This window comes from Muscardinus avellanarius (genome assembly GCF_963383645.1).
Source record: "Muscardinus avellanarius genome assembly, chromosome: 6".
NCBI lineage: Eukaryota > Metazoa > Chordata > Mammalia > Rodentia > Gliridae > Muscardinus > Muscardinus avellanarius.
Window position 1 is genome coordinate 66,413,705 of NC_137791.1, and position 72,089 is coordinate 66,485,793.

The 72,089-nt window shown below is 40.7% G+C and overlaps 1 protein-coding gene across 2 annotated transcripts; it reads left to right on the forward strand.

Moving 5' to 3' along the window:
* Positions 1–712: 712 nt before the first annotated feature.
* HSD17B13 (hydroxysteroid 17-beta dehydrogenase 13) lies at positions 713–26,745 on the forward strand (the record flags this gene model as incomplete). Of its 2 annotated transcripts, XM_080698098.1 has the most annotated exons (7): positions 713–922; positions 9,046–9,153; positions 10,441–10,572; positions 12,613–12,719; positions 14,667–14,804; positions 17,257–17,373; positions 26,655–26,745. In XM_080698098.1, the coding sequence occupies 7 exons, from the start codon at positions 713–715 to the stop codon at positions 26,743–26,745; spliced, it is 903 nt and encodes a 300-aa protein (XP_080554224.1). The 2 variants fall into 2 exon arrangements, with proteins under 2 accessions (XP_080554224.1, XP_080554225.1); XM_080698099.1 differs by lacking the exon at positions 9,046–9,153.
* Between the last annotated feature and the right edge of the window lie 45,344 nt (positions 26,746–72,089).

A 72,089-nucleotide genomic window follows, 5' to 3' on the forward strand; every position in this document is an offset into this window, starting at 1 on the left:
CTTCTACCTCCGGGCTACACTCCCAAACACCTGTTCGAACCTATTCGAACCTGCACGATCTTCCTGTCTCTGCCTCCCAATTGTCGGGATTACAAGCGGGCGCCACCAGGCCAGGCTCGTTGACCCATATTTTAAACTTCTTTAAGATGATATCTGTTTCTCCTTTTCTCCCTCCAAAAAAAAAAAAAAAAAAAAAAGACACACACAAACAATTTACAGAAATATGCTTACAAAACTAGATGCAGTGATATATGCCTGTAATCCCAGTATTTGGAAGGCTAAGACAGGAGAACTGCAACTTGACAAGACCTTCAGCGCTTAGCAAAACCCTGTTTTGGTAGAATGCCCCTGGGTGCAATCCCCAGTATCACCCCCCGCCCAAAAAAAAAAGAAAATAAAAAGAATTAGACTGACAGGCTGCTAGGTGATGCAATATCTCTGGAATGATTTCTAGGGGTGCAATCTCATGGCGAAACATGGTACACACTGCTTCTCAGATAAGTTTGTCCAAAGAGCACACTCTTCAGGGTTCCCTTGACCGGAGTTGTTTTTACTAGCAATTGGCATCACTTCAAAACCCCAAGGTGTGTCTGACCCATGAGACTACTAGCTAGAGCCTGCCTCCCTCTGGCAGTTCATTCACACTTGGGCACACAGCTCCTCCTGCAGTGCAGAGGGCTTCTCTTGCCTAGCGCTGCACAAGGACAGAGCCATGAATATTGTCTTGGATCTTCTCCTGCTTCCTCTCATCATCATCTACTCCTACCTGGAGTCCTTGCTGAAGTTTTTCATTCCCCGGAAGAAGAAATCTGTGGCTGGAGAGATTGTTCTTGTTACCGGAGCCGGGCATGGAATAGGCAGGCTGACTGCCTATGAATTTGCAAAACAAAAAAGCAAACTGATCCTGTGGGATATTAATAAGGTAATGAATTTACTTATCCGTTCACCTTCTAAAGCCAGATGCTTTTAAAATTTTTCTCCATTTAGTAGCGCTTATCTTTGTACTTTTTTTGTTCACAGTTTGATAAACTCCCTAAAGCCTTATTATACATATGCATCAGGTTGAGTAGATAATGGGAATATAATTGAGACCTAAGCCGTGGTTTTTATGCCACAATATCCAGGTTGACAACAAAAATCACAGGAGACAGAATCCTTCCAAGTTTCTTAAATTAGACAAGCTACACAATTTCTCTCAGCCCTCAGTTTACTTATCTGTGAAAGGGGAATAGGGACCGGGCATGGTGGTGCACCTCAGTAATCCCAGTACTTGGGTTGCTGAAAAAAGAGGAGTGTGCATCTGAGGCCAGCCTCAGCAACTTAGTGAGGATCTGTTTCAAAATAAAAATTAAAAGTGCTGGGGGGGAGCCGGGCGTGGTGGTGCACGCTGGTAATCCCCGCTCTTGGGAGGCTGAGACAGGAGGATCGCACAGGTTCGAAGCCAGCCTCAGCTACTTAGTGAGGCTCTCAGCAACTTAGTGAGACCCTGTTTCCAAATAAAATATAATATAGGTCTGGGAGTATAGCTCGGAAGTAGAAAGCCTCTGGGTTCCACCCTTAGTACCACCAAAAAAAAAAGTGCTGGGGGGGATATCCTGGAAGAAAAACCCCTTTGGATACAATCTCTTTTGTTTGTACCACTGAATACAAACAAAACAAGCAGACTGGTGACACATGCTTATAATACCTATTTGGGAAGCTAAGACAGGAAGATCACAGGTTCAAGGACAGCCTCGGAAATTTGTGAGACCCTCTGCAACTTAGTGAGACCCTTTTTCTTTTCTTTTCTTTTCTTTTCTTTTCTTTCCTTTTTTTTTTTTTTTTTTTTTTTTTTTTTTTGCGGGTCTGGGGATGGAACCCCAGGCATTCAACCTCCAAGCTACACCCTCTGCCCTGTATTTTTATTCTTTAGTTTTGAAACAGGGTCTCAATAAGTTTCAGAGAGTCTCACTAAGTAGCTGAGGCTGTCCGCGAAACGCAATCCTCTGGTCTCAACCTCCGGAATGCTGGGATTACAAGCATGCGCCACCACATCCCAGCACGAGTGAGACCCTTTTTCAAAAGGAGAATAAAAAATTGGGCTGGGGATGGAGCTCAGAGGTAGAATGCCCCTGAGTTCAATCCCAATTAACACACACACACACACACACACACACACACACACACACAGAATAGGGCCGTAAGGGTTGAACTACTTCAAATTAAGAGTAAGGGCTAAATTTGTGGACAACCTATAGAGTTAAGAATGAGTCGGGTGTGGTGGCGCACACTTGTAATCCCAGCATTTGGGAGGCCAAGACAGGAAGATTGCAGTTCATGGACAGCCTCAGTTACTTAGTAAGGTGTTTTGCAACTCAGTGAGACCTTATTTCAAAAATAAAGAATAAAAAATAAGGCTGGAGGTATAGCTTGGAGGTAGAATGCTCCTGAGTTCCATCCCCAGTACTGAAAAAAAAAAGAATGTTTTTCATACTTTAAAGGAATATCAAAACATAAATCAAAAAAATATAAAGAACACATAACAGAAATAGTGTCTACACATGCACACAACACACACACAACACACACACACACACATACACATACACACACACACACACACACACACACACACACACACACACAGACTTCTAAAATGTTTACTATTGCCAGGATTGGTGGTGCATGCTTGGGAGGCTGAGACAGGACGATCACACAGGTTCGAAGCCAGCCTCGGCTACTTAGTGAGGCTCTCAGCAATTTAGTGAGACCCTGTTTCCAAATAAAGTATATAAAAGAAATAGGTCTGGGAGTATAGCCCGGAGGCAGAAAAGCTCCTGGGTTCCACCTCCAGTACCACAATAATAAATAAATGAATTAATTAATTAAATGTTTACTATCTGGCCCTTTACAGAAAAAAGGTCACCAACTACTGTCAAATAAGTAAGTGAGCATTTTACATGCTTAGTATAATACCTAACACGTGGTAAACATTAGTTGTGTTAAGTCAAATCTCCTATCCAAATACTAACCAAGCCTGACATTGCTTAATTTCTGAGGTCAGACAAGATTGGATACGTTCAGGTTTGTTATGGCCATAGACCTATTAAATAAATCTCTGTACAAAGTAAGCATTTTTTTCTAGAAGAGAACAAGAATTTATAAATTCAGGTATTGTCTGCTCTTTGGACATTTGCCAAAAATATAAATCAGTATAAAATCCATGAAAAGGGCTTGATTAAATCTAATCTTTGGATCTCTTTCCAGGTATGTCTTTTGGGGGAGAGGACTATATTTGTTCCATTTTTAATTTACTTATTTATTTATTTTATAAATTTTTATTGGTGCATTGTAGACATACATCTTAAAGGGATAAAAAGCTTGTGGGGATATACATACACACATCACCCAATCAGCCCCTACCCAATCTCTAACCTTTTCCCTCCCCCTCCCACCTACCCATGCTTGGCTTCCTGATTGATATGTTTAAGTACATCATGTGCTTTAAAGTTTCCCATATCCTCCCTGTTATCCCCTCAGATATGTCACCTTAATTGCTCTTCTATAGGGTCCCTTCTTTATCTAAAGTTCATCCTGTTACCCATTTCTCCTTAATGTTTTGCACATTAAGAAAAGCATCTGAAAGCCGGGCGTGGTGGCGCACGCTTGTAATCCCAGCATTCCGGAGGCTGAGACTGGAGGATCACTGTTCGCAGAGAGCCTCAGCTACTTAGTGAGACCCTCCGCAACTTAGTGAGACCCCGTCTCAAAATAAAGAATAAAAAATAGGGCAGGGGGTGTAGCTTGGAGGTCAAATGCCCCTGGGTTTCATCCCCAAGCCCACAGAAAGAAAGAAAGAAAGAAAGAAAGAAAGAAAGAAAGAAAGAAAGAAAGAAAGAAAGAAAGAAGGAAGGAAGGAAGGAAGGAAGGAAGGAAGGAAGGAAAGAAAGGCATCTAATTTCTTTTGTGTGTGTGTGACATTTCACTGTAAATGCCATAATTTTGTTCTCCCTTGTGGCTGGGAAAATTCCAATGTGTACATATCCCATAGTTTTGAAATATAGCTGGGCGTGGTGGCGCACACTTGTATTCTCTGCGCTTGGGAGGCTGAGACAGGAAGATCACACAGGTTCGAAGCCAGCCTCAGCTACTGAGTGAGGCTCTCAGCAACTTAGCGAGACCCTGTTTCCAAATAAAATATAAAATAGGTCTGGGAGTATAACCCAGAGGTAGAAAGCCTCTGGGTTCCACCCCCCAGTACCACCAAAAAAAAAAAAAAAAAGAAAAAGAAAAATCCACTCATCTATTGAAGGACATCTTGGCTGGTTCCACAGTTTGGCAATGATGAACTGTGCAGCTATGAACATGGTTGTTCACACATTAGTTTGGTATTTTGGTTTCCATTCTTTGTGGTAGATACCCAGAGGTGGTATTGCTGGATCATATGGTAAGTTCATTTTCCTTCTTCTGAGGATCTTCTATACTGTTCTCCAATGTGGTTGCACCAACTTGCAATCCCACCAAGAGTGTATTAGAGCTTCTATTTCTCCACATTTATTCTCACTTACTGAAAACCTGAAAGCCAGAAGGCGAGTAATTTAGACAAGATGATCCACTCACAACCAATTTTTTCTAAAAGAGATCATTTGGATCTGGAAATCTGCCGAGAGATTAGGTGAGGCAGCGGCTGCTTGTAGTGCTTCCTGGCCACACAGCTGAAGAAACCTGCTGGCCCTTTGCTGTGGAGCAGGCCCCAGTTCCAGGCCTGCAGTGCAATAGGCTCCAGACCTGGCCTTGCCACACAGCAGGCTCCAGGCCCAGCCTCTCTGGCTCCAGACCCAGCCTCACCACGCAGCGGGCTCCGGTCCCTGTCACTGTGGGCAGGATGTTTACAGAGGTTCCCAGTTTTCCCTCCTTATATATAAACATATATATAGATATATATGTATTTTTTTTTAAGTAGAAGAAAACATCATGTGTTATTTGCAGAAGCTGGGAGCCCAATTCCCTAGCAGCAATAGATTTTATCTCTCCACTGAAAGTGGAGGCTCGCAGCCTCACCATGGAGAGCGGGATCCGCTGCTCCAAGCACACCCTGGCCCCAGCACAGCGCAGATGAGCATGGCGGCCATGAGCTGAGGTCTCCTGGGACACCCGCACAGCGAGCCGGCCCAGCAATACGGGCGGGGTTCCCTCCAAAATGCCCCAGACACTTTTCTTACATAGTATGTTGTCCAGAATTCCTGAGCATGTGGGGCAGGAGCAGTCTTTTTTGGGGGAGATTTCTTCAACAGTTCAAGGCAGATTGGATTGGATTTATCTACCTCTCCCTAATACTGGCCGCTCCCACCGTCTCTGCCAGCTAGATCTGTCAAGTCGTGGCTATAAATGTCTCTATATGTTGTCCCAATCAGATATTAAACCAAAATCTGATGCCCAGGGTTTCTCAGAGGAATACATGTCCTATTTGGCCACTGCCAGCTATCAAGGCCACCACCATCTTGCCATTCTATTTATATTTGTTCCATTTTTTATCTTAAAATTTAATCTTAATCTTTTTATCTTTTTAATCTTTTAATATTTTAATCTTTTTATCTTTTTAATCTTTTTATCTTTTAATCTTAAATTTTAATCTTGAAATTTAATCTTAAAATTTCCAGTAACTAGCCAAGCATGGTGGCACACACTTTTAATCCCAGCATTTGGGAGGCTGAGACCGGAGGATCACAGTTCGTGGACCCTCCACAATTTAGTGAGATGCTGTTTCAAGATAAAAAATAAAAAATAGGGCAGGGGGTATAGGTCAGAGGTCGAATGTCCCTGGGTTCCATCCTCAGACCTGCAAAAAAAAAAAAAAAAAGAAAGAAGAAAGAAGAAAAAACATTATATATGTATCAGGTGGTATAGGTCAGAGGTCGAGTGTCCCTGGGTTCCATCCTCAGACCTAAAAAAAAAAAAAAAAAAAAAAAGAAAGAAGAAAGAAGAAAAACCATTATATATGTATTTCCACTGACAAGGCAAAAGTAAAGTTAAAGTTAGCAAGAAGTCAGATTAAAAATGACTTAAGATTCTGCCTGAGGGATGGGTAACCTGACCTTGTACATTCTCTTTAAGTCCTTGATGTTATGGTTAAACACTGAAGATATTAAATGATTCACTCTGGAGTCTGTAAATATGACTTGGATTTTCTCTGGTCCAGGACAGTGCCAGCTGGCTTTGTGTCCAGGCTGAGAGGCACATCTACAACATGGCACTCACTCCGCCCAAACTAGTGCTTTGGGAAGCAGCAACAAGTGTCGAAACAGTGTTAGCTAGACAGGAAGCTAACGTGCATTTCTTTTCTTTTGGTACTAGGGATTGAACCTAAAGGCACTTAACTTCAAGTTACACCCCCAACCCCTTTTACCTTATATTTTGAAACAGGGTCTCCCGTAGTTGTTGAGGTCGTTCTTGAAACTGTGATCTTCCTGTCTCAGCCTCCCAAGTTCTGGGACCACAAGCGTGAGCCACCAACGTCCGGCGGCTAACATACATTTCATTGATGAAAAGACAAAGCTTTACATCTTGATGTGTACCAGCTCAATTGTAAGCCTGAAGGATTTTTCATTTTTAGTCACACCATGAAAGATGAAAGCTCCCCTTCCTAATGCTCTCTCTGGACCTTGAGTGAATGGAGAGTGCACGGTGATACCTGCGTGTTGCCAAGGAGTGAGCGGCCAGCGGAAGCCCAAGTCAGGGATAGGCTGTCCTGCCTCCCACTTACCCCTCGGCAACCCCTCAGAAGGCGAATCGAAGGGACGCCGTCCTGGCTAAAATGGTCCTGATCTCTATTAAAGTCTGTTTTAGGGAGACTTCAGGATGCTTCTCAAGGGTTTAGCCCAAAGTAGTGAAATGCAAAGGACCCAGAAGAGGTAGTACTGACTGAGGAAAGCCAACCACCGTTCCTTTGGGGGTAGCTCCAAGTAAGAGCAAGTCCACTATGATCCAGTCCGCAAAGGAAAAGACTTCAGATGTGCTTTCTTCTTCATCACAGAGAATAGCTTCCATATTGTGAGAGGAAGAGTGTAACTTTATTTTATTTTATTTATTTATTTATTTATTTATTTATTTATTTATGGTACTAGGGATTGAACTCAGGAGAATTCTACCTCCAAGCTATATCTGCAGCCTTGTTTTATTCTTTATTTTGAAACAGGGTCTCACTAAGTTGTGGAGAACCTCACACGTTGCTGAGATGGACCGCGAACCTGTGATCCACCTGTCTCAGTCTCCCAAGTACTGGGATTACAACGTGCGCCACCATACCCAGCTGTAATTACTTGATTTAAAAAAATTTTTTTTTGTTTGCACCAGGATTTGAACCCAGGGCACTGTGTGTGCAAGGCAAACACTTTGCCACTGAACTACATCCCAGCCACAAAGTATAACTATAAAATCATAATCACTGGGCATGGTGTCCCATGCCAGTAACCCCAGTACTTGAGACTTAAGATAGGAGGATTGCAGGTTCAAGGCCAGCCTCAGCAACTTAGTGAGGTCCTCCGTATTTGAGACCCTGTTTCATAAATAAAAGGAGCTAGGGGTGTGGCTTGGAAGTAGAAAGCTTCTGGGTGCAATTCCTGGGAGGGAAGAAGGAAGGAAGGAAGGAAGATGGGAGGGAAAAAAGGAAGGGAGGGAGGGAGGGAAGGAGGAAAGGAGGGAGGGAAAGAGAGGGAGAGGAGAAGACAAAAGAGGTCTTTGAATTTAACCTGGAAATGATCTGTCTCCACATCCTAGAGTGATTGCCGGAGACAGCCAGCAAAAGTACGGGTTTTGAAGAGAGGCAAGGGATGAAAAATTAATTTTTTAATTCTAACGTGGGGAGGCCGCCAGCCTACTATCTCTACTGGCCAACCCCCGCTCCTGGGTCAATATCTCTATTGGTCGACCCCTGTTTCTGGGTCAATATTTCCTACAGGGCCAACAACTGCTCCTGGGTCAATATTCTCTATTGGGCTGACTGTGGGTTTATGTCTTTTTTTTTTTTTTTGAAGATTTAAAGAAGTTTATTAAAAAGATAGAAATACAGAAGATAGTTACAGCCCCATGCCAGAATGGCATGGCGGGGGGGGGGGGTGTCCGAGCCAAATCACCCCCCCCCATGGGTTTATTTCTCTAGAGGTATTTATACAGTTACAGGTCAATCAATATCCTCGCGCTATCACCACCAGAATACAATAAAGACCAATCCAAAGCACATACATTACAGGTAGGTTAATCAGTACCCTCCTGCCATCACCACCTGATCTTCTTCCAGACCTTTTTACTTTGAACTTTCCATGACCCCAAACCTTGTTGACTCTGGGCAAAGGACAGTCAACTGAATCAGAAATATTCTTTTAGGGGAAAATCTTAATGGCTTCCCACAAGTGTTGTACATGGTTGTTAATGAAACAAAAATCATCCAGTAACCCTTACCCCTTTCCCTCCAAATCACCTAGAGAATATACTATTATCATCCCCTAGGATAGTGACATGGTCTCCCTATGAGAGTCTTTCTCAAGTAAGAATCCTTCTATATTCTTCCCTTCCGGGGGGGGGGGGGGAGTTGATTAAAAAAAATACACAGAATTTAGAAATACCACTACTTTAGAACTGCTGCTCAGCACATTTTGCCTACTGCATAGTTCAAAGGTGTGTTAAATTAACTGTCCAGTCTTCCTTCCTTCTCAATACAGAAACATTTCCACGCATGACACCATCAAGAGCAGCGGCATCGTGAATGTTCTTCATGCAACGCAGCAGCCTGCTCTAGAGAAGCTGCCTCCTCCTGCTAAGAGGAGAAACTGCAAGAACAAATGATGGAGAATTTTTTTTGCTTTTGCTTTAGTGTTATTCTAAGTGTTACCTGGTAGAAAGATGCATGCCATTTAATTACAAACGAGACAAGCAATCTCTCTCAAGATTTTCCCTTACAAATAAGGAAACATTCTGGACATGGATTTTAATCTTTTCTTTAATATTTTTTTCTCCAATGCTTTTTATCTCTACTCTTTCCTGATTATCACCCCCCGCCCCCAATTACAGCGTGGTGTTGAGGAAACTGCAACTGAATGCCGAAAATTAGGGGTCATGGTGCATGCGTATGTGGTGGACTGCAGTAACCGAGAGGAGATCTACAGCGCTGTGAGTCAGGTGAGCGCTCAGGTCATGCGTTTCTACACATGCTTTTATCTCCAATGCCACAGACATAGAAGATGAAAAGAGACTTGATGCCAGGCACAATAGTGTATGCCTGAAATCCTAGTACTTGGGGGGCTAAGATAAGAGCATCAGCATTTGAAGTCAGTGTGTGGAAACCCACCTAGACCTTGTTTCAAAATAAAATGGGGGTACGGGTGTAGCTTAGAGGTAGAATGCCTCTGGATTCAACCTCCAATACCATAATACTATATATCAATATATCTATATATATAGATAGATATAGATATATTGATATACAATATATATTGTATATATATTGTATATATGTATATTGATATATGTATATTGATATGTGTGTGTGTGTATATATATATATATATATATATATATATATATAGAGAGAGAGAGAGAGAGAGAGAGAGAGACTTTACTGCTAAATGAAGTAATGTGACTAAGGCCCTCAGCAACTTAGTGAAACTCTGTTTCAAACTAAAAAACAAAATAGGTCTGAGGTGTAGCTCAGAGGTAGAAGCCTCTGGATTTAGTCTCCAGTAATACACACACTCACACACGCACACACAGTAAATACAAAGAGCTCACAATGAACCAAACACTCCAATAAAATATTTCAGCCTTTAATTTAGTGTAATTCAGTGATCCTGTTAGCACCATTTTATAATGAGCAAATCAAGGCCCAGAGAGTTAAGGCAGCAAAGGTCACATGGCTAGAAGTTGGAAGGATCAGGACAACTCAGTCAGCACTTTAAAAATATTTGGTCAGAACTTACCAATTTATCAACACATATATTAATTTTACTTTACAAGTAAACTTTCAAAATCCATGATATATTGGGTACTAAAATTCAAATGTTAATAAAAAAAAGAGAAACAGGGTATGATGGCACAGGCCCATAATCCCAGTTCTTAGGAAGCTGAGGCAGGAGGATAGCAGATTCAAGGCCAGTCTCAGTAACTTAATGAGAAACTCAGCAACTTAGTGAACCCCTTTTTCAAAATTAAAAATAGGGCTGAGCGTATAGCTCAGAGGTACTACATTCCTGGTTTCAATCCCTAGTACCTAAAACAAAACAAAAACCAACTTAGTCCACCTTTATGAGAGTTTCCTCTTTGCAGCCACGATTTAAGATATGAGTGTTCTCATGCCTAAACTGGGTAAGAGACCCTACCCAAAAATTAAAAAAAAATTAATTCCAGATTATTAGGTCCCGAACCTGTTTGTACAACGTGTCCAATGAATGTGCTCTCTCAATTTTAAAGGTACAGAAAGAAGTGGGTGACGTGAGCATCCTGGTGAATAACGCTGGAGCAATCTTTCCAGCGGATCTTCTGAGTACCAAGGATGAGGAGATCACCAAAACGTTCGAGGTCAACATCTTAGGGCACTTTTGGGTGAGTACGAGTCAGACGCCTCTGTGCATGTCTGAAAACTTCCCTTAAGATGCATGAAGTTTATGATGAAGTCCACGTACTTCTGGGTGGGAAACTGGCCAGATCTTCTTCTTGAACCAGATATCATCCAGTTTGTTTGAATGGAAACACCAGAGTCTCCGACAGAAGGACACAGAGTCTACATGGCACAGCATACCAGAATGTAAGCCACGTGGCCTGTCCTCGAGGGCAGTCAGTAGTGTTCCGAGTAATTAATAAAGACATTTAAACTCCTCAGGACTAACGGGCCTGTCTGAGGAGTAAGGATACTAGAGAATTTTGCCACAGCCTTCCATAGTAAAGTTACAGGATCCTTGTTTCCACTTTATGTCTCCTTTCTCATTTCTATGTATCTCTCCTCTCCTCTCCCTCCTTCCCTCCCTCCTCTTGCTCTCATGATACTGAGGATTGAACACACAGGCTTTCTACCTCTGAGCTACACCTTCAGCCTTATTTTATTTTTCTTATTTTTGATACATGGGCTCACTAAGTTGCTGAGGCTGGCCTCAAACTTGTGATCCTCCTATCTCAGCCTCCAAAGTACTAGGATTACAGGCATACACCACCACACCCAGATACATATTTATTTCTACTATCCTACCTCAGTTGAGCACTTCTGAAGGGATGCTAAGATAAGTTCTACACCCATGGAATGCTAGAACTTATAAATATGCCTCACAGAGCACCATGGGGCATGCCTATAATCCAGCTACTCAGGAGGCTAGGGCAGAAGGATCCCTAGTTTGAGGCCAGTGTGGAACTTAGTGAGGACCTGTCCCCAAATAAAATATTTTAAAAGGGCTGGGTGGTAGATAGCTTAGTGGTAGAGCATTTAACTAGCATGTGCCCAAGAAATGTGTTCAATTCCAAACCAAAAGGGATCCAAAAGAAAGAACTGAGGGAGGCAGGGAGGAAGGAAAGAAGGAAGGGAAAAAGGGAGGGAGGAAAAAGGAAAAGAAGGGGCAGGCATCTTAGAATTGGTTAGTTTTGTGGGAGGCTGAAACAATGGAGTTCAATATGAATTCATCTTCCAGGGCCCCAATATTTGGGTAGAACCTAAGGCAAATCTGGACTGTGGAAGAGAGGAGAAGAGCTATGTTCCCTTACGTTCTCCATTCTCTCATGGCGCCCACCAAACTACACAGGGACCTCATGTATTAGTTAGCGAGAGCTGCGTAACAAATTATACCAAAACTTAGAAGTTCAGAGCAACGAATGTTCATTATCCCCTCACAGTTCTGTGGGTCAGGCATTTTGTGGTGGCTTAGTTTGGAGATTCTGGCTCTACAAATTTGGCATGAAGTCTGTAGTGGATTTACAAAATTCTCATAAAGTACTATTGGTATTTCTAATGAAACAGTAAAGGTTTTAGAGAATCTTTTGTTGCCAGTAATATGGACATAAAATACATAATATTACTAAGAGGGAGATATTGAATCTACCCACAATAGATTGTGGATAAGTATAGAACTCTTAGCTTATTCCCAATTGTCTTGACAAGTACACAAGATGTCAGTTCTTGTCATTGAAACGATAAAGGCCCAAATAATAATAAATAAATACTAGATTATCATAGAGAATTCCCTTAGTTCTGAGAACTGAATTTCTCCCATAATAATATTACTTAGGGGAGGGGTATAACTCAGTGGTATAGTGCTTGTCAAGCATTCATGTTGCCTGGAATTCAATCCCTACTTCTGCAGAAGATAATGAGCATAATAATATTATTTAAATGACATCCAAAAAGGAGCTATTTAATTCCTTCTGAAAAAAAACCTGGTGGGTTCTTGGCATGTGATATACAGAACAGAACACTCAATTCCAGCTCGAACCAATACATTTTTATCTTTGTTTCTATCCTGTGTATAGAAGTAGTTACTGAACCTTTTAAGTATTTCTTTTCATAGTAGAATTTCTCTGAAATGCCATTCTGTCTTACCAAAATTAAAATCACTCTAATACCCGTGTCATTGTTTCTCCTCTTTCTGCATGGACCTTAAGATCACAAAAGCACTTCTTCCTTCAATGATGAAGAGAAATTATGGCCACATTGTCACAGTGGCTTCAGTGTGTGGCCACGGAGTCATTCCGTACCTCATCCCATATTGGTAAGTCTTACTTGTCTGATTCTTGTATATGTCTATACTTTTTTTTTTTTTTTTTTTTTTTTTGCAGTACTAGGTATGGAACCCAGGGGCTTCCTACCTCCAAGCAACACCCCCAGCCCTATTTTTATTCTTATTTTGAAACAGGGTCTCACTGAGTTGCGAAGGGCCTCACTAAGTAGTAGCTGAGGCTGCCAGTGAACTGCAGCCTTCCTGTCTCAGCCTCCCAAATGCTGGGATAACAAGCACGCGCCACCACGCCCAGCTATGTCTGTACTTTTAAGAGCTTATTAGATTTCAGATTCCAAGTCATAAATTTACAGAATTTATAGGTTAGAATAATATTAAATGACTTCTAAGAAAATGAAACTGGTTGTAATTTTATTTAAAATATATTCAGATTTTATAAATCTCTTCTGTAGAGCGATATAAGAAAGCATTAATACCAAGTGTGTTTCCATTATATCCTGGAATGAGCAGATGTTTATAAAAAATATGAAACACAGAGTAAAACATAAAGAAGTTAAAATGAACACAAACCTATGTCACGGCCTGAGGGCTCAAGACAAGACAATCAGAATGGACTCTGGATCCAAACATTTTCCAGTGTGTTCAGTGAAAGTGTGTGTGTGTGTGTGTGTGTGTGTGTGTGTGTGTGTGTGTGTGTTGTATGAGAGAGAGAGAGAGAGTTGACTTACTGTTTACTTATAGATACACATTCAAAGGTAAATCTAATCATGGAACAAATTGTTCCTGACACTGAATGCGGTCACAGATACAGTGAGATTTCAGTGTTGGTTAGTTTGCTGTTGCACACATATATAGCTGTTCCAAGCCGCCCCTATCATCTTAAAACACAAACAAGGGTTTCACAGATTAAACATTTGCTATAATTTTCATGTTTAGAAATGTAAAAGCCCAATGTAATAATTTTCTTTTTCTTCTCCTTTAAAAAAACACACACACTTTCAATGCCCTTGTTTATTATTGTTCAGAGATAGAATGCCTCTGAGTTCAATCCCCAGCACCACACACACACACCAAAAAAAAGTTAAGCTATAGCCTTTGATATAAAGATATCAATATTAAATACTAAAAAAAGGAAAACATTTTGACAATTGAATGGAAAAATCTTACATCTAGGGTGGAAAAGCGAGCATTAAGTCAATCAATAAAGTTTTTATCGTCCTTTTGATGTCTTTGCTAGTTAGCAAACTGAGTACTGGGTAAGCAAGGCCTTGGGTTCATTCCCCAGCATCAAAAACATTAAAAAAGAAAAAATAAATTGGGGCACATTCAGAATTCTTTTTATCCATATAGGAAAATATAAGTGGCCAGACATGTTGGTGCATGCTTGTAATCCCAGTACTTGAGAGGCCAACACAGGAGATAACAGATTTGCAATCAGCTTCATTCACTTTGTGAGGCCCTCTGCAATTTAGTGAGACCCTGTTTCAAAATGAAACAATAAGGCCGGGCGTGGTGGTGCACGCTTGTAATCCCCGCGCTTGGGAGGCAGAGACAGGAGGATTGCGCAGGTTTGAAGCCAGCCGTGTGTGCTGGCTTAGGAGACCCTGTTTCCAAATAAAAATGTAAAAATAGGTCTGGGAGTGTAGCCCGGAGGTAGAAGGGCTTCCAGGAACCCCAATACCACCAAAAAAAAAAAAAAAAAAAAAAAAAAAAACAATAAAATAGGGCTGGGTATATAGTTCCGAGGTAGAATGCTCCTGGGTTCAAATCCCAGTAACACACACACACACACACACACACACACACACACACACACAGAATAGAAGTGAAAACGAGTGGCCTTTTATCCTCAGAAAAATCACCAGTAGCCAATTTGCAGAGGCTAACTTATTCTCAACCCAAATGATTCTTCCTTCTTACAGAAAACTGAGGTCTGCATTTCGCCACCCTCTAGCTAACAGTGGTTAAATTCTTTTACAGTTCCAGCAAATTTGCTGCTGTTGGCTTTCACAGAGCCCTGACCACAGAACTTGAAGCCCTGGGGAAAACTGGTATCAAAACCTCGTGTCTCTGCCCAGTTTTTGTGAATACCGGGTTCACCAAAAACCCAAGCACAAGGTAAGGTCAAACTCAAGTTAGGATGAGGATGTGGCCTGAGAGAATGATATGAAAACGACAAGAGACGCTTTCAGGCAGGTCAACTGAGAAAATAGGGGGGAGGGGGACATGTTTTCTTATTAATGTTCTTTTATTTGCTTTAAGTTTCACTTTGAAATTATATGAATGAAGGGTCTGGGGGGACCACATTGGGGACTAGCAAGAGTTGTCAGCTATCAATGAATTAGGCAACTGGTATTTATATGTGTCCAGGAAAAAGGTCAACACACACTTGGGCGACAGGAATGAGTAGGGGTGGGCTGGAGGGGTGTGCTTAAGGGAGGGAGAGATTCTTCTATCCTGGACACCACACCTCCCAGATAAATTATATCTAATGAATGAATGAGCGCTTCATCCTCCTCAAATAGGCTATGGAGAGGTAAAGGTATGTGCCACATTTTTAAAGACCACACACTGGCCACAATGCTAATATAAAGCACGCTAACATCTTTTTTTTTCAATTTGCCTGGTACTAAAAATCATTCCTTAAGCTTACATAAAAAATGGACGTTCAGCCGGGCGTGGTGGCACACGCTTGTAATCCCCACACTTGGGAGGCGGAGACAGGAGGATCACACGGTTCGAAGCCAGCCGTGCTGGCTTAAGAGACCCTGTTTCCAAATAAAAATATAAAAAAAAATAGGTCTGGGAGTGTAGCCCGGAGGCAGAAGGGTTTCCAGTACCACCAAAAAAAAAAAAAAAAAAAAATAGACGTTCATAGGCTCTTCCCTAGAGATTCTGATTCAGTCAGCTGGGATGGGCTCCAGTACTGAGAATGTGGTGTTTTGTTTTATTTTCTAAGCACACCAGGCAAGTCTGGAAGCAGGTAGAAAACACTGTTATAACCGGGCGTGGTGGCGCACGCTTGTAATCCCCACGCTTGGGAGGCTGAGACAGGAGGATCGCACAGCTTCAAAGCCAGCCTCAACTACTTAGTGAGGCTCTCAGCAACTTAGTGAGAACCTGTTTCCAAATAAAATATAAAATAGGTCTGGGAGTTTAGCTCAGAAATAGAAAACCTCTAGGTTCCACCCCCAGTACCACCAAAAAACTAACAAACAAACCAACAAAAAAACACTGATATATTGTACGTGTGCATCTCATCACTGTTACTACCCTGTCCTTACAAACCCACCTGTTTAGGATTATTCTCACCCAGGCTGCTGGACTCCAAGTCCTCATCAAGAGCTGACATTGATGTGGTAATGTCGGGCGTGGTTCTGTGACTGGGTTAAAGATCCAGGAAGGTGAAATTAGGAAAGGAGACAGAAGGCTTGTGTGGTGTTGCATGCCTATAATCATGGTAGTTGGGAGGCTGAGACAGGAGGATCACAAGTCCAGCAACTCAGCAATTTAGCAAGACAGTGTTTCCAAATAAAAAATAAAATAGGGCTGGGAGTATAGGTCAGAGGTAGGATGTTCCTGGGTTCACTCCCCAACACCACAGAAAGAAGGAAGAGAGGGAGGGAGGGAAGGAACTTAGAAAAGTATTGATTTGTATTGCTCTCTTCTGGCTTGCCATGGAAACCCCTATCACACAGTAATCTGTAGTGGTCCACAGACTATCTCAAGAAATTAAGCTTTGACGTTCACTGAGCACAGAACTCCTCCCACCACTGGCCATTCAGCCCATGCCTAGACATCTTAACTTTGGTAGATTTCAAATTCATTTGCACTGCCATCTTCTGTAACTACCTTGTGCTAATGGGCAGTTCTACACTGTGCTTGTGAATATTACTCAAGAATACAGGTACATCGCAGTCTTCAGTCAATGGAAGATCCTACCCAGCTGTAGTGTAATCCTCCTTGTGCACATCTAAAGCTCTCAGTAACCTCAGGGGAGGCAAGTCAGAGGAGAAGCTCATGTACCAAATGCCCTCCAAACAACCCGGCTTCATGGAATGCCTACCCGTACAAGAAAGAAAGTGTACCTAACTACAGAGTATTCTCCTTGCATCCGACAGACCTTGAGAGCCAAGGCACTTCCTCCTGCCCCACGATTAATTTTACCCGTTCCTTTTCACTCCCTGGCTTCTCTGTTCCTTACCACCTAACTCCTCTCGCCATTTGGGTGTGTTTACAGTGTGAGCTAAAAAATAAACCTATTTGATAATGAAAGTCTGAGACTGTGATGACAGAACATCATCAACCTGGAATGTATGGGAAGGAGGGAGGGGATGTTTGTGTAGTGAGCTCTGAGACATTTTAGACTCTACTTCTACATTTGCTGAAAAGGTAAGTTCATTTTCCTGCCTTTATTAATTTAAAAAAAAATGGAGGGGCTTAGCTCAGTGGCAGAGCACACACATGCCTAATATGCGCACAACCCTGGGTTCAATCCCAGCATCTAAATAAATAAATAAATAAATAAATAACTTTAAAGCAAAATAAACTTTTTTCTTTTTAATCACAGGTTATGGCCTGTATTAGAAACAGATGAAGTTGCAAGAAGTCTGATAGATGGAATACTTACCAATAAGAAAATGATTTTTGTTCCATCATATATCAACATTACTCTAATACTGGAGAAGTAAGTACAGCATAGAATACTTGAAATACAAATAGAACTATTTTTATGAACAGTCCTTTTTGGCCTTTTAGTTGTGAAAGTTGCTATGGAAATTTTCCACCCCTGTGGTGAACAATTAACTTTCCTCTGTTATTCCCTCTACCGTTCTTTCTTTCTTTTTGTGCATTGCAATCATACATCTTAGCAGGGTACAAGATGGTAGAGACATACATGCACACATCACGCATTAAACCCTTCCCCGTTTCCCACCCCATTCCCTGCCCCCTCCCTCCTTCTCAGGTTTGGCTTAATGATTGAATTTGATGTTTGTGAATGTATATCATGTGCACTAGGGAGTTTCCCTCTTCCCCTCTTTCATAACCCATGAGCATTATTTGCTCATCTAAAGTTTCTCCTTCTTTGTCTAGAGTTCCTCCTATAAGCTATTTTCTCCCTAGCTTCTGCATAGACTGACTAATCTCATTTAACATAATGTTCTACAGTTTCATCCCTTTTTTTTCCCTTTATGGCTGAGTAAAATTCTATTGTGTACATATCCTATAGTTTTGTAATCCATTCATATGTTGATGGACATCTTGGCTGGTTCCATGGTTTGGCAATTGTGAATTGTGCAGCTATAAACATAGTCACACATGCATTCATTTGGTAGTTTGGTTTCCATGGTAGTTTGGGTACAGATCCAGAAGTGGTATTGTTAGATCATATGGAAGGTTCATTCCCATTTTTCTGAGGATCCTCCATACTGTTTTCCAAAGTGGATGGACTAATTTGCAATCCCGCCAACAACGTGCTGGAGTTCCCACTTCTCCACAACCTCACCAGCATTTGTTGTTGTTTGTGTTTTTAATGATTGCCATTCTAATTGGACTTGAGTGAAATCTTAGGCTAGTTTTGCTACTCTCTGATTGTTAATGATGTTGAACATTTTTCATAGATTTATTGGCTATTTAAATTTATTTTGTGAAGTGTCTTATTTAGTTCACTATCCTTTTTTTTTTTTTTCGGGAACTGGGGATGGAGCTCGGGGGCATTCTACCTCCGAGCTATACCCCCAGCACTATTTTTTATTCTTTATATAAAAACAGGGGTCTAAGTTGCTGAGGCTGTCCATGAACTGCGATCCTACTGTCTCAGCCTCCCAAATGCTGAGATTATAAGCATGCGCCACCACACCCGGCTACCTGTCCATTTTTTGATAAAGTTATTTGCCTTTTCCATTAAAAAATAAAAATAAAAAAGAATCCGGGCATGGTGGTACACACTTGTAATCCCAGCATTTGGGAGGCTGAGAATGGAGGATCGCAGTTTGCGGACAGCCTCAGCTTCTTAGTGAGACCCTTTGCAACTCGGTGAGACCCGGTTTCAAAATAAAGAATAAGCCAGGTGTGATGGTGCACGCTTGTAATCCTTGTGCTTGGGAGGTGGAGACAGGAGGATTGCCAGGTTCGAAGCCAGCCCCACTGGTTTAAGAGACCCTGTTTCCAAATAGAAATATATAAATAGGTCTGGGAGTGTAGCCCAGAGGTAGAAGGGCTTCCAGGACCCTTCCCCCACCAAAAAGAAATCATTTCTTTTCTCTACTCAGTGTTGGAATGCTTGCCTTGTGTGCAGGACACCCTAGATTTGTTTCTCTAGTACTGCAAAAATAAATAAATGAATGAATAATCAAAAATTTGGCAGGGCATGGTGGTGCACATCTGTATCCCAGTACTTGGTAGGCTGAGACAGGAGGATTGCAGCTTCAAGACCAGCCTCAGTAATTTTGTGAGATCCTGTTACCTCAGATAATGAAGTAGATAACAAAGGCTCTATTTTTTTTTTGTGTGTGTGTGTGGGGGGGGGTACTGGGGGGTGGAACCCAGAGGCTTTCTACTTCAAGGCTATACTCCCAGACCCATTTTTCTATTTTATTTGGAAACAGGGTCTCACTAAGTTGCTAAGAGCCTCACTAAGTAGCTGAGGCTGGCTTTGAACCTGTGCGATCCTCCTGTCTCAGCCTCCCAAGCGCGGGGATTACAAGCGTGTGCCACCACGTCCAGCTTTGAAGGCTCTATTTAAAGTACCTTCAGGAATTTTATTTGAAAATGCATTCAATCTATATATGTCAATTGGAAGAGAATTGGAATATTAGTAATATTGACTCATCTAATCAAAGAAAATATATTATTCCTGTTTTGTTTTATCTTCTTCAAAATCTTTACATGGTATTTTGCAATTTTGTGTGTTTACTTCTCGAACATCTTTGATCAGATTTATCCCAAAGTATTTCATGGCTTTAACGCTATTACAAATGACATTTCAATGTTTTCTCAACCAGGCATGGTGGTACACACCTGTAATCCCATTACTTGGGAGGCTGAGACAGGAGGATCACAGGTTCAAGGCCAAACTCAGCAATTTAGCAAGACCCTGTTTCAAAATAAAACGTTAAAAAAAATAAATGGGGGCGCGGAGAATAGCTCAGAGGTAAAATACCCCTGAGTTTAATCCCGATACCAAAAAAAATTTTTTTTTTCTTTATTGCTGCTAGTACTTACATGTTTGATTTTTGCATTTTGATCTGTATTCTACAACCTTGCTAAACTTACTAAACTTTTAATTTGCTAGGCATTTGGGGGGATTTAATCAGGTGTTTTACATAGACAGTCATAACAAAGACGCCTTTTCTTTTCCATGGCCTTATTTATTTTTCTTGCCTTATTGCATTAACTAGAACCTCCAGGTTTATGTCTTGTGAATGACTGGAGAGAGCATACATGAAAGGGTTCTTATTGATTTTTTTTTGTCTCCAATTTTTTTTATTTATTCTTTTTTATTGGTGCACTGTATTCATACATCATAATGGGATAAAAAAAAAAACTTTTGTAGACATACATGCACACATCCCCCAGTTAGCCCCTACCCAATCCCCACCCTGTTCCCTCCCTATCCCTCCTTCCCATGCTTGGCTTAGTGGTTGACATCTAATATTATAGCACTTTATCCAAAATTAACAATGATAATCTCAATAACAGTTTCATTTGTCTGATACCAAGCTTTTGATGACTTAAAGATAACATTTCAATATTTCTTTTTGCTTTCTTTCTTACCAGAGAATTTTTTTAGGTGAGACTATCATACATTTATTTATTTATTTTTCAGAAAAAAATCTATCCTAATATGGAATATGGACTCTAGATACCCAAAATGATCTCAAAAAAGAACAAAGCTAGAAGATGTATATTTTCTGATTTCAAACCATATAAAGCTACAATAATTGAAACAGTGTAGTACTGTTATATAAAGGCAGATATATAAACCATTGGAGTTAAATAAAAGCCTAGAGATAAGTTCTTCCATATATTGTCAAGTTATTTTTGACAAGGTTTCCAAGAACATTTGGTGGAGGAAATAATAATCTTTTAACTAAATATTGTTGAAAAATAATAATTATATGAAAAAGAATAAAATTGGACCCTTACCTAACACCATATACAAATATTAACTCAAAATAGATAAAAGACAATATAAATCTTAAGACTATAAACTTTTAGAAGAAAATCTGGGTCATAAAACCTCACAACATTGAAGTTGGCAGTGATTTCTTGGATATGATTTCAATGGCACAGGCAACAGAAGGGTAAACAAACTCCCTAAAAAATAAAAAAATAGACAATTTAAACAGAGTTAAAAGTTACTGATAGAATAGGATAAAATATTTCCAAATGCTATATCTGAAGATATATTAATATTCCAACTAGAAATCCTAAAAATTAGCAACAATAAAAGCAAACAATACAATTTAGAGATAGGTAAAAGACTAACATAAATAATGAATCTCCACAGATAACCAGTCTTAGTTGTCTGTTGGATGGAAAATCTTGTTTCTCTGGTTCTGGTGTGTGTTACCTATTTCTTCTTTGTAGTTAATCTCTTTGAGTATTTTTTCTAGTGCTGGTTTTGAAGACATAAATTCCTTCAGTTTCTGTTTGTCATGGAAGCTTCTTATTTCCCCATCTAATTTGATAGAAAGTTTTGCTGGGTAGGAAATTTTTGGCTGGAAGTTGTTTTCTTTCAGAGTTTGGAATATGTTACTCCAAGCCCTTCTGGCTCTCATGACTTGGTTTGGGAAGTCTGGAGTGATTCTAATTGGTTTGCCTCTGAATGTCACTTGGCCCTTTGTCTTTGTTGCCTTTAAGATTCTCTGCTTGGCTTCCACATTGGTCATTTTGACAATTATGTGGCGTGGGATCCTCTTCTCTGATCCTGTGTAAAGGGAGTTCTATAAGTTTCCTGGACCTGTGTATCGACCTCTTGCTCTATGTTTGGAAATTTTTCTATTATTACTTCCTTGAAGAGATTGTTGATCCCTTTTGTTTCACCTTCTCTTCCCTCCTCTATTCCAATTATTCTTAGGTTAGCTCTCTTAAAATGCACCCATATTTCTTCAATGTCAGATTCCTGCTGTCTGATTTTTTCCCCTAAGTTATAAATTATGCATTCATTATGGAGTGATCATCTTCTAAGAGCAAGATTCTATTCTCCATGTGGTCTAATCGCTTTTTTGTACTTTGAATTGAGGCCTTTACTTTATTAATTGCATCCTTTATCTCTTTTTGGCTCTCTCTGAATTCTTTTTGAAACACCTCTATTATTTCTACAGTAATTTTCCTGATTTGATCTTCTAGAAATCTCTGAATTTCTGTTTTATCAGGTTCTAATGTTGTGGGGTTGTGGGCATTCATTGCTCCATTGTTATTCCTCTTTCCCATGATTTCAGAAGTTTGTGCCTTTTCTGAGTTCTTCCCTTGGGTCACTATGACTTCACTTAAGGTGCTCTGGATCTCGAGTCTGTGGTATCTCAATCCCCACTACTCCTTTACTGGGTTGTATCACAGAGTCTCAGACCCAGGGAGTCAATCGAGGCTGCTTTAGACCATGGGGGGGTGCCAGGTTGGGCATTTTTCTGAGGGGAGTTTGACTATGGTGTGATATCTCTGCCACTGCCACTCCCAACTGGGTCAAGTCCCTGGGAGTGCAGTATTGGGATTTTCCTCTAGGGGGCCGCAATTTGACTCACTGTTGTTGAGTACGCTGATGGAGCTGTAGTGGCCTCAGTGAATTCACTGCTGCTGCCTCCAGTGGCAATATGGCACTGCTGCCACGCCCTCAGCTGTGAGGCTGGCGTATTTCTTCTCTGGTTTTGAGCTCCGCTCTGAGTCCCTGCAGGGTGTGCTGAGCCCAGCCACTGGGAGCTTTAGATGCTCCCTGCTCCAACAAATCTGCCGATTTCCGCCCGGCTGTTCCTCAGTGGCTCACCTCGGCTCGCTGTCCACTGCTCTCTCTGGAGCCTGGTGGGCTTTTAAGTGCGTTGGTCTGGTTCCGTCTGGTGAGCTTGCTACTGCGGTCAGCAGTAAGGCACTGCTGCTGCGTCCTTGGACGTGAGGCCGGCGTATCTCCTCTCTGGCTCTGAGCTCCGTTCTGAATCCCCCTCCTCTCTGGGACCTGGTGCTGCAAGGGAAGATGGTGCCCACTCAGCTCCATGCTGTGGCTCCAGCTGCAGCACTGCGGTCTGGTTTCTTTCTGGTGTCTCGTTTTTCCAGCCCTCTTTTTCTCTGTCCCTTGTAATTACATTTTTTGTTTCTCTGCTGATGGTGTTTTCTCACGATGAAAGGCACTGATTTTGTGGTAATAGAGATTGGTTTTTAGCGGGGCACGTAAGCCCCGCTTTTCTCTGTCGCCATCTTCCCAGAAGTCCTCTTCCTGATTTTAAGAGGGAAGAGTACAACCTTTTACTCTTAAGTATGATGTTAGCTATGATGTTCTCTAGATATCCTTTATCAGATTGAGGAATTGCCCTTCTATTACTTCTTTGATGAGAGTTTTTGTCAAGAGTAGACATAGATTTTGTCAAAGGCTCTCTCTGAGATGATCTTTCAGGCTTTTCACTTAGTTTGTTAATAATGTAAATTACATTGGTTCACTGCAAAGGATAAACCAATACTGCATTAACATACCTTTGATTTTGTATCTGAGTAACACTGGCCTCATAGAATGAACTGGAGAGTAGTCCCTCCTATTTTATTTCTGGAATAGCTTGTGTGGGATTGGTATTACTTCCTCCTTAAAATTTTATAGAATTAATTTAGCAATGCCACTGGGGCAATAATTTTCTTAACAAGAAAGTTTTTAATTACAAATTCAATTTCTTTAATATCTGTAGGTATATTCAAACTACTTATAGTGTGTTTTCAAAGAATTTTTAAACTTTAAGTTGTCAAGTATAGTGGCATAAATTTGTATGTAACACCTCTTATTCTTATTATCTTTTTTTTTTTTTTTGTATTATGGAGATGGAACCCAGGAGCATTCTACCTCTGAGCTATACCCCTAGCTCGCAGGTTCTTGGCCTTGTATTTTATTTTATTTTGAAACAGGATCTCATTGAGTTGCAAATGGCCTCACTCAGTAGCTGAGGCTGTTGGCGAACCATGATCCTTGTAATCCCAAATGCTGGAATTACAAGTGTGGGCCACCACACCCGGCACCCTTATTATCTTTCATATCTTTAGAATTTCCCTTTCCTGATATTGATAATTTCTATTTATTCTCTTTTCATCAGTTTAGTTAGAGGTTCATTTTATTGAACTCTTGTTGTTGTTTTGTTTTGTTTTTGTTTTTGTTGTTTTGTTTTGTTTTTGGAACCCAGGGGCATTCTACCTCAAAGCTACACACCCAGTCCTATTTTTTTTTTTAAACAGGGTTCCACTAAGTTGCAGAGGGCCTCACTAAGTAGCTTAGGCTGGCTGCAAACCTAGGATTCTCCTGTCTCAGCCTCCTAAGTACTGGGATTTCAAGTGTGTCACCATACCTGGCTTACTGAATTAAAAAAAAAAAAAAAAACTAATGTTCTTTTTTCCCCGTTTTTTATATTCTACTTAATTTCTTCACTGATCTATATAATTTCCTTCTACCTATGCATTTAATTTGCTCTTCTTTTTCTAATTTGGGAGAAAGGTCTGTAAGAACACAACATGAGATCTACCATCTGAAGAGATTTTTAGCTGGGCATGGTGGCACATACTTTTAATTCCAGTACTTGGGAGGCTGAGACAAGAGGATTGCAGGTTCTCAGACAGCCCCAGCAATTTGTGAGGTCTTCTGCAACTTAGTAGCCCCTGTTTAAAAATAAAGAATAAAAGAGGGCTAGAGGTATGGCTCGGACATAAGAACGCCCCTGGGTTCAATCCCCAGTACTGAAAAAAAAAAAGAGAGATTTTTAAGTCTACATTACATTATTGTTGACTATAGGTAAGATGTTTCATATAAGATCTCTAGAGTTTATTCATTCCGATTGATCAAAATTCTATTATTAGCAACTTCCTATTTTTCTTTCAGCCTCTGAAAACCATCATACCACTTTTTGATTTTATGAATTTAATACTTGGATGCTATATATAGTCAAATCATGCGGTTACTTTTTTTCATGACTAGCTTATATCACTTAGCATAACGTCCTCAAGGTTCATCTGGGTTGTTGCATATTGCATAATTTCCTTCTTTTATAAGGCTGAGTAGTATTCCACTGTGTGTATATTAATTTTTTTCCAAAAATAAGTATTTATTGCTATTAATTCACTCCAATGTAGCACTTTAGCTCTGTCCCACAAATTTTGATATTTTGTGTTTTCATTGCATTTTATTCAAAATACTTTCAAATTTTGTATCATGGATTATTTAAAAGTATGTTTTTGGTTTCTAATAGTTGGAGATTTTTCCAGAGATCATCTGTTATTCATTTCTAATGAAATTCTTTGTGGTTACCAGAATATTTTAAGTTTATCAAGACATGTTTTATGACCCAAAACCTGGCGTATCTTGGGAAATATTCCATGTGCACCCCAAAATAATGAGTATTATGCTGTTGTTGAATGCTCTGTAAATATCATTTATGTCAAGTTTGTTAATAGAATTGTCCAGCTTTTCTATATCAGAGGCAGTTAGTAATATAAGAGTTTTCTTGTGTGACTGATTTAAAGGCCCACACAGGCTCTTCTCCTATTCTTGTCCATCTCCCAGCCTGATCTCCTTGGCTTCTTTGCTCATTCTCCCATTTTCTAGACTTCTACTCCTAATCAAGGAAGTCAATTTTTGATTAGTAAACAATACCAGTGATCTTCAATATGGCTTTCTTTGCAGAACACGTTATTTCTGCTCCCTTACCTTCATCCATACCTGATCTATTCAAATTATACCCATCCATGCCGGACGTGGTGGCACACACTTATAATCCCCACGCTTGGGAGGTGGAGACAGGAGGATCATGCAGATTCAAAGCCAGCCTCGCTGGCTTAAAAGACCCTGTTCCAGCCGGGTGTGGTGGCGCACGCTTGTAATCCCTGCACTTGGGAGACTGAGATAGGAGGATCACACAGGTTCAAAGCCAGCCTCAGCTACTTAGTGAGGCTCTCAGCAATTTAATGGCATCCTGTTTCCAAATAAAATATAAAAATAGGTCTGGGAGTATAGCCCTGAGGTAGAAAGCCCCTGGGTTCCACCCCCAGTACTACCAAAAAAATAAAAAATAAAAAATGAAAATAAATAAAAGACCCTGTTTCCAAATAAAAATATAAAAAATAGGCCTGGGAGTGTAGCCCGGAAGTAGAAGGGTTTCCAGGAACCCCAGTACCACCAAATGTATATATATTTAGAACAACACTGAGTTGTTCTAAAAGTTTCTTCCTTCATTCCAACCCACATTAATCCTCCTCACAGTTCTGACCTTCAATTATGTGTGGCTGATACTTTTCAAGTTAGGCATGTTAGCCTCACAGCTAAACAATAAGCTCCTTAAAAGCAGTAGCCATTTTGTAAGTTCTTTACCTTTTTATAAAGTGTATAACAGATATTCAGCACATACTTAAAGAGAGGAGGAAGGGTGAATGGAATGGGTCCTTGTGTTGTTTCTCTGTGAGTTCTTGGCATAAAGATTAATCAACAAGTTTCATCTTTAGATTATTAATAATATAAGATCTCAGATGATTTAACTAATATGAGAGGGTGAGAAGGGTGTTATGTATTAGTGTTTTCTTCATATTTGCATACAGTTTGAACTATTAATATTAAAAGACATGCAAAAGAGACACATAGAGAAAGAGGCAGAGACTAAGGAAGAGGAAAGGAATGGAGGAAAATTAAATGCAAGCCAGGTAACACTCAGGACATTTTAACTGACGACAAAAAAAAGAACTCTGGTGTCAAAGATTTTAAATTGATACTTTCTTCGTCTTTTTTAAATGTAGGTTTCTTCCTGAACGTGCCTTGGCAGCGATAAGCCGTGTACAGAATATTCAATTTGAAGCAGTGGTTGGCCACAAAACCAAAATGAAATGATGTATGTCAAAGATGTATGAACATAATGACGTGGATCTAAGTTTAGAGTCAATGCTCCAAAGCTTTTCTTCATGTATTTTTAGTGCTGTTTATGTTAAAAACATTGGTTTGGCACTAGAATCAATTGAATAAACTAGACTAATTAACCCATCTTCCTGCGTGCATGTGTGTGTATATGTGTGTGTGGGTGTGCGTGAGAAAGAGAGAGGGGGGGGGAGATTGAACCCCAGGGTATTCTACCTGTAAGTTATACCCCAAGCCCTTTTTACTTTTGTTTAAAACTGCCTCACTAAGTTGCTGAGAGTCTTACTACATTGCTGAGGCTATCCTATCCTGAGGCCGTGATTCTCCTGTCTAAACCTCCCAAGTGCTGGGATTATAAGTATGTTTCACCACTCCTAACTAATGTACCGTTCTTTCTATTTGTTAAAAACAGAGAAGTAGCTGGGTGTGGTGGCGCACGCTTGTAATCTCCGTGTTTGTGAGGCGGAGACAGGAGGATAGCGCAGGTTCGAAGCCAACCTCAGCTGGTTTAAGAGACCCTGTTTCCAAATAAAATATAAAATAGGTCTGGGAGTGTAGCCCGGAGGTAGAAGGCCCCTGGGTTCCATCCCCAGTACCACCAAAAAAAAAAAAAAAAAGGCAAATAAATATATGAAAAATATTCAACACCATTAACAGATAAATGCAAAACAAAACTACACTGAGATTCACTCTAACTCCAGTTGGTAGGATTGTAGATTAGTAAAATCACTATAGAGATCAGTATGGAGTTTCCTCAAAAAACTAGGAATGGAAATATATGACTCAGCTATACCACTCCTTGGTATTTTTTCAAACAAATTAAATTTAGAATACTATAGTGATGCGTGTGTACTCATGCTTATAGCAGCACAATTCACAATAGCCAAATAATAGCTAAGAAGAAAGTAGGAACCAGAAGGGACTTGGAACCAACAGGAGAGAGACCAGTAGAATAGTGCAAGGGAATTGGAAGAGAGGAGTGAGGAGAGGAAAAAGAACTGAGGAAAGAAAGAGTTCAAACAATGCCTTGGAAATATATAAAGGTATGGCTACCAGTTTGGCTAGTATGTACGGAGAGGGAGGAGGAGGTAACAGGGTAGCATTTGAAGGAAAGTACACCAAGAGCTGTGTGCATGTGTGTTTGTTTCATATTGAACCTCACTATGATATATAACTGCAATGCACTAATAAAAGTACTAAAACATTTTTTCAGAGCCAAAGGCATAGGCTAAACATTTTTTTCAGAGCTGGTTCTGGTGGCACATGCCTGTATTCCCAGTACTTGAAAGGTTGAGACAGGAGGATTACAGGTTTGAGGCCAGTCTCAGCAACATATCAAGACTCTCAACAAGTTAGTGAGACCTTGTTTCAAATATAAATAATAAAATAGGACTAAGAATAGCTCAGAGGTAGAATACACCTGGGTTCAACCGCCAATATCACATAGACACACAAAATGTGGTGGCGCACGCTTGTAATCCCAGCATCCGGGAGGCTGAGACCCAGAGGATGGCGGTTCGCGGACAGCCTCAGCTACTTAGTTAGACCCTCCGCAACTCAGTGAGACCCAGTTTCAAAATAAAGAATAAAAAATAGGGCAGGGTGTAAGCTTGGAGATTGAATGCCCCTGGGTTCCATCCCTAGACCCGCAAAAAAAAAAAAAAAAGGATAAAAAAATAGGGCAGGGAGTGTAGCTCAGAAGTCGAATGCCCCTGGATTCCCAGACCCGCAAAAATAAATAAATAAATAAATAAATAAATAAATAAATAAATAAATAAGAAAGAAAGAAAAATTCTGCAAAGTTTTCTTTAAAAAAATACTCCCCCCATCTCTCTGAGAATTGAACCCCAAGACATTCTAACCCCTTTGAGCAAAACCCCAGCTCTTTAATTTTTTAATTTTCAAACAGGATCCCACTGTTGAGCATTGACCTTGAGCCTGCAATTTTCTTGTCTTAGCCTGCCACTTACTACTGAGATTACAGGCATTCACATGATTTCTATTTTGATGGAAGATCTTTAAATTGCTCTGAGTTGATTCCTTGTAAACAGAATGAAAATTTTGTCTTGCTTCATTAGCATATGAATTAGAAAGGAGCATTGTTCCTCAGGACTTGCCCTGCATGTTCAGTTTTTCTCATCACCTGGGAGTAAATAATGAAGCCATATTATTTACCTAACTTGTAAGCCAAATATTTACACATATCTGCAATTGTGAAATTTCAACACCTTGTTCTTTGCTTTATAAAGTCCTTGGCCGGGCATGGTGGCGCACACTTGTAATCCCAGCATTCAAGAGGCTGAGACCGGAGGATCATGGTTTGTGGACAACCTCAGCTACTTAGTGAGGCCCTTTGCAACTCAGCGAGACCCTGTTTCAAAATAAAAAATAAAAAATAGGGTAGGGGGTATAGCTTGGAGGTCGAACGCCCCTGGGTTCCATTCCCAGAGCTAAAAAAAAGAAAGTCCTTGAACATATTTAGTTCTTATTTTACTCTATTAGGCAATTACTAAACCCAGGTAACTAAAGAATAGTCAGTTGTACACCTATTAATATAATACCCTTCCCCCAAATAAACCCCAACATTAAGTGCAAAGAATAAAACTTCCTGGTTTTTTATGTGTTTATATTTTGGATTTCGGTTTTGTTTGTGCTGGGGATTAAAACCGGAGCCTTAGGCATGGTAAGTAGGCCCTCTATCACTGAGCCATGCCACTAGCCCAAAACTTCCTGTTTTAATTCCATTTTTTGGTTTTAATCCAAAAATGAGTGAATCTCACAGAAATGCTTGGAAGCACAATAATGAGCATTTTTGGATAACATGTTTTGTGTTTGAGCCCAGGAGTTATATCTTTGCTTTCTTTGTTTTCTAGTGAGCCAATGTCATGACTTTTATCACAGACAGGAGGTAGCAGTGCTGTTATTGCTCATAAAGCTATTGCAATTTAAAACTGTTTGTATTTAAAAAAAAAAAACAATGAATTGCCAGGAGTGGTGGCTCACGCTTGTAATCCCTGCACTTGGGAGGCTGAGACAGGAGAATGCCACAGGTTAGAAGCCAGCCTCAGCTACTTGGTGAGGCTCTCAGCAACTTAGTGAGACCCTGTTTCCAAATAAAGTATAAAATAGGTCTGGGAGTATAGCCCGGAGGTAGAAAACTCTCTGGGTTTCCCCCTAGTACCAACAAAAAATTTTTAAAAATCCAATGAATCTTCTGCTGGGCATGGTGGCACACACCTGTAATACCAGCACTTGGGAGGCTGAGACAGGAGGATTGCAGGTTCAGGCTCAGCCTCAGCTACTTACCAAGGTCCTCAATTTAGACCCTGTTTCCAAATAAAAAGTAAAATAGAACTGGAGATGTAGCTCAGGAGTAGAATAGTCCTAAATTCAATCTCTAGTAAACACACACACACACACACACACACACACACACACACACACACGTCTTCTATCCTCTGAAATACTCTATGGCCATTTATTTAGTACTCATTACATCATTATCTCATACCTCGAATCATCCATCATGAATACTGGCTTTCTTTTTTTTTTCTTTTTTTAAAATTTTTTATTGAACATAAATGGTATACATTTTAACTATACTTGGTGCCCTCTCCCCACCACCCCTGTTTTCCCTTTCACCCTCCCACCAATGATTGTCCCGGGTAACCATGCCATATTCATAATTTTACACATATTTGGATGAGGGCCCTCGTTAATCAAGATCAGCCTTCCTCCTCTCCTATCTTTCCATTCAAGCTTTGCTGGTATTTCCCCTCCATTACCTGGAGTCCCACTGGTATCCTCTAGGTTCCCTAGTTTGGGCATATTAGAGAGAACATATGCACCTTCTCCTTCTGTGCTTGGCTGATCTCACTTAACATAATACTCTCCAGGGCTTTCCATCTTCTTGCAAATGGTATGATTTTGTTTTTCTTTATGGCTGAGTAGAATTCCATTGTGTTGAATACTGGCTTTCAATCACTCAAAGATTATGATTGCAATTTTTTTAAGACAACCACAAATTCAAGACTTACCCAGAGTATTTGGGAAAACACCAGTGATAAATCCAATTTCTGGTCATGTTAAATTTATCACTTAGACTGTTATAGCATAACATAGAATAATATGTCTTCCAACTAAGTTTTGTCTTTAACTCTTTGGGCCTTAATCACTACATTTCTAGATGTGATTTATTTCATGTTGACTGTACCCTGTTCCTGCACACCACCTTCAGCAGGACGATAGGCAGAACAGGATGAGCAGTCCCACTGGCACAGGAGTGTCTGAGCCTCACCCGAGAGGGCTTAACACCAACCAGAAAGAACATAGCATCACCACATAGATCAAAATGATCTACTGGTGTGGAGGAGCAATAATCCTGAAAGGCTTCACAAGAGGTGGGCTCACCCAACCCCAGAGGGCAGCCTGCACCATGACATAGAGCTTATAGAGGGGACAGGGTGACTTCCCTACATGCCAGCAGTGAGGGGTGTAAGAACATCTAGTGCCATCCCTGCAGCTCTCAGATGCTACAAATCAGAGGTGGCACCATGCTCAGGATCTGGGTAAGAGACCAGTAATGTGCCCATATGTGTGGCTTGAGCAATGAGCTTTGGATTACCCAGAGCCCTAAATTAGACCTGTGTCCAAATCCAGTGAGAATCACACAAAACCAACAAGCCAGCACCATTCTGAAAGTCCAGTCTTACACGATTCTGAAAAAAATAAAAATACTTTGCCAACCAGCAGGAGCGGTCTGCACACCAGGCTACCCTCTTGAAAGTGGAGTCAGGGAACAGAGCCACAGGAGGACTCCATGGATACAAGACCCAGAGCTGTCTAGGGTATCTCATCAACCCTATAGGACGGAGGGAGGCAGAGAGAGAGAGAGAGAGAGAGAGAGAGAGAGAGAGAGAGAGAGAGAGAGAGAGAGAGAAGAGGCCTTAGAATTTTTCAAAGAGCAAGGCTCTGTGAGGTACAGGACCCAGACAAGATCCCCACTTGCCAGGTCTAATAGTGATATGGTCCAGCACCTCCAGATTTACCAGAGCTTAAAAGGGTGCCAAAGTGAATGAGTGGCTGAAAAGAAAATGCTCTGTTAGGCTAAGATCTAAATTGTATATGATGCAGCTGGGCCTGGTGGTACATACTTATAATCTCAGTGCTCGGGAGGCTGAGATAGGAGAATCGCAGGTTTGCAGCCAGCCTCAGCAATTTAGCAAGGTTTTTTTTCAATTTAATGAGACCCTGTTGTAGAATGAAAGATTAAAAAATAGGACTGGGGTTATAGCTCAGATGTAGAATGCCCCTGGGTTCAATCCCCAGTACCACATCCAAAAAAAAAAAAATTATATGATACAAATGATAATTAAATATAACATTAAAGTTCTCAATTTTCATAAGGCATGACACCCAAAAGACTCATCCCAGGATTGCTCTCTGCCTTTGTAGCCATCTCATGAAAGTGTGCTGGAGGCCAAGTATGGTGGCACATGCCTGTAATCCCAGTACTTGAAAGGGTGAGACAAAAGGATCACAGGTTTGAGGCCAGCAAATTATGGAGATCCTGTTTCAAAATAAAAAATAAATAAAAAGGGACTGGGGATGCAGCTTGGAGGTAGAATGGCCTGGTTTCAATCCATAGTACAAATAAGTAAACAAACAAACAAACAAACAAAATAGAGCCAGGGGTCTAGCTCAGAGATAGAATGCCACTGGGTTCAATCTTCAGCACCAAAAGGAAAAGAAGAAAAGAAAAGTGTGTTGGAAATTAAAGCTCTTGGTCCCCACTCTAGATTTTAAAAATCAGAATCTGCACATCTAAAAGACTCCTGGTAATTCATATGCACAGTACTGTATGACAGGCATTACTGTTTTGAAATATTAGCTTGGAATTTAGGGCAGCATTGTGTGAACAGGATTGTTCTGAATATGTGATCATTCTAATAAACCCAACATTTATCTTTGTGTTTATTTCTTCACAAACTGTGGGAGAATCCATAAGGGGGGGACTCTAACCTCTGCCCCAAAGCACCTCTCCCTTATCCTACTTTGTACTTCCTCCTGTCTCTAACGGCTGTTAGAGAGCACGACTTCTTTCTCAATTCACTGCTTCACATTTGCCAGGTGTTTTGCTGAAAACCCTGCTTTATTTGATTGAATATATTACATCTGATCAGGTTTGCCTGTCAGCTGCTCATGGTAAGCATGAGATTAGAGCAAAGTTAAATGGCATGTATTTGATGGGGCTCTTTTATAGTAACAGTAATCACAGTGAAATTATAAGAAGGCAGGCTTTAAATTGCCTAGGATGCCATCATTTCCCATTCAAGCTAGCTTCACAAAACACATAGAAAATATTTATAAATTTGCATCAAAATTCTTTGTATGCTGGACTCCAGTAATAATCCATTATCTCTGTAGAGATTCTGTGCTTTTCAATATGAGGCAACTTGAGAATATTTAAGAGTTAAATATTCCCAAACAACTACTGAAACCCTAAATTGCTTATTCTCATGTCTAATTCCAAATAACTAGAATTTTTGTTTGTTTCTCAAAAAAATCTTTTTTGTTTTGGTGCATCTAGTTCTCCACTCCTCTTCCAACATGCTTTTTCTAGACTTCCCCTTCTAGCCCCTCCCCACATCTCAATCTAGTCTGGAAACATGCCCTGGTTTTTGGTCACTGAAACTGTCCTCTCTGACCTCTGCAGCAGTAAGCAAAGACCTCTCGAAGTTGGATTCAGTTTTGGAGGACACCACTTCACTACTCACGTCTACCTTGTTATGTAATAACTATGAATTTGAGAGTGTTCCTTTCTAACTTAAAGAGTTCAATAAAACAGTATCCAAGAGGCTGAGACCGGAGGATCATGGTTCGAGGACAACCTCAGCTACTTAGTGAGGCCCTCTGCAACTCAGTGAGACCCTGTTTCAAACTAAAGAATAAGCCGGGCATGGTGGCACATGGTTGTAATCCCCGCACTTGGGAGGCGGAGACAGGAGGATCCTGACAGCCGCACTGGCTTAAGAGACCCTGTTTCCAAATAAAAAGGGTATAAAATAGGTCTGGGAGTGTAGCCCTGAGGTAGAAGGGTTTCCAGGAACTCCAGTACCACCAAATAATAATAATAATAATAATAATAATAATAATAATAAATAAAAATTTAAAAAATTTTAAAAATTGGGCAGGAGTTCAAATAACTCTGGGTTACATCTCCGGACCCTCAAGGGGAAAAAAAAAACCCCAGTATCCAAGATACACAGACTATACCAACACAGAGACTTTTCCAAACCAAAGCAAGGCTTTCCTACAGTTTACTTGAGAAAAGGTATTCAGTTGACATGAATTACATTGAACAAGTTTGGTAGGAAAGTTTTGGGTAGAAATAGGTAAATGATATGTATGTATGTATGTATGTATGTACGTATGTATGTATTGTACTGAGAATTGAACCTAGGGGCATTCTATTTCTGAACTACAGCTCCAGCCCCTTTTCTTATTTTTTATTTTGAATAAGGTCCAGCTAAGTTGCTGAGTGCCTCACTAAGTTGCTGAGGCTGGCTTCAAGTCTATGATCCTCTTGTCTTAGTCTATCAGTACTAGAATTACAGGCATGCACCACCATACCTGTTGGGTAAATGATTTTGCTTTCTGTAAGTGTTTTGATGTAAATATATGAACGCTATAATATGATACTAAGGTGAAGAAAAATCAGAGATGAAGATATGCTTTAAAGAATTTTACAGCAGACTTCTGGGAAGATAGCAACCAAGAAAAGCATTGTTTACGAGTCCTGCTAACACTCAATCTCTATTACCACAAAATCAGTGCTTTTCATAGCCAGAAAACACTATCAGCAGAGAAATTAAAAATGTAAACACAAGGGATAGAGAAAACAAAGACTAGAAGAACAACCAGAGGCCAGAAAAGAAACCAGCCTGCATTGCGGCGACAGACAATGCACCGGCACCATCTTGCCTCACAGCACCAGGCTCCAGAAAGGAAAGGTAAACAAGGAGCTGAAGTGAGCAGCTGTGGATCAGTCAAGTGTAATTCAGCAGTTCTTTCAGAGCAAAGAACGTCTAAAACTCCCAGTGGCCAAGCTCATCACGCCTTCCAGGGACTCAGAACAGAGCTCAAAACCAGAAAAAAATACGCCAGCCTCACAGCCAAGGGCGTGGCAGTGGTGCCATATTGCCAGCAGCGGTGGTGAGTTTACCATGCCCCCAACAGCTCCAGATCAGCGTGCACAATAACCATAACTGAAATTGCAGCCCCTAAAGGAGAAATCCCAGCACTGCACCCCCAGGAATTTGCGCAGCTTTGATAATCTCCCTGGGTCTGAGATTTTGCAGTCCAACCCAGTGAAGGAGTAGCTGTGGCAAAGATACCACACCCTAGTTGCAGCGCCCCATGGGAAAACGCCCAGCTCGGCACCCCATGGTCTCACGCAGCCTCGATTAACTCCCTGGTTCTGAGACTTTGTGAAACAACCCAGTCAAGGAGTAGTGGCCGCTGAGATTACCATAAACTTGAGATCCAGAGCACCCTAAGTGAAGTTATGGTGACCCGGGGAAGAACCCAGAGAAGGCACAAACTTCTAAAATCATGGGAAAGAGGAACAATAATAGAGCAATGAACACCCATAACCCCATAATATCATAACCTGATAACACAGAAATTCAGAAATCTTCAGAAGATCAAATCAGGAATATAACTGTAGAAATAATACAGGACCTTCAAAAAGAATTTAGAGAGAGTCTAAAAGAAATAAAGGATGCAATCACTGAAGTAATGGCATCAATTCAAACTATAAACAATCGACTAGATCACATGGAGAATAGAATCTCACTCCTAGAAGATGATCACTCCAAAAACGAACGCATAATTTATAACTTAGAAAAAAAATCAGACAGCAAAATCTGACATTGAAGAAATATGGGCCCATTTTAAGAGAGCTAATCTAAGAATAATCAGAATAGAGGAGGGAAAAGAAGGTGAAACCAAAGGGATGAATCATCTCTTCCAGGAAGTAATAGCAGAAAATTTTCCAAACATAGAGCAAGAGGTCGATATACAGGCCCAGGAAACTTATAGAACTCCCTTTAGACAGGATCAAAGAAAAGGTTCCCCATGCCACATAATTGTCAAAATGACCAATGTAGAAGCCAAGCAGAGAATCTTAAAGGCAACAAAAACAAAGGGCCAAGTGACATTCAGAGGCAAACCAATTAGAATCACTCTAGACTTCCCAAACCAAGTCATGAAAGTCAGAAAGGCTTGGAGTAACAAATTCCAAACTCTGAAAGAAAACAACTTCCAGCCAAAAATTTCCTATCCAGCAAAACTATCTTATTGATAAGATAGCAAAACTATCTTATCAAATTAGATGGGGAAATAAGAAGCTTTCATGACAAACAGAAACTGAAGGAATTTATGTCTTCAAAACCAGCGCTAGAGAAAATACTCAAAGAGATTAACTACAAGGAAGAAATAGGTAATACACACCAGAACCAGAGAAACAAGATTTTCCATCCAGCAGACAACTAAGCAAAGAAGAATAAACAGCATTTCAAACAGAAATAAAATTTTAACATGTTAGGCGTTAAGAGTTATCTCCTAATAATCACACTGAATGTAAATGGTCTCAATTCCCCAATAAAAAGACATAAAGTGGCAAAATGTATTAAAACCCAGAATCCATCCATCTGCTGCTTACAAGAAACACACTTTACAAGTAAAGATAGTAACGGACTCAAGGTAAAGGGCTGGAGCAAGGTAATTCATGTTAAGTAGCCATCCTAACAAATGTGAAGTAGTATTTCACTATAGTTTTTATTTGTATTTCCTTAAGGATTAGTTTTATTATGATAATTGATATTCATGTGTTTATTGGTCATATAAAAATCTTTGGAGACTCATTATCTATATTAGTCTTTTACCTATTTCTATATTGTATTGTTTGCTTTTATTGTTGCTAATTTTTAGGATTTCTAATTGGAATATTAATATACCTCCAGATATAGCATTTGGAAATATTTTATCTCATTCTATCAGTAACTTTTAATTCTGTTTACATTGTCTTTGGATGTGCAATATCTTTTTATTTTTCATGAAGTTTGTTAATTTATTCTTTTGTTGCCTTTGGAATCATATCCAAGAAATCATTGCCAATTTCAATGTTGTGAAGTTTTATGACCCATGTTTTCTTCTAAAAGTTTATTGTCTTAAGATTTACATTTAGGTCTTTTATCTATTTTGAGTTAATATTTGTACATGGTGTTAGGTAAGGGTCTAATTTTATTCTTTTTCATGTATTATTTTTTCAACAATATTTAGTGAAAAGATTATTATTTCCTTCACCAAATGTTCTTGGAAACCTTGACAAAAGTAACTTGACCATATATGGAATAATTTATTTCTAGGCTTTTTTATTTTATGCCACTGATTTATATATCTGCCTATATAGCAGTACTACACTGTCTCGATTATTGTAGCTTTATAAGGTTTGAAATCAGAAAATGTACATCTTGAGCCTGGCCCCAGGTAGCACAGGCTCCTCTCCCTCCTCCAGCTCCAGGGCTCCTGAGTTCCGGGCACATCTCAAGCATGCAGTGGAGGGGTGCAGGGACAGATGGTTCCCAGCGACCCAAGTATCCCAAATGAAACTTGTTGATTGTCCTCCTGTGGCCAGCTCATGGGATCAGCACAGCCCAGCAGGGGCCCTTGGTATCAGCACATCATGGACTCTGCACCAAAACTTGGGGCACCGCATGGGACATTTTCTCTGCCTGGGTATGTTCTCCCTCTGGATCTGGCTCAGCATAAAGTCAGAACTGAAATTTGGACCATGGTGGATGCTAGCAAGAAAGACAGGGGAAGCCTATGCAACTGCTCCATCCCTTCCAACTTGGAGACCAGGTGTCACTAAAAAGATCAGCCTGGATACATTGGACATATGCAAAGCCGGCCCCCAACCAGTAGAGCAAAGTAGGACCAGTGGAGCATACTAACCCTCAGACACCCCACAAGGATTCGCCTCATCAGACACCAACCGGGCATCGGCAGTTCTGGGTTAGAAATGAAGGAAAGCATTGGACTACTGGTTTCCCTAAGGATGCTCTTTGATAACTGGATCAGAATTAAGGGAAACCTCCAATATGCTTACAGGTTTCAAGAAATTAAATCCTATCAGGATGATAACTGGGACTGGAAAGAGCAGCAGGCAGGAATATTTGATTGTCCTGTCATAGTGTATGGAAATCAAGTAATTATTCCTCCAATTTTAAAGTCTGTCAACAATATGGGATGTCCTTATGTATGTTTTGCCTTTGATCAAGTCCATGCATATTGTAATCAAGAAGTTGATACCTTTAGAGGATGCAGGTATTGGAGCTGCTGCATCCACGGTGCATACTCTCCTATAAGTAACTTTAGATGGAATAATATTGGCAAAGCTTTGAGCTAGAAATAGATGAACCAGGGGATTCGAGATGGGTACAAAGGGTGAATGAAAAACTATATTATAATGCTGTATTCCAAAAATACCCCTCTGGCCACTTAAAATTTTTTTAAAGCTACTAGCTCCCACAAACCATGAAGTTCAGGTGGTGGCAGCGGTCCTAAACTCACCCTATACCGTCAGACAGAACTGGCAGATCTTTTATACCCACCCCTCATGCCAGGAGGGCAGCCTTTCTGCCAATATCGGTAGGTGCAAGTTCAGTATTATCAGTCAGGGCTACAGGGGTGCCGGAGGGGCCCTGGTACACAGTGACTTCCTAGCCCCAGGATTTTTTTTTTTTTGGTGGTACTGGGGTTCCTGGAAGCCCTTCTACCTCCGGGCTACACTCCCAGACCTATTTTTACATTTTTATTTGGAAACAGGGTCTCCTAAGCCAGCGCACGTGGCTGGCTTCGAACCTGCGCAAACCTCCTGTCTCTGCCTCCCAAGTGCGGGGATTACAAGCGTGCGCCACCACGCCCGGCATCTAGCCCAGGATTTTGAAAATAAGCTCAAAATAACAGTAGATGCCACCTCCACCTCCATAGAATCCCTTCAGCCACAGATCACCTCCCTGGCAAAGGTGGCTCTACAAAATCAGCAACCATTAGATTTACTGACTGCAGAGAAAAGAGGTACTTGCCTCTTCCTTGGGGGAAAGGGTTGCTACTTTATTAATAAATCAGGCGAAATCAAACAAAATCTTAATAACCTCAACAAGCTCAGTAGTGATTTAAAACAGAGAGCTCGAGTGTCTGACCATGGAGCTGGATAGGAAACCCCCTTCTGACCTGGATAATGCCCCTGGTGGGGCCAGTTGTTATTGTTTGGTTTCTATGTGCAGTCGCACCCTGCTTTCTCAAGTTTGTAAAGAACCATGTTAAGGTCTTGGGTTTCTTTTCACTAACTCCTGCTCCACCAATATCCACCATAGAGAAGGTTATAGAAGCAAAGATTTGCTTCAATATCTACAAGGACCAGTGGGTAATGTGGAAGCAGAGTAGACTCAGTTTGATCTCACTCAGAACTACCCTGTAACTGAATCCCCCTCCCTCTTTCTGTTTTGAGCGGTAAATCTAAAGTTTAACCTTGCTCCTCTAGGAATGACTACGCTATTCCCAGTAGGAAGACTACTCCCTTCCCCCAACAAGGCTTATCTTGACCTAAAATTCCTGTGTGGTGTCCCCTCCCCCAACACCTCTTAACCAGTGAATTCCACTTCTGTAACCCGCTTGCCTACCCTATAAGCCCCCTACCCCGGGCAGTCAGGGTGCTCCTCTTGTCTGATTTCAGACTGAGGGTTCCACCACTGGCCAGCTAATAAAGGCTTCAATTGGCACATTAAAAAAAAAAACACAAGAAAAAGAAATGTACATCTTCTAGCTGTGTCCTTTTTTGAGATTGTTTTGGCTGTTTAGAGTTTATATTTCATGTTAGGATAGATTTTTTTCTGAACAAAAAATGTAAAAAAAAAAAAAAAAAGAAAAAGAAAAAGAAAAATATATATGGAGGGGAAAATGGGAACCTCTGTAAATATCCTGCCCACCGTGACAGGGACCGGTGCCCGCCATGCGGCAAGGCCGGGTCTGGAGCCAGCGAGGCCGGGCCTAGAGCCTGTTGCATGCAGGCCTGGGACCTGCTCCACAGCAAAGTGCCAGAGGGTTTCTTTAGCTGTGTAGCAAAGAAGCACTAGAAGCTGCCGCTGTCTCACCTAATCTCTCAGCAGATTTCCAGATCCAAGTGACCTCTATTAAAAAAAAACTGGTTGTGAGTGGATCATCTTGTCAAAGTTACTTACCATCATGCTCTCAGGTTTTCAGTAAGTGGGAATAAGTGTGGAGAAATAAAAGTTCTATTACATTGTTGGTAAAATTGCAGGTTGGTGTAACCACTTTGAAAAACTATATAGAAGATCCTCAGAAGAAGGAAAACAAACTTACCATATGATTCAGCAATACCACCTCTGGGTATCTACCAAAAAGAATGAAAACCAAACTACCAAACTAATGCATGAATAACCATGTTCACAGCTGCACAGTCCACCATTGCCAAACTGTGGAACCAGCCAAGATTTCCTTTAATGGACGAGTAGATTTCAAAACTATGGGATATGTACACAATGAAATATGTCCAGCTATAAGGGAGAACAAAATTATGGCATTTACAGTGAAATGTCACAAAAAATAAGAAATCATCTGATTTCTTAATGTGTAAAATATTAGGAAGAAATGGGTAACAGGAGGAACTCTAGATGAAGAAGGGACCCTATAGAGGAGCAATGAAGGTGACATATCTGAGGGGATAAGAGGGAGGATAAGGGAAACTCTTTAAAGCACATGATGTACTTAAACATATCAAAGTCAATCAGGAAGCCAAGCATGGGTAGGAGGGAGGTGGAGGGAAGGGGTCAGAGATTGGGTAGGGGCCGATTGGGTGATGGGTGCATGTATATCTCCACAAGTTTTTTATCCCATTGAGATGTAATTACAATGCACCAATAAAAATTTATTTTAAAAAAAAGAATTTTACAGCAGATCTGGGGACCAAGCACACTTTTAAGTAAATGCTCATTCAAGAAAAATAGGGATAAGGTCTTTGAGGACAAGGTACAAGAACATCCTAAGAGAGAAGAGCACAGGGCTGCAGTGTGCCCAGTGGTGGGGTGCTTGCCCAACATGTGCTCCAGGCCCTCTGGGCTCCACCCCAGCAATGAGAGTGAGGGGTGGGGAGAGGGGCGAGAGAGAGGGAGGGAGAGGGAGGAGGGACAGAGTAGGGGAGCATACGTGTGTGTTAGTACAGCATGTGTGTTTTAGAATTGTAGTATAAAAAGTCATCCAGGGTAAACAGGAATCATTTTGCTGCAGATTTGAGGAGAATAAAGGTGAGGAAAGATGTTTGGAGGCTGGTACTGAAGAGCCTTGAAGAACATGTTAAGATACTTGTACTTTATTGGGTCAAGCAATGAAAGGGAGGCCTACATCTAACCAATGTTAGTTTTGGTCAAATCTGCTTTCAAGAAAGACAAAACTAACATGACAATGAAAAGTAGATCTCAGGAGGAATATAGTTAAGTTATAATCAGTTTGTAAATACAATATATTGTGAATGTATGCATTATATTAAATTTCATAGCACACATAGTGTCACAAGATAAAACAATCCAGAATTTTAAAGTGCTATAGTATGTTTATTTGTGCCAAGTTATAGATTTAGCTTTTTTTTTTTTTTTTACTTTCTATGGAAAAAATGAAGTTGGTATATTGTAGCTGATTTTTAAAGATTTTCAGTGCTGACAAAGTGCATCTAAAATTATAAAGTGTATGGGCCTTAACCATGAGAGAGTGCTGCAGAGTCATGACTTTTAGAGTCAGAACTAAATATAAGGGAGTATTAGCCTCTAAACCAAATTATCACCTGGTCCAGCAATTCCACTTTTGGGTATATACCCAAAAGCGTTGAGAGCAGAGAGTTGAAGAGATTCTTGTATCCTCACCTTCACAGTAGCTCTGTTCATAATAGCTAAAAGGTGAGAAAAGCCTAAGTTCCCATCCATGATAAACAAAATGTTAACATATTAATAGAATGTTATTCAATGGTTTTTTGTTTTGTTTTGTTTTGTTTTGGTGGTACTGGGGTGGAACCCATGGTGGTACTGGGGTGGAACCCAGAGGCTTTCTACCTCCAGGCTATACTCCCAGACCTATTTTATATTTCATTTGGAAACAGGGTCTCACTAAGTTGCTGAGAGCCTCACTAAGTAGCTGAGGCTGGCTTCGAACCTGTGTGATCCTCCTGTCTCAGCCTCCCAAGCGCGGGGATTACAAGCGTGCGCCACCACACCCGGCTGTTATTCAACTTTTAAAAGTAAAGAAATTCTGACACATGCTATAACACAGATGAATGTCAAGAATTTGGTGCTAAGTGAAATAAACCAGTCACAAAAGGGCAAATATTGCAGGGTTCTACTTGAATTACCTAGAATAATCAAATATAGAGAGACAGAAAGTAGAAGGGTGGTTGCTAGCAGTTGAGGGAAGAAGTGGGGATTGTTGCTTAAATAATACAGAGTTACAGCTCAGAAACTGAAGGTACCTGTTAGCTGAGAGTAAAATGAAACCTTAAAGAGCACTTATTTGAAATGTTAACTTTAAGAGTCACTTTGTGTGTGTGTGTGTGTGTGTGTGTGTGTGTGGTACTGGGGATGGAACCCAGGGGTATTCTACCTTTGAGCTACACCCTGAGGCCTAATTTTCAGTCTTTTTGTTTTTGAAACAAGGTCTCACTGAGTTGTGAAGGGCCTTACTAAGTAGCTGAGGCTGCCTATGAACCATGATCCTCAGGTCTCTGCCATGCCCCGGCCCCTCCCCCCCTTCCCAGCTGAGAGTCACTTCTTATGCAAATAACATTAGAAGCTTTGAAATCTGCTGCCTAAGTATATGTCTTCTGTGTTCTAAACAACTTAATTCACTCAAAAGAAGCTCACTGCTGACTTCAATTGGGTTGGTGGAGTTTCAGACCACTTTGTAGCTATTATGCTGGGGAGACTCAGGGTCAAGGTAAGTCTCCCTTGCTGGGGACCAGATGCATTTTGGCATTCCATGTGATGGGAAGGGAAGAGTCAGCAGCAGCTCAGCCTAGTAGGCTCCTTGCCTGTGGTACCAAGTCCCCTGCTCATCACTCCTGAGTCCTGGTCGCTGATTCTCAATGGTTACTGTTATTCTGGAGCTAGCAATTGTCTTTAACAACTTGTGAATTCTGAAAAGGATCAGTGTTAGGGCTTGGGTATGGTGCAAGAGTGTCCCTCATAGCTTCATGTGCTCAGAGCTTGGTCCTTAAAGGGGCAGTGGTGAGAGGCGGTGGACCTTCAAGAGGTGCTTAGGTCACTACCCTCTACAGAGACTGATGTATTCCCTGTGGAACACAAATTAGTTTTCCCAAGCATGAATTGTTATAAAAAGAGCAAGGCTGGCCCCTTAACTGCCCACCCACATCCTGTCTCACCTGTAATCTCTTACACACTTGCTTACCATTGTGATTCCATCTACCATGAGGCCCTGACCAGAGCTGAGCAGAGTAGTGCCATGCTCTTGAATGTCCAGAACTATGAATTAAATAAACCTCTTTTCTTAGCCAGGTATGGTGGCTCATGCTTGTAATCCCTGCGCTTGGGAGGCTGACATAGGAGGATCATGCAGGTTCGCAGACAGCCTTAGCTACTTAGAGAGGCTCTCAGCAACTTAGTGAGACCCTGTTTCCAAATAAAATATAAAATAGGGCTGGGAGTATATCCTAGAGGTAGAAAGGCTATGGGTTCCACCCTTAGTACCATTAAAAAAAAAAATAGGGCAAGAGGTGTAGCTCCGAGGTCAAATGCCTCTGGGTTCCATCTCCAGACCCACTAAATAAATAAATAAATAAGTAAATAAGTAAATAAATAAATAAATAAATAAATAAAGCTCAGGAAGTAGTGAGACTCTCATCAGCCTAGCTAGACCTTATCAAAATAAAAATAAAATAGGACTGGGGGTGATGGCCCTTGTTTCAATATACAGTACCACAAATGAGGAAAACAGTGATTCCAGAAAAATTATTATTTTTTTTTTTTTTGCAGAATTGGGGATTGAACCCAGGAGCATTCTACCTCTGAGTTACAACCCTAGTCCCACTTTTTATTTTTTAATTTTTGAAACAGGGTGTCCTCAAGTTGTGGAGGGGCTCACTAAGTAGCTGAGGCTGGCTGCAAACCTACAATCCTCCTGTCTCAGCCTCTCAAGTCCTAGAATTACAAGTATGCACCATCCCACCTGGCAAAATGATGGTTTTTGATGAATTTATTTTACTCAATACCACCTAAAGGGGTTTTTAAATATTAAGGTAATTGCTAGGAACAAACAGGCAAAAGGACAACACAACCTGAACATCCTGAAAATATGGAACAGTGTGATATGAACTCACTTATGGATAAAAGGCATTGAAGGGGATCTAGAAGCACAACCCAAAGGTATCAGAAAAAAAAACTTTCAAAGAATTTTTCAAACATAGAAAAAAAACTTCGACATCCACATACAGGAGAAATTCAGAACACCATCAAGACAAGATCAAAGAAGGACTTCCGCGCCGGGCGTGGTGGCGCACGCTTGTAATCCCCGCGCTTGGGAGGCAGAGACAGGAGGATCGCGCAGATTCGAAGCCAGCCGCGGGTGCTGGCTTAGGAGACCCTGTTTCCAAATAAAAATGTAAAAATAGGTCTGGGAGTGTAGCCTGGAGGTAGAAGGGCTTCCAGGTACCCCAGTACCACAAAAAAAAAAAAAGGACTTCCCCGCACCACATGATAATCAAAATGACTAATATAGAGGCCAAGAAAAGAATATTTAAAGCAATGAGAACATAGAGTGGGTGATATTCAGGACAAAGCAATAAAAATCACTCCAGACTTCTCCACCCAAGTCATGAAAGCCAGGAGGGATTGGTACAATGTATTCCAGACCCTGGAAGGAAACAACTTCCAGCCAAGACTACTATATCCAGCAAAGATATCATTCAAAATTAATGGAGAAATAAAAATGTACCACAATAAGCAGAAACTACAAGAACTTATGACTACCAAGCCAGCACTAGCGAAAATATTTAAAGAAATAAAACACAAAGAAGAAAAAAGGAGCAAATTCCAGAACCAGAAAAGGGGTGAACTCTAAAAGATGAGCAACTAAGTAAAGGAGAAATAACACTACAACAAAAAGAAAATAGAACTCAAAATTACAGAAAACAAAAAAAATCATATTTCAATAACAAAATTGAATGCCAAAAGTCTTAATTCCCCAATTAAAAGACATAGACGGCAATGTGGATTAAAAAACATAATCCATCTATATGCTGCTTGCAGAAAACTCACCTTTAAACCAAAGACATCCATAGGCTAAACATAAAAAGATGGAAAAAGATATACTATGCAAATGGATATCGAAAACAAGCAGGGGTAGCAATGGTCACATCTGACAAAAAAGACTTTAAGCTAAAACACATCAAAAGGGACAAAGTGGGTTAATTCTCATTAATAAAAAAAAATCCAAAAAAAGATATAATGATAGTAAATATTTATACCCCAAATGTGGGTGCACCCACCTTTGTAAAACAAACTCTTTGGGACATCAGATCTCAAATAGACCCAAATACAATAATAATGGGAGACTTTAACACACCACTCACACCACTAGATTGATCTTGCAAACAAAAAATGAGTAAAGACTCTTCAGTCCTCAAGAACATTATAAACCAAATGGACTTAATAGACATATACAGAATATTTCAACCAGCAACAGCTGAATACACATTCTTCTTAGCTGCTCACACAATTTTCTCCAAAATATATCACATCCTGGGCCACAAAGCAAGCACCAGCAAATTCAAAAAATGTTATATAATTCCTTGTATCTTCTCAGATCACAATGGAATGAAAATAGAAACCAACAACAGGAAGACAAAAACTTTATTTATTTGAAAAATAAAAGCAAGTATGTTTACACAAGATCTCTCAGCTTTATTAAAATTTTAACCACATTTTTTTTTTTTTTTTTTTGGTGGTGGTGGTACTGGGACCCACGGGCTTTCTACCTTTGGGCTATACTCCCAGACCTATTTTCTATTTAATTTGGAAACAGGGTCTCTCTAAGTAGCTGAGGCTGGCTTCGAACCTGTGTGATCCTCCTGTCTTAGCCTCCCAAGTGTGGGGATTACAGGCATGCACCACCATGCCCAGCTCTTATATAATCTGTATTCCATCAACTTCTCTCTTTTTTTTTTTTTTTTTAGAGGCATGTGCCACCACACCTGGCAACTTCTAATCCCTATTAATCTTAATTTGAATAAAAATACAAAACATTAAATTTATTATTTTAAGCATTTTTAATTGTACAGTTTAGAAGTGTCAATTATATTCACATTGTGCAACAGAGCTCTAGGTTTTTTTCATCCTGCAAAATTGAAACTACATTGATTTTTTCAAGCTTTTTTTTTTGATACTGGGGAATTCAACCCAGGATGTTCTACCTCTGAGCTATACCCCCAATATAATTTTATTTTTTATTTTTTATTTTGAAATAGGGTTTCATTAAGTTGCCAAGGGCATCACTAAGCTGCTGAGGGTGGCTTTGAACCTGCAATCATTCTGTCTAAACCTCCCAAGTACTGGGATTACAAGTGTACACCACCATGCCCAACTGAAACTCCCTATTAAACACTAATTAAACCTCCTTCCAAAATAGGAATATGGCATTTTATTCCAAAGGGAGATATAGGCAAGCATAAAAGGGTAACTGGTCCCAAGTAAGGCCAGAAACCCCACAGGAAAACAATGAGCTTTAAAGCTGGAGAATCATCTTTGACCCCATACCCTGCATCCTCTGCTATGTTTTTCCTGGACTAAGTCTATGCAGCAGCTCTCAGAGCTTGGAGTTGACACCTGTAGCTTTCCCAGGCTGGCATTGCCCATTGGTAGCACACAGTTCTGGGGTGTTGAGTTGTGACACTGAAGACACTGGGCATCACACTATTGGAGACTCTTCGAGGTGGCTCTGAGGCTCCATTTCCACTTGGTATTACATTAGTAGGGGCTCTCTGGTGTTTCCACCCATACAAAAAAAAAAAAAAAAAAAAAAAAAAAAAACTCTGCTTGGGCACCAAGTCATCTACAACATCCTTTGAAATCTAGGCAGAGGCTGCCAGGCCAAACGGCTCCTGTGCCATCAGCACCACATCAACACTGTTGGGGTATACTGCTCATGCCCTCTGAGCTGGCAACACAAGCTGCATCTGGGCCCACCTGAGCCAAAGCTGGGTGGTCAAGAGGCACTATGCTGGAAATCAGAGAGCAGAGACTTGGAGCAGGATCCCTGCAGTGAAGGCTAACACATCCCTCTCCGGGAACCTTGCCCCTTTGGTCTTAGCTTGCCTAGAGGGTTTCTGAAATGCTCCACGATGTTTTAACAGCATGGGTTCCCTTCTTTCCATATGAATCTCTAGTCAGTTGTCACTTGGCTACACCCTTGATTCGCTATTTTAAAGATTCCTTTTCACTCTATACTTGATCAGGCTGTGAATTTCCAAACATTTACTCTGCTTCCCTTTTAATTACACATTCTGTCTTATCTTTTTTCTTCCCCCCCCCCCCCGGTACTGGTAAAACTAAGTTCCAGTATCTGACTTGATTTGTCAAATAATTTGGACATACCTTTGGGAAGAAGAAAGAATAAATTTTATTGATTTGCTAGTAAATTAGAGAAACTGGGGATTTAAATGTTCCAGCCCAAACCCCAGATTCTCCTGAACAAATGAATCAAATACCTTTTATGTTAGCTCTTCAGGGTCACACTGAAGTGCTATCAGAAAAGATACAATTCATCTGGGCATGGTGGCTCATGCTTGTAATTTCAGGACGTGAAGGATGAGAGAAGAGGATTACAGGTTCAAAACCAGTCTCAGCAATTTAGTGAGATTCTCAGCAACTTGGCAAGATCCTGTTTCAAATTTAAAAAAAAAAAATAGACTGGAGATGTAACTCTGAAGTATTCGCCTGTGAGTTCAATCCCCAGTACCATACACACAGACACACAGACACAACACACACACACACACAAATACACACACACAAATACACACACACACACAGAGAGAACTCATATCTAAGTAGCCCCTGAGCTTCTTTTTCAGACCCACAAGTACCAGGTCTTCATTCTTTGGGTCAGTAAACTGGTATGTTATTTATTAACATGGGGAGAAGAAAAAGGTAGGACAAAAGAGGGAGAGAGGGAAGAAGGAAAGAAAAATGTCAGCTCTGAAACCGTCTGACAAAGTTCTGTTAGCTGCCAGGGTCAGAAGCAGGCCCCTCTTACATTTTACCCACTCACTGTCAACATCTACCTTCCATATCTATGGAAGGAATGGACATCCAGAGGAATTTTTAGAATGAAAGGTTTTTCCCTGTTGTTGCCATTTTTCTTCCTGGGCCTCTAGGGCTTTTTGTTGTTGTTGTTGTTTGTCATGCATTTACAAAAAGGAAACAATGCAACAGAAAGGAACCTATGCAAGGGCAATAACAACTAGACTGGTTACAGCAACTTGGAAGATTCTCATGTGTTCCATCTAAGCTTGGGAGGAATAGTCAATCCCTGCGTTTACTCCTTCTGCAGGGAACTGAGCAGCTTTTTGTGTACACACAGGCAGTCAGCCTGGCCCAGGAGGAGATACCATTTCTAAATACTATGGAATTTATATTTCTTTGTGTATCGTGTTAAGTGTTATTAGCTGTAATAGGAGAAAAAAATAAGACAAGGAACATTAAGAGCCTTTTTAGACGGGTAGCATACTACTTGGACTTGATACTAATTGAACTGTTTTTGAGGTCTTGAGTTAGCATCTAGTCTCCATCCAGGATCTGAGTGAAGATGTTGACCAAATACACAAAGGGGTCACTGTGTTTCTTAGCAGATTGAGCTTTTGGAAGACAGACCCAGCAATCAACTGCATGAGTTGAGGAAGCCAAGATCTGTGCTATTCTAACCCAACAATTCTTCCTCCAGCCTGGAGAATGAATGGGAAAAGAGACAAAATTAGTAAATACATAAGATTTCTTTTGGACTTCTGGGAAGATGGCGACCGAGAAAAGCGGGGCTTAAGAGCCCCGCTAACAACCAATCTCCATTACCACAAAATCAGCGCCTTTCATAGCCAGAAAACACCATCAGCAGAGAAACAAAAAAATCACCAGGCTCCAGAGAGAAAGCGGACTGAGAACAGAGCTCAGAACCACAGAGGAGATACACCAGCCTCATGCCCGAGGACGCGGCAGCAGCACCATACTGCCGGCAGCAGCGGCGAGTTCACCAGACGGCTACAGCAAGCTGAGGTGAGCCGCTGCGGAACAGCCAGGTGGGATTTTTCACCTCAGGGAGCATCTAAAGCTCCCAGGGGCTGAGCTCAGCACATGCTGCAGGGACTCAGAGTGGAACTGAAAACCAAAAAGAAATAAATCAGCCTCACGGCCGAGGGCGTAGCAGCAGCGCCATATTGCCACCGGTGGCAGCAGCAGCGAATTCACTGAGTCCAGTACAGCTACATCTACGAACTCAAGAACAGTGAGTCAAATTGCGGGCCCCAGAGGAGAAATCCCAGTACTGTACTCCCTGGGACTTGACCCAGTTGGGGAGTGGTAGTGGCAGAGATATCACACCATAGGAGAACGTGCAACCTGGCACCCCCCATAGTTTAAAGCAGCCTCTATTGACTCCCTGGGTCAGAGACTCAGTGATACAACCCAGTAAAGGAGTAGTGGGGTCTGAGATACTACAGACTCGAGATCCAGAGCAACTTAAATGAAGCCGTAGTGACCCAGGGAAGAACCCAGAGAAGGCACAAACTTCCGAAATCATGGGAAAGAGGAATAATACTGGAGCAATGAATGCCCACAACCCCACAACATCAGAACCCGATAAAACAGAAAATCAGAGATTTCTAGAAGATCAAATCAGGAAAATAACTGTAGAAATAATAGAGGTGCTTCGAAAAGAACTCAGAGAGAGCCAAAAAGAGATAAAGGATGCAATTAATGAAGTAAAGGCCTCAATTCAAAGCACAAACAACCGATTAGACCACAAGGAGAACAGAATCTCGCTCTTAGAAGATGATCATTCCAAAAATGAATGCATAGTTTTAATCTAGAAAAAAATATCCGACAGCAGGAATCTGACATTGAAGAAATATGGGCCCATTTTAAGAGAGCTAACCTAAGAATAATTGGAATAGAGGAGGGAAAAGAAAGTGATACCAAAGGGATCAACAATCTCTTCAAGGAAGTAATAGCAGAAAATTTTCCAAACATAGAGCAAGAGGTTGATACAAAGGTCCAGGAAACTTATAGAACTCTCTTTAGACAGGATCGGAGAAGAGGATCCCCACGCCACATAATTGTCAAAATGACCAATGTGGAAGCCAAGCAGAGAATCTTAAAGGCAACAAAAACAAAGGGCCAAGTGACATTCAGAGGCAACCAATTAGAATCACTCCAGACTTCCCAAACCAAGTCATGAGAGCCAGAAGGGCTTGGAGTAACATATTCCAAACTCTGAAAGAAAACAACTTCCAGTCAAAAATTTCCTACCCAGCAAAACTTTCTATCAAATTAGATGGGGAAATAAGAAGCTTCCATGACAAACAGAAACTGAAGGAATTTATGTCTTCAAAACCAGCACTAGAGAAAATACTCAAAGAGATTAACTACAAAGAAGAAATAGGTAACACACACCAGAACCAGAGAAACAAGATTTTCCATCCAACAGACAACTAAGACTGGTTATCTGTGGAGATTCATTATTTATGTTAGTCTTTTACCTATCTCTAAATTGTATTGTTTGCCTTTATTGTTGTTAATTTTTAGGATTTCTAGTTGGAATATTAATATACCTTCAGATATAGCATTTAGAAATATTTTATCCAATTCTATTAGTAACTTTTAACTCTGTTTACATTGTCTTTGGATATACAATATTTTTTTTATTTTTTAGGGAGTTTGTATACTCTTCTGTTGCATGTGCCATTGAAATCATATCCAAGAAATCACTGCCAATTTCAATGTCGTGAGGTTTTATGACCCAGATTCTCTTCTAAAAGTTTATAGTCTTAAGATTTATATTTAGGTCTTTTATCTATTTTGAGTTAATATTTGTATATGGGATTAGGTAAGGGTCCAATTTTATTCTTTTCCACGTAATTATTATTTTTTAACAATATTTAGTTAAAAGATTAATATTTCCACCACCAAATGTTCGTGGAAACCTTGTCAAAAATAACTTGACAATATAGGGAAGAATTTAGCTCTAGGCTTTTATTTAACTCCAATGGTTTATATATCTGTCTTTAGAATAGTACTACACTGTTTCAATTATTGTAGCTTTATATGGTTTGAAATCAGAAAATATATATCTTCTAGCTTTGTTCTTTTTCAAGATCGTTTTGGGTATCTAGAGTCCATATTCCATATTAGGATAGATTTTTTTTTCTGAAAAATAAATATATAAATATATGATAGTTTCACCTAAAAAAAAATAGAAAAAAAATATTCTCTGGTAAGAAAGAAAGCAAAAAGAAATATTGAAATGTTATCTTTAAGTCATCAAAAGCTTGTTATCAGACAAATGAAACTGTATGTGAGATTATCATTTTTAATTTTGGAAAAATTGCTATAATAGTAGATGTCAACCATTAAGCCAAGCATGGGAAGGAGGGATGGGGAGAGAATGGGGTGGGGATCGGGTGGGGGCTGACTGGGCGATGTGTGCATGTATGTCTACAAAAGTTTGTATCCCACTATGATGTATGAATACAGTGCACCAATAAAAAATAAAAAATAAAAAAAAGATTTATTTTGTTTTTAATACAAGTAATTTAGGTTCCCAGGGCGGGAAGGTTGTACACACAGGAGATACAGCTTTTTTTTTTTTTTTTTTTTTCACAGTACTGGGAATTGAACCCAAGGGTATTCTACCTCTAAGCTACACTCCCAAACCTATTTTTTATTCTTTTTATCTTGAAACAGGGTCTCACTAAGTTTCAGAGGCCCTCCCTAAGTTACTAAGGCTGGCCTTGATCCTGCAATCCTCCTGTCTCAGCTTTCCAAGTACTAGGATTACAAGAATACACCACCATACCTGGCTAGGAGATACAGCTTTGCCAAGTCTTCAGGACACTTGTTTATTCTGGTGTGATAGATGCAGGGTTTCACTCTGGCAAGTTTTGAGGATGCACAAGTGGTCAGAGAAGCACACCCCAGGTCCTTTCCACTTCTCTCCCACTTGCTGCTCAGGTCCCTGTCCTTCCCATGTTTTGAGTAGGAACTGAACTGGTCCCTAGACTGGAAGGGGTAGAAAGGTGAGTCCAACCTTGGCAGTAGCCTGAAGAAGCATACTCATCTACAGCAGTTAATATTTGCACATATGGTACCAATCCAGTTTTTTTTTCCTTGCTATAATCATATATTCTCTTTCCCCCAGAGCACCAGGAAAAGTTTCCCTTACATTAAGTGGGGTCCACCTGTTTTCAAAAGAGAGACAATTGGCTATATATTATCCCACTGTGAATGAGCTTCATGACATAATCTAGCCATTGTTTTCTTTAAAGTACGAACCATTTTTTCCATTTTCCTGGTAGACTGGGGTTACCAGGCTGCTTGAATCTCCACTGGTTTTCCAATCCCTTGCTCACTGACTGAATCACTTCTGCAATAAAGGACATACCACTGTCACTCTGCATCAAGGATAGAACCTGTATCTTGGAATCTACTCCCACAAGAGAATTCTAATTATTTTTAAAGCATTTTCTGTTCTGGTTGGATAGGACTCAACTCATCCTGAGAAGGTATCTACCAGCACAAGCAAGTATCTGAAGTTAGCTGCAGCATGGGGCATCAAGCTAAAATCTACTTGCTTGCTAATCAATCAAATGGCTGTACACCCACACACTGTGTTCTTTTCACAGTGGGCTACTTTTCGTTGGTCTCTTGGGATTGTTTCAAGTGCACAGAATGCAATTGTTGGATAGTTTGCTGGAGACGTAGCTCTCACAAGTAGGGCTTAATAAAACTCACTAGAGTGTTCTTCCCATTGTGAAAACTCGTGTATAGGTGTTTCACCCAGGGCTAGACCAGTACTTCAGACAGGAGGATGAAAGCCTGTGGGAATTCTGTCTTTCCTTAACAGTGCTATCCCAAGAGTCAAAGCCCCACTCCTGGGAACGTCTCACATCTTCCTCAATACAAAGAGGTTTGTATTAGGTTGATCCAAGCTGAGGTATGTGGGCTTCAATAAGGGGTTTTTTCCTTCGCCACTTATTTTGCAGCTCTGTCAGTAGCCTCATTTCCTCTGGCTCCCTAGGTATCAATCATCTGGTGCCTGGGACAGTGCATGATTGGCATCTGTTTGGGTTCAATCACATTCTGTATTAGAGCCAGGATCTCAAGGGTATGTTTGATGTCCTTGTTTTCGTGAGTGAGGAGTTCCCTCTCTTTCCAAATAGCTCCATGTGCATGTACTATCATGAAAGCATATTTTGAATAAGTATAAATGTTTACCTTCTTTCCTTTGGACAGTCAGAGAGCTCTCATTTGAGCAATTAGCTTGGCACTTTGGACTGATGTTCCGGGCAGGAAAGCCTTGGCTTCTAGAGCCTGCTGTTCAGTAACCACTGTGTGTCCAGCTACCCACTGGTCATTGTTCATGAAGCTGCTTATATCAGTAAAAAGTCCAACATGCTAGAGTAAACAGTATTGAAGATCTCCAGGCAGGCATGTGTGTCAACTTGTCATCACTTGTGGGCTTCAGAGTCACTAGGTTTAGGATGGACACAGTTTTGAGACTAATATTTGAGCTGTCTAGTAGGATGGCCTGGTATCATTCTTCCAGAACTCAGCTAGTAACCACCTTTCTGTTCTCAAAGGACCACTTGGTGAGTGTCTCAGTCAACATTCTAATTGCTATAATCAAAAACAAATGACCATATGACATAAAGAAGGTTTATTTGCTCACAATTTTTAGAGATTTGGGGGTTCAGTTCATGTAAGGCCAGGGTCTAACAGATCTCAGGGCATGGTGATAGAAAGCAGACAGAGGGAGAGAGGGAGGGCTCTGCTCTCACTCACAGGGGACATAAGCAAGAAAGCCAGAAAGCAAATGGATTCAAAGACAAAAGCACAGTCCCTAAGGCCACACTGCAAGGACTCACCTTCTCCAGCCACACCATACCTGCCTTGGGGAACCACCCAGTAAATCCATTATGATGGATTTATTCACTGATGAGATTACAACCTTCATGACCTAATCATAGCAACTCTGAACATTAATACATGAGCTCTTCAGGGGACATTCTATATCTAGCCATGACAGAGAAAAACAAATAGTAATGATTGCCTTAGAATAAACTTTTCAGCCTCCAGTAATAAATTACAAGTGGTAGCTACCCCATTTCTTAATATCATTTTTTTTTTTTTTTGGTGGTACTGGGGATTGAACCCTTCTACTTCTGGGCTAGACTCCTTCTACCTCTGGGATACACTCTCAGACCTATTTTATATTTTATTTGGAAACAGGCTCTCTTAAGCCAGCAAGGCTGGCTTCGAACATGCGTGATCCTCCTCTCTCCACCTCCCAAGTGTGGGGATTACAAGCGTGTGCCACCACTCCTGGCTTGATGTCATTTTTTCTTTGGCTTATGTCTGTTTTCTGCTGCTATAACAGAATAACTAACACTGGGTAATTTATAAAGAAAAAAATTTGCTTCTTAGATTCCTGGAGGCTGGGAATCTCAAGTGCATGACATCGGCATCTGGCAAGGTCCTTCTGCATCTTAAGATGGTAGGGAGCATCACATGGCAAGGAAGCATACAAGGGTGGCAGAGATGGCCAGAGTGAGCAAGAGAACCTGAGGGGAGAGCTTGCTTTCATAACAAAGTACTCCCTTGATAACCCATCCCCACAATAATGGCATTAATCCACTCATGAAGTTGTGGCCCTTATGACCTCAGCACACCTTAAAGTTCTTAACCTCCTAATACTGTTACAGTGGCAGTTAAAGTTCAACATGAGGGTTGTAGAGGATATTCAAACCATAGCACCAGGTCAGATTACTTTGTATTAAGGTGAGGCCCTAAATATATTTTTATTATCCCCTAAATATGTATATATATGGCATAATCAAAGAAGTATAAAGTCTTATCAGTAGACAAATGTTCATTATTTTTAAGTCTAGGTATAACGGGGGTCCATTTTGGAGATTCTGACTCTGGCAACTAACAGATGTCCTGTTTAAAACTTGACATTTTAGCCAGGCATGGTGGCACATGCTTGTAATCCCAGGACTTGGGAGGCTGAGACAGGAGGATCTCAGGTTTGTGGACAGCCTCAGCTACTTAGGCCCTCTGCAACTTAGTGAGGCCCTGTTTCAATATAAAAGATTAAAAATAGCTGGGCATGGTGATACCAGTACTTGGGAGACTGAGACATGAGGGTCATGGCTTATGTATTTATTGGCTGTTTGTATTTAAGTGTCTATTAAGTTCAGTTGCCCATTTATTGATTAGGTTATTTTATATGTGTGTGCATGTAAAGTCTTTTAAGTTCTTTGTATATTCTAGATATTAGTCCTCTATCAGAGGGACAACTGGCAAAGATCTTCTCCCATTCTATAGGCTTTCTCTTTATCTTCTTAAATGTTTCTTTTGATGAACAGAAACTTCTAATTTAATGCCACTCCACTTATTAATTATTGTTTAAATTTTTTAAACTTTGGGGGTCAGCCGGGCATGGTGGCGCACGCTTGTAATACCTGCGCTTGGGAGGCGGAGACAGGAGGATGGCTCAGGTTCGAAGCCAGCCGCGCTGGTGTAAGAGACCTGTTTCAAAAATATAAAATAGGTCTGGGAGTGTAGCCCGGAGGTAGAAGGGCTTCCAGGAACCCCAGTACCACTAAAAGAAAACAAAACAAAAAAAAACACCTTTGGAGGTCTTGTTGAAGAAGTTTCTACCTGTACCCAGATATTGGAATGTTGGACCTATGCTCTCCTCTCCTCTATTACTTTCACAGTCTCTGGTCTAATTTCAAGTCTTTGATCCATCTCAAGTTGACTCCTATGTAAGGTGAGAGGTAAGGATTTTCTACAACTCTATAACCAATTTCCCCAACACCATTTGTTGAAAAGGCTGTTTTTCTCCAAAGTATGTGTCTGGCACATGTGTTGAAAATCAACTAGCTATAAGTGTATAGAACTGGCACAAAAACAGACACAGACACATAAACCAATAGAACCCAATAGAACATAAACAGATTTTCATGAATTTCCCCTCCATGGTTTCATTTTGTTTGTTTTTGTGGTACTAGGAATTAAATCCAGGGGCATTTTATATCTGAGTTACACCCCCAGTTCTTTTTATTTTTTATTTTGAAACATAGTCTCATTAAGTCATTGAATGCTATCCCACACCTGTGAGTCTCCTGTCTCAGCTTCCTGAGTATTGGGATCACGGTGTACACCACGATGCCCCCCATATTCACCAAGCTTCAGATAATACCGAATTCTTCATTTTATAATTGACATCATCTTTGAGCACGGAATTAAAAACTGAGTTCCTGTCAGTATCATAGTAGTTCTTTTCCAGAAAGCAAAAACAGGTCTTATTTTAAAAAATAAATCTCTAGGCCATCATGCCAGGTATTTAAGAACACCTTGAGCTACATCAACATGACCCAAGGCAAATAGTTGGTCTGAGGAAAATTCAATTAACTATTTTGCTTCAGTGGTTCCAAATACCCAGTCGCAGTAAAGCAGCTGGCCTTCCACCATGTCCAGTCCCTTGTCATGTCCAGTTCCTTTGCTAATTGGTCTCCACACTTCCACAAAAGGTGCCGCCCTCTTTTTCTGAAACCTTGCTAAACAGGAAGAAGGTGAGGATTTTAAGTTTGGGCTGACAAAGCTCAAACAACAAAACCACCTGGGGATGGAGCCAAAACAAATGAACTGCAGTTGCTCTGGACTTACCAGGGTCTTGCCCACGAGGAGACCTGATGACTTTGGTGTGAAGAACTTTGTTCACTTTCAGTGAAGTCCAAACACTGACCTGGACTGTAGTCTAGGCTCACATTGAGGAATATGTTGTCTTAGTTCAGTCAGGGTGAAAGATAAGCAAATCTATAATAGTTCTGGAAAAGAAATCATGATTCTAATTTCTCATGAGGGGAAGAATGGGAAGAGGCCTTTCATTATTGCTTGCTTTTATGATTTTGAAGGGGTGTGGTTTTCTAGAAGTAGAGAAATTACAGTAGATGAGAGAAAGAGAGAACTATTTTGTTGGGTCAGGTAAACTAAAAGTGTTTTGTCAAATAAGTAAAGTAGTGTAAACATTCTGGTAATATTTGTATATCAACATGCTATAGGAAATAGAGCCCAAATTTCCAGTGGTTACTTAACACAATGAAAGTTTGTCTCTTATTTAGATAAAGGACCAATGCAAATATGTCAGTCAGCCCTTGGCTTCCAAGGCCACTCCAGGGGTCTGTGTCCTTTCTTCTTATAACTTGGCTGCTGACTAAAGCCTCCAAAGTGAATTCTGCAAGAGAATGGAGAGTGCCTCTCACTCTGGAGGTTGCCTGTATGTTCTCTCTCTCTCTCTCTCTCTCTCTCTCTCTCTCTCTCTATATATATATATATATATATATATATATATATATATATATATATAATTTTATTTATTATTTATATTATTTATAATATATTATATAATTTTATTGTTTCATATATAAATATAATTTATTTTTATATATAAATATATGTAAAATACATATATAAGAATTCTACATTTAAGCTATACCCCAGGCATTTTTATTTTTTATTTTGAAACAAGGTCTTGCTAAGTTGCTGAGGCTGTCCTCCAACCTGTGATCCTCCTGCCTCAGTCTCCCAAGTACTGAAATTATAGGCATGTACCACCATGCCAGGCTCTGCATTCTCTCTTAAACAAGTGTTTCTTACTTTCCTAAAACAAATGTATCTATGTCTGTACTAAAATTCTTTTCTATCATGTAAGCCACTGACCCTGCCAATCCTAAGTCGAAGAATCAACCCTTCTTTCATGATGATAGAACACCACTGGGTTCAATCCCCAGTAAAACACAAACATACACACACACACACACACACACACACACACACACACCGCACATACCACACACACACACACACACATGAGTGGAGAAACCTTACCCATTTCTGTGTGTGTGTGTGTGTGTGTGTGTGTGTGTGTGTGTGTGTGTGGTTACCTGCTTCTTAATAACAATTAGCCGTGCCGGGTGTGGTGGCGCACACTTGTAATCCCCACACTTGGGAGGCGGAGACAGGAGGATCGCGCAGGTTCAAAGCCAGCCGCGCTGGCTTAAGAGACCCTGTTTCCAAATAAAAATATAAAATAGGTCTGGGGGTGTATCCCGGAGGTAGAAGGGTTTCCGGGAACCCCAGTACCACCATAAAAAAATTAAAAAACAATAACAGCCTAAGCCAAATGTCCATCAACAGATGAATGAACAAACAAAATGTGATCCATCCATACAAAGCAATATTATCCAGCCATAAAAAGGAAGTTTTGACACATGCTACAATCTGAGTGAACCTTGACAACATTACACCACGTGAAATAAAACATGTGTATGTATGCATTTGTATGAAGTACCTGAAATATTCAAATTCATGGAGACAAGAAGGAAAAGGATAGTTCCCAGAGCCTGGTGGAAGGATGACATGGGGAGGTATTGTTTAATAGGTGCAAAGTTTTAGTCTGGAATGATGACAAAACTCTGCAGATAGGTGGTTGTAATGGTTGCTCAATAATGTAAGTGTATTTAATGTCCCCCAAACTGTATATTTAAAATGGCTAAAAAGGTAAATTTTATGTTTTATGTATTTTACCACAAAAGAAAAAAAAGAAAAACTTCAACCCAGAAGTAGTCAAGAGTCTTGGGATGCTGGTCATGGTGGCGCATGCTTGTAATCCCCGTGCTTGGGAGGCTGAGACAGGAGGATCGCACAGGTTCGAAGCCAGCCTCAGCTACTTAGTGAGGCTCTCAGCAACTTTAGTGAGACCCTGTTTCCAAATAAAAATAAAATAGGTCTGGGAGTATAGCCCGGAGGTAGAAAAGCCTCTGGGTTCCACCCTCAGAAAAAAAAAAAAAAAAAGAGTCTTAGGATATGTGGTCCTTGTCTAGACTGTGGCTTCTCAGTCAGTTACCCACACTGTGGATACGGAGTGCAGTGTTGATGGGCATCCAGCCTTTTCTGCCACCGCTGGGGAGGGGAAGCGTTGAATAGGGATCTTCATGTACCCCTACTCAAATGTAGGGTCTCATGAGTCGGTATCAACTTCAGTGTTAGTGGTCCATCATCATCCTTTCTAATATATTGTCTATATATCTAATACTCCTTAAGCTCTAAGCATGCCCCTGCCAGTGTTGTAAATGCTCTGCACATATTACTTAACCATATTAAGAATCCTATGAGCAGCTATGTGTGGTGGTACACTCCTGTAATCCTAGTACTTGGGATGCTGAGACAGGAGGATCACAGGTTTGAGGCCAGCCTCAGCAACTTAGCAAGCCCCTCTATAACTTAGTGAGACCCTATTTAAAAATAAAAATAAAATAGGGCTGGGAGTGTAACTCAAAGGCAGAATGCCCCTGGGTTCAATCCCCAGTTTCCCCACACACACACATACACAAACACACAATTCTTATAAGAAAGATACTTTTAAATATTTCTACTTAAAAATAAGGGGAACATGGCACAGAGGTACACACCAGTAATCCCAGTACTTGGGAGGCTGAGACAGAAGGATCCCAAGTTTGAGACCAGCTGGGCAATTTAGAAAGACCTTGTCTCAAAAAAAAAAAAAAAAAAAAAAGGAGGAAGGGTAAATAATTAATGAAGGAAACACTTCCACTGGTTTTATGTATATATGTGAAATTATCAGTGCCAATCCCAATATTATGTATGGGAAAGGGGAGAGAGTGGGGAGGGAGCCGGGAAAGCTCACCAAGTGCATGTAGCACTCTGAACTACATTGTCATGTGAGGCTACATTGTACCAATAAAAGAATATTTAGAAGCCCGGGGTGGTGGCCCACGCTTGTAATCCCAGCATTCGGGAGGCTGAGACCTGAGGATCATGGTTCACAGACAGCCTCAGCTACTTAATGAGACCTTCTGTAACTTAGTGAGACCCTGTTGCAAAATAAATAATAAAAAATTGGGCAGGGGGTGTAGTTCAGAGGTCAAGAGCCACTGGGTTTCATCCTCAGACCAACACAGAAAGAAGTAGATTTAGAAAAAAAAGAAATGAATAAAAAGGGCTGGAAGTGTAGCTCCATGGTAGAGTGCTCCTGGGTTCAATCTCCAGCATCATAAATAAATAAATAATTTTTTAAGAAAATTAAGGGGGGCCGAGCCCTTGTCACACACACACACACACACACACACACACACACACACACACAAGGCCTGGCCTCAGTTTGATTACCAATACTGAAAAAATAAAAATAATAAAATAGGCACAGAATGATTATATAACTAGGCTATACCGTAGCCACCGAATGGCACCGCCAGGATTGGGTTCATGGTTTAATGCTAATGCTGGAGCCGTATGCTGAAACCCCTCTGCCACGCTGCCTTCTGGGAAGCCGTGGTGTACTTTGACTAATATATTTGGCTAAGACAGTAGTTCAACAATTTTTCATGCTAGTTTATATAAAAGAAAAGATTCATTTCTTCCCTCATTTTGTCTAAGCTATTAGGTGGTCCAGGAGAAAAGCTCAGATCTGCCTTAGAGGGTCATTAGAGACCTAGAGATATATCCCTTGTCTACCAGCACATCCTTGTTCCACCCCAAAGGCGGTAGGTAGGGGGAGTCGAGAGCAAGTAGCTTCCTTCTAAGTACATGACACAAAAGTACACGACACACAACTTCTAGTCATGTAGCTCAGCCCTAACCTACTCATTTGTTTTTTTTGTTTTTTGTTTTTTGTTTTTTTGTTTTGTTTTGTTTTTGCGGTACTGGAGTTCCTGGCAGCCCTTCTACCTCCGGGCTACACTCCCAGACCTATTTTTTATATTATTTTTGTTTGGAAACAGGGTATCTTAAGCCAGCGCGGCTGGCTTCGAACCTGTGCGATCCTCCTGTCTCTGCCTCCCAAGCGCAGGGATTACAAACTTGCGCCACCATGCCCAGTGTCCTAACCTACTCATTTGATCACACCTACCTATCGGGGACCCAGTGTCTGGTTAGACAGCCACATACACATTTGAAACTAAGAGGTGACTTGATATTAGCCATCTCTACCATGCATGGACAGCACAGAAAGACCACTCAGTCATCAGAGCAGGTAGTAGCAGGGTGCCAGAGAGGAACAGTTATTAAAAGAATTTGCCAAAAAAGTAACTTTGAAAAAGTATATGTTAGGGCTGGGGACATAGCTCAGTCACAGAGCATTGCTTAACATGTGTGAGGCCCTGGGCTCAATCCCCATTACCTCAAAATAAATAGGTGGTTTTTTTGTTTGTTTGGTACTGGGGATGGAACCCAGGGGCTTTCTACCCTGGGGATACACTTCCAGACCTATTTTTATATTTTATTTGGAAACAGGGTCTCACTAAGTTGCTGAGAGCCTCACTAAGTAGCTGAGGCTGACTTTGAACCTGCGCGATCCTCCTGTCTCAGCCTCCCAAGTACTGGGATTACAAGCGTGCATCACCATGCCCAGCCAATAAATTAGTTTTTTTTAAGTATATATTATAGAGAATATGGTGGAAAAGTAGCCTGTATAAATGTGTAAGCATAACTTTGTTATAGAGCAACCACCAGAGAAGACCACTCAGACTTAGTTGAAGCCCAATAAAAGTCTTTATTAGCCAGCTGGCAACTACGCTGCAGGGTGTTTAGTCCTGAGTGCAGTCCTGAGCCGTTTCTCAGGGCTCCTTTTATACCACAGAACCACGAGCTCAGGAGTGAAGAGTTTATATTTTCACAGATGTGGACAATACCTAACAGTTTCTTTCAACGGGTGTGCAAGCCAAGCAGAAAGTACAGAAGCCAGGAACAGCATCGTGCAAAAGCTCAACAACCCATGTCAGTCCCTTCTATTACCCACCTCCTGACTGTCTTAGGGATAGAAAGTCCCTAACAGCCCTTGTTTCTCTGAAGGTGCAAGCTCAGCAGGAGTTACAGAAGCCAAACAGGCAGCTATGTGTGACCAGCAAGGTACCTGGTGACCCTTTTCTCAGACTGATGAACATTAGTGCCTTGATCACCTAGGGTAACATCATGGCATTACTGAAGCTAAGGCCTAGGCTCACTTTATCACAACTTGGTAGTGGAAAAAGCTCCTATTTTGTATTTTAAAAGACCCAGGTTCTATTTGGCTTGGCCATTTATAGGTGTGTGTGTGTGTGTGTGTGTGTGTGTGTGTGTGTGTGTGTAGTGAGGATGGGACCCACAGGCATTCTACTTCTGAACTATACCCCAGTTCTTTATCATTTGAAACAGGGTCTCACTAAGTTGCTAAGGGTTTTACTTGATTGCTGAAGCTAACCTCAAACCTTTTATATCCTGTTTCAGCCTCCCAAGTACTGGGATTACAGGAATGTGCCACCACAACTGTCTTATTTATGGATCTGGAACAATTTACGTAACTTTTGCTTTCTCCGTCTAGAAAATGAAATTGATGGCTCTGGGCAAGTGTAGCCCCATGGTATGATACATGCTTAGCATGTGTAAGGTCCTGGGTTCAGTCCCCAGCACTGAAAATAGAAACCCCAAAGTTAACAACAATGCTAGTTTTCATAATTATGTTTGCAATTAATAAGGTTATATATGTGATATCTAAAAAAAATAGGTTTAAAACAGAGTCTCAATATTCTTTCCCAAATCTACCCATCTCATAGGCTTTTCTACAACTAGAGATGGCAACTTCATCTTCCTGCCTCATCAGACTAAAATCATTGACATTGGCCTTGTCAATCCATTTCATAACCATCAATGCCTCCTGTCCATTCTTCTTACAGCTACATCCAGAATCCAACCACTTCTCCTCACTTTCCCCACAACTACCCTAAACCAGGTCATCATGTTGTATTGCAATAATTTCCTACCTGTTTTCTCTGCTTCTTCCTAGACCTCCTACACTAATTCTCCAGCATCTGTTCTTTGTTTGTTTGTTTTGTTTTTGTTTTCAGTACTAAGGAATTGGATCCAAAACCTCACACATGATAAGCCTGTGTACCTAACCACTGAGCTACAAACACAAGCCCTCAAAGACAGCTTTTTTTTTTTTTTTTTTTTTTTTTTTTTTTTTTTCCCCCAGTACTGGAGATAGAACCAAGGGGCATTCTACCTCTGAGCAATTTTTTATTCTTTTTTTTTCTTTTTTTCTGAAACATGGTCTCACTAAGTCGCAGAGGGCCTAAGTAGCTGAGGCTGGCGGTAAACAGCGATCCTCCTCTCTCAGCCTCCCAAGTACTGGGATTACAAGTGTGTGCCACCACGCCTGGCATTCAGAGACAGCTTTTTCGATATATGACGAAGATAACATGTTGAGAGTTCTCCTTTGTTGTCTCAGAGTAAAACCTCCCATACTCTGGCCTCCTGTTAATTCTCTGACTTTTTCTTACTATTCTTACCCTTGTTTAATTCAAGTAACAGCTAGAGATCGGAGGTCTTAGAGCAGGAGCCTGTGAAGTAGGGCTCCATCTATTAATGCTTCTCCCTAACCAAACCAAGATGAATCTGTGCCAGGAAGAGAAGGGAGTAGAAATAGTAAGTATTTTTCTGTGTTTGAAGGAATTCTTTTGAAAGGGCATTAAAGAGGATTTTTTAACTTAAATGCTCATCAATAGACAAATACATAAAGAAACTGTGGTGCATGTAGATAATAAAATTCTATTTCATTGCCTTTAGAGATGATCCTGAAATCTTTTAAAAAGAAATGTCATGTTCAAAGGGTTTGGGAGACAATGGTTTTAAGCTGCTCAGCAATAACATTGGAAAACCTGAAAATTAGGGAGCATTCTCCATAAAACTCTAGAGAGATATAATTTAAAAACTTGAGCTCCCAAAAACTTAGCACAAAATAAAAGGAAGGGAGAGAAAGACATTTTCAGAGATGGAAACTTGCAAATGTAATCCAAAGTAGAAATAGAAGTTTCTTGATCTCCTTTCTCAGGAAGTAAGTAGAGGATATACTTCATCAAAATGAGAGGATAAGCCAGGTGTGGTGGCACACACTTGTAATCCCAGCATTTGGGAGGCTGAGACAGGAGGACCCAGGTTTGCAGCCAGTCTCAGCTACTTAGTGAGGCCCTCTGCAACTCAGTGAGACCCTGTTTCAAAATAAAGAATAAAAAATAGGGCTGGGGGTGTAGCTTGGAGATAGAATGCCCCTGGATTTCATCCCCAGTACTGCAAAAGAGAGAGAGAGAGAGAGAGAGAGAGAGAGAGAGAGAGAGAGAGAGAGAGAGATCGCTTTGAATATCAGTACAATGTGTAATTACAATGAACCAATAAAATTCTAAAACAAAAACAAAAAAAAAAGAAACAATGAGAGGGTACATTAAAACAGTGTTGGTCACAAAAATCAGAAGAAAAACAGAAGCTGGGCATAGTGCTGCCTGTCTGTTATCCCAGTACTTGGGGAGCTAAGACAAGAAGAATGGAGATTTGAGACCAGCCTCAGCAACTTAGTGAGGCCCGCAGCAGTTTAGCAAAACCCTGTATAAAAATAAAAAATAAAATAGGGCTGGGGAGTGTAGATCAGAGGTAGAATATCCCTGGGTTCAATCCCCAGTATAGGAAGGAAGGAAGGAAGGGAGGGAAACAGAACCATTTTCTTCATCAACTCAGTTCAAATAATACTATGTACATATATGAAATTACCAACACCATTCTCAAAATATGTATGGGGAGCAGAAAGAATCTGAAGGAAAACACACCAAGTACTGTGTGCATGTATGTTTCTCTCAATCTGAACCTCATTGTGAGGTATCATTACAAGGTACCCAAAAAAAGTATATTGAAAAAAGAGAAAAACAGAGAAGTACGGGGAAAGGGTGAGGTTATGGCAGACCTGGAGAATGACAAGTTCATATTGGGGCAGGAGAAAGAAGGCTGTTTGGGTGGTGTGCCAGGACTGTAACAAACTTCACCCGGTGGCATCCTAGCGCTGAGTTGTACAGGCTCTCTGTACTGTGTCTCTCCCAACTCCACAATCAATGTTGCCACATGTGTAGCCCAAATTCCACCACTGCGGGAGAATTTACACCGGGGAAAGGGGAAGAGCTAAAGAATCAGGACGCTTCTCCCTCACATCGGCTGTCTACCAAAGGCATTCTGTCTAGCAAAGAAAACTAAGCAAAGAGGAAGAATGAGGGAATTATTATCTCTAGGAAAAACAAAATTTGTACCACAAGCTATAATAAGCTACAGTGCATTACTTGGCTCAGGTCTGAGCAAAATTTACATAATCATAATAATGAAAGTGGCAGTATGGATTTAACTCAAAGTGCCGAATAATTATACAGTAGGGAAGGAAAACGAGAAAAGGTCTGTGTATCGAAGCTAAAGTCCTCACCTGTCTATTGGACGTGGTAACCCACATGAGAACCCCCCCACCCTGCCCCCAGATCTTCAACTGCTCGGAGCATAATTGGCCAATGGGTCTGGCTGACACACTCTGAAAACCATCTCCACGTTCATAAAGCAGCCATGCTTCCCATGCCAAGAGTGCAGGGATGCTAAGATAGGCAGCTCCCATTCCTGGGCGTGGGGATTCTCTGATGGGTGACTGTGGCTCATGGACTGCCGTTGACCTTGCTGGCCTGCATTGTCATCTAAGGTGAGTGTACCCTTCTGCACCTTCCCTCTCTTCAGCCCCTGAAGAGCCCTGCAAGGCAGTTTGACATTGCTCACAGCCTCCCCCAGCTTCCTCTCCATTTTTATTCTTATTTTATTTTTTTAGGGGGGGAGGTAATTAGGGATTGAATTCAGGGGCATTCTACCACCAGGCTGCACAACAAACTTACTTACTTACTTTCTTACTTACTTACTTACTTACTTCCTTACTTAGAAACAGGATTTCTCTAAGTTGCTGAGGCTGACCTTAAGCCTGCTATCCTCCTGTTTCAACATCCCAGGTACTGGGTCCAGGTGTACACTATCACACCTGGAAGTTCCTTCTCCATTTCTTCTTTTAGGCATTTCCCCTAATAAGTTTTTCTCACTTTTGTGCCTGCATCTTGAAGGATCTGGATCAACACAGAAATCAGTTAGTAATATCTAAAATTGATTAATCCGGGGATGGTTGCAAATGTCTTTTTTGAAATATGCATGTAAATATCAGAAGAGATGGCTAAGAGAGGTAAAGGTGATAAGGAGCACAATTATTTAAAGTTTTTAGCACTAGCTGGGTGTGGTGGTGCACATCTGTAATACAGTATTTGGAAGGCTGAGACAGGAAGATCGTAGGTTCAAGGCTAGCCTCAGCAACTTAGCAGGACACTGAGCAACTTAGTGAGACCCTGTTTCAAAATTAAAAATAAAAAACTAGGGCTGGGGATGTAGCTCAGAGGTAAAATGCCCTTGGGGTTCAATCCCCACTCATCCTTCCCCTACACACACACACACACACACACACACACACACACACACACACAATCTTTAGCACTACTTGACTTTTTACTACACTGTGTGTATATATATATATATATATATATATATACATATATATATGCATGCTAGAAATTGAACCCAGGGGCATTCTACCTCCAAGCTACACCTTTAGCCCTATTTTTTTTTTAATTTGGAAATAGGGTCTCACTAAATTGCTAAGGCTGGCTTTGAACTTGCAATCCTCCTGTCTCAGCCTCCCAAGTACTGGGATTAAGGGTGTGCCCACCACATCTGGCTACATGTACATATATTAACTATTTTTGTCGGGGTGGGGGGATGGTCTGGGGATGGAACCCAGAGGCATTTGACCTCCTAGCTATACCTTCTGCCCTATTTTGTATTATTTATTTTGAAACAGGGTCTCACTAAGTTGCAGAGGGCCTCACTAAGTAGCCGAGGCTGTCAGCGAACCGCGTTCCTCCGGTCAGCCTTCCGAATGCTGAGATTACAAGCGTGCGCCACTACACCCGGCTATATATTAACTATTTTAAAGTGAGTTGTTTAAAAAGTGAAAGACATATGCCTCAGACATAGACTGCTTTAGATCACTGAGGAAACCAAGTTTCATCTAAATTTTACCATCGTACTTCTAGCAGAGTCTGTATGGTGACACTTCATTTCCTTTGCGTCTATCCTTGGCGACAGGCTGATTTATTAAACTTGCAGACGGCTCCTCCCAGAGGGAGTAAAGTGACTTGCACCTAAACATCCAATCAGAGATGAAACGATCATTGACAATGCCCTGAAGTTGTTGTTTCTATGTTTAATATTTAATATTTACGGAAGAATCATTTTTAGAGATGTTATTTTCCCTCTTTGCATTTCAGACAGACAAGACGTAGCCTTGAAGATTTGACTGCCATCAAAAGTGGTCTTAATCTTCAGAAATTTCACTAGACTTTTTAAACAAATTCCAGGAAGTACCTTTTGACACTTATAACAAAAGTTATATGTGAAGCCAGTTTACTGAGGTATTAAAATGAAAATGACACCATTCATCTGGTTCATGGTAACTGAAGAGCATTTTCCCATGCTGTGTTCAAATCTTTATGAAATGGATACCTAATTCTAAAACCCCCCCCCCCCTGCTTAAAATGCAGTGGCTCATGCCTGTAATCTGAATTCCTGGGAGGCTGAGACAGCAGATTTGAGGCCAGCCTCAGCAATTTAGTGAGACTCTTCGGCAACCTCGAGAGATCTTGTTTCAAAACAATAAAGAAAAAAAGGGCTGTGGGTATAGCTTGTAAGTAGAATGCCCCTGGGTTCAATTCCCAGTACCACAATAAAAAGCCCACTGGGTATCGTGTGTGATAAATGAAAAAGTTGACAGTTTAGCTTATCAGAATGAACTTTCTTTTTATTTTATTTGTGTATTTATTTATTTATTTATTTTTGTACTGAGGATTGAACTCAGGGGCATTCTATCTCCAAGCTACACCCAGCCTTTTTTTTTTTTTTAACCTTTGAGCTACACCCCAGCCCTATTTTTTATTCTTTATTTTGAAACAGGGTCTCACTGAATTGCAAAGGGCCTCGCTAAGTAGCCTGGGCTGTCTGCTAACAACAATCCTCCTATCTCAGCCTCCCAAATGCTGGGGTTACAAGCGTACGCCACCACATCTGGCTCATCCCAGGCCTTTTTGTTAAATTTAAAACAAAAATTGGGGTGGGGGGGACCTGCATGGTGACACGCTTTTAATCCCAGTACTTGGGAAGCTGAGACAGGAGAATCGTGGTTCGCAGCCAGCCTCAGCTAAAATTATGATCAGCTTTCTTTTTGTAGTTTTGGTTTGTTTTGTTTTGTTTGGGTGGCACCAGGAATTGAACCCAGGAGTATTTTACCTCTGTGCTATACCCCCAACCCTAGTTTATTTATTTATTTTTATGTTGAAACAGGATCTTGCTAGGTTGCTGAATATCTCACTCAGGTGCTGAGGCTGGCCTCAAACCTTTGATCCTCTTGTCTCAGCCTCCCAAGAACTAGGATGCTTGCTCCTGGCCTATTTCTAATTTTCACAGAGGTCATGTTTGTAAGGGAACTCTGAGTCATTTCGCAGCAAGACTTGGGTATAAAGTCTCTTTTCTTCCTCAAAGGGAAGTGGTACAAAATTCAGAGTCAAGGTCAGTGAAAGGAAGTAATGTTAAATATTTGTTAAGTACTGAAAAGAGAGAGTGAACTAAACAGAATGTTTTCAACATGGTCATTTTTATTGTGTTTGTTATATAAACCTTGGGCACATGACTCTTTGAAGTCTTGTCTGGGATGGATTTAATATCAGATGAGGAAAATGGCTTAGTACATTTTCAAACATTTAAAATAAAAGTATTCTTTAAATTTTGACTAAATAGGCAAAACAAAATTATTCTCTAGGAAAGAAACATAATGGAATAAACAAAAGGACAGAACTTCTTTTGCTTTTCACAAAGATTAATGAAGTAATAAAATGAAAAAAATGCATTTTCAGCTGGGTGTGATGGCACATGTTTGTAATCCCAGGACTTGGGAGGCTGAGACAGGAGGATCACAGGTTTGTGGCCAGCCTCAGCTACTTAGTAAGACACTGTTTCTAAACAAAAGAATAAAATAGGGCTGGGGGTGTAGCTCACAGGTAGAATGTTTCTGAGTTCAGTTTCCAGGACCACACACAAAAAAGAAAAAATAGATGCTCATAAGCCTTTTGTTGTTGTTGTTGTTGCTGTTGTTGTTGTTGTTGTTGTTGCTGTTGTTGTTGTTGTTGTTGTTGTTGTATTCCTCATACTTCATTAATAGTTTATTGTCCATTGCCTTGTTAAAACTATACTTTAGAATAATGTGTACCAAATGGAAATTTTCTTTCATAGGATATGCAATGTCCTCTCCTGAAGGGTATGAGGCCCCCTGGGCTCAGACTCCTTTAGTAGCAAAGAAGAAAAAAAGAGCAATAGTTGTATAGTAGCCTTTCTTCTTCTTTTTTCTTCTCTCCTTCATTTTCCTCTTTCTCTTCCTCTTCTTCCTCCCTCTCTTTCTCCTCCTTTCCACTCAATCTGCTTAAACAAGGTATAAGCAGAAATAAAGAAAATAGCAAGGAAGGAGGGCTGGGTGTGTGCACGCTATAATAAAGAAGAATCAGAGCCAGGCACAGCGGTGCACACCTGTTATCCTAGTACTTGGAGGTCTGAGGCAGGAGGATCACAGGTCCAAAGCCAGGTTGTGGTAACTTAGGGAGACCCTGTTTCAAAATGACAAAAAGGGCTGGGGGTATAGCTCAGTGGTGGAGTTCCCCTGGGTTCAGCCCCCAGGAACGAAAGAAAGAAAGAAAGAAAGAAAGAAAGAAAGAAAGAAAGAAAGAAAGAAAGAAAGAAAGAAAGAAAGAAAGAAAGAAAGAAAGAAAGAAGGAAGGAAGGAAGGAAGGAAGGAAGGAAGGAAGGAAGGAAAGAAAGAAAGAAAGAAAGGGAAAGGCAAACTATTGACTATCTGAGATTCTTCATCAAATCACTTTTTATAAAAAGGAGACGCACATAGCATTACCAAATCAACAATATTTAGGTCACAGGTGGAGTATTTCTCTTTCTCTAGAGCCTGTAACATTTATTTTAGCGTGTGCTATTTGAAGATTTCTGGCAAAATCAACTAAAAGTGAAAGTGACTGCAGCAGTAGAGATGAAATACGACTTCTGTCCAAAATGTGACACTAAGTAGTTCCTGATGCAGCAAGACCTTTCATAATCTGTTTTTCTAGTGTAATGAAGTGGGAAAATTGAGTTTGCCAGAATTCCCTCTGGGGAGAGAGAGAGCACTGTATTTGTGCAGGGGGAAATGCCTTGTCAGACCTGCATATGTCGGAAGCTAAGAAGCAGAGAGGGCCGGCTGAATGCCCTACAAAGAGACGAGAAGATGGAGCTCCAGGGAGTTGCAGAGGAGAGAGGAAGACAGGAGGGGGTGGTGGAAGTAGGCAGCGAGAACAGAAATGGGATACCTTCGGGGACACCAGGCATCATTTTTCAGGAAGACCCCTGGAGAAAAGTCCAGAGAGCCTCGAGGATGGCTAGGAGACCACAGTGGGTGTGCCGATCTCATCTCCAGGACTTTACGGGGTTGGCCAGAGATTGTTTGCAAGAGGACAATGGTAAAGGCAGAATAAGAATGAAGACCCAGGGCCTTCACAGACCATGGGATTCGGGTTTTGAACCAAGTGTAGCAAAATCTTTGAGGGACCAGGTCTTCAAATGACACAGATAACACATTTTTTCTTTACTGCATGATTTTGTTTTTAACTTTATAAAGGCAACTTTGAACTCAGTTCAAGGTTCTATTTCAGATGGAATTGCCATTCTAGAATCAGATCTCAGATGAAACTGTTGGACCGCTGGTGAGGGAAAGAAGCAGATTCTAACACAGATCGTGTGGAAGTCAACAGCAATGTCACAGTTAAACTGCTCACACACCCAGTATGGAATAGAACAGGGTCACTCCCTTAGTCTAGAGTTAAAGGAGATGCTGTTTAAGAAAGAATGTGAATGAGCTGGGTGTGGTGGTTCACACCTGTAATCCCAATACTTGGGAGACTGAGGCTTGAGGCCAGCCTCAGCATCTCAGTGGGACCTTATTTCGAAAATAAAAAGAGCTGAGGTGTAGTATGAAGGTAGAATTCCTCTGAGTTCATCTCCATTAGGAAGGAAGGAAGGAAGGAAGGAAAGAAGGAAGGAAAGTTTCAGACTAAGGAAAGTTTCAGACTAAGAAGCAAGCATAGCTAGTACTCGGTGAGTTCTCTCAAATGCAAAAGTCCAGGATGCAAAAGTCCAAATGCAAAAGTCGAGTATTGATATTCACTCAGACCCTTTTCTTCCTTCCCTATCTAAAAATGGCTTTATTTATTTATTTATTTACTTGTGGTACTGGGACCTTTCTACCTCCAGGCTGTACTCCCAGACCTATTTTATTTATTATTATTATTATTATTATTATTATTATTATTATTATTATATTATTATTATTATTGTTGTTGTTGTTGTTGTTGTTGGTACTGGGGTTCCTGGAAATCCTTCTACCTCTGGGCTACACTCCCAGACCTATTTTATATTTTTATTTGGAAACAGGGTCTCTTAGGCCAGCGAAGCTGGCTTTGAACCTGCGCGATCCTCCTGTCTCTACCTCCCATGCTTGGGGATTACAAGCGTGCACGCCCGGCTCAGCTTTTTTTTTTTTTTTTTTAAATGAAGCTGTTCATCAAGCAGATATGGAGAACCAGAGTCTAGGCTACATATCATCAGAAACTACTGTTAGATGGAACTAAATATGGCCTGAGGCTATCTTTGTCTTTTGAGTTCCTATGTGACAAAATGCAACCTTAGTACCTCTGCAGGCTACAATCTAGAAAAGACAGTACACTTAAAACAAGGAGCTATCACCTCTTCTTTTTGTGTTTGGTCGAGTGCTCTGGATTTCTCTTGTTTCTGACAGCTGGCCATTCATGATTTGATTTTTGCTCAAACTGTTAATTTGTCTAAAAGTTTTTCTTTTGATACTAGAGACACATT